At 36.8% G+C, this 72,089-nt stretch overlaps 1 protein-coding gene across 3 annotated transcripts; it reads right to left on the bottom strand.

Annotated features, from left to right (window-relative positions):
* Positions 1-18,068: 18,068 nt before the first annotated feature.
* LOC104600941 (3'-5'-exoribonuclease family protein) lies at positions 18,069-50,055 on the bottom strand. 3 transcript variants are annotated; one of them, XM_088902224.1, is made up of 10 exons: positions 49,803-50,055; positions 49,644-49,706; positions 31,143-31,203; positions 21,701-21,844; positions 21,524-21,580; positions 21,252-21,344; positions 19,265-19,343; positions 19,017-19,141; positions 18,665-18,808; positions 18,069-18,499 (listed from the first exon to the last, which is right to left on the bottom strand). In XM_088902224.1, the coding sequence occupies exons 4-10, from the start codon at positions 21,824-21,826 to the stop codon at positions 18,260-18,262; spliced, it is 864 nt and encodes a 287-aa protein (XP_088758350.1). In that variant the 5' UTR covers positions 21,827-21,844; positions 31,143-31,203; positions 49,644-49,706; positions 49,803-50,055; the 3' UTR covers positions 18,069-18,259. The 3 variants fall into 3 exon arrangements, with proteins under 3 accessions (XP_088758350.1, XP_010262414.1, XP_088758351.1); XM_010264112.3 differs by lacking the exon at positions 31,143-31,203 and having other exon boundaries at positions 49,803-49,943; XM_088902225.1 differs by lacking the exons at positions 49,644-49,706; positions 49,803-50,055 and adding an exon at positions 42,781-42,874.
* Between the last annotated feature and the right edge of the window lie 22,034 nt (positions 50,056-72,089).

The raw sequence follows: 72,089 nt of genomic DNA, 5'->3' as shown, positions 1-72,089 counted from the left end.
GTGACTCTGTTCTCCATGGAAAAGGCACATAATCAAGAGATTTTGGATTCCAAGAATTAGAAGAGGGAAGGTGTTAACCACCCCTCTCAAAACTGCTATAACAACCCAATATGGGAGTCTTTTGGGTCCAAATTCTAACGAAACATGAATTAACAAGATTGCTCAAAATTCCTAAAATCTGGCAAAACATTTCCAACTTCACCCAAAATTGATTTGAGGTGATGTTATCGAGTCATAGGTATGGTTTCCCTAAGACCCTTACTTCTCAACCTCTTTTTCTCAATCTAGAGTAAGTTGGGAATGCATGTTTCCCATGGTTTAGGACTTTAAGCAATCTAAAACTAAACTAAAAGTAGAGAGACAATGGATTGAGAGACCTACCTCTTATGTGTGACCTTGAAACAAACTTTAGAATAGCTAGAAACACTTTAAACGAAGCTTGAGCAAGTTATGTAGTTGGGTTAAGCATTTCTGGTGTTATGTCTCTCGTGTGTGACCTTGAAACAAACTTTCTAGTAGCTAGAAAGACTTCAAACGAAGCTTGAGCAAGTTACGGAGCAGGCTAAGCATTTCTAGTATTAAGTCTAGAAAACAGGGGAAACAAATTTAAGACTTACGCTTGGCTTTAAGAATTTTGGGATTTTAAGTAGAGTTGATGTATTATAGAAGTTGGGAAACTCCCCCCCCCCCCTTTCTCAAGCTCAAGCTGGGCCTCTATGTATAGAGAAAAAAGGAGAATAGAGGGTCTAAAACTCGTGCAGCTATAATGCCTAACACTCAACAATGACTTTTTACACAAATAAGTACAGATTATTCAAAGAAACAAATGCCCAATCAAACGGATGAATCTAGCATTGAAATTTGGCATGCTAAGGTTTTTTTGGGTCTCTGAACATAGTGGTGATGTATGATTGGTCAAACGGATGGTATCTTTCTAGTTTAATAGATTACATGATGAAATATATTATGTTGTGATAGATGACATGGCAATTTAATTAGTTTGTTGAAATGGTATCTTTCTAGTTTAATGGTCAAACTGATGAATCTGGCATTAAAATTTGGCATGCTAAGGTTTTTTTTGGTCTCTGAACATAGGGGTGATGTCTGATTAATCAAATAGGGTCAGGATGAGGAAGGGTCAAACAAGGTAATTTTGAGCTACAATTTGGTAAGTAAGCATTTATGAAATCCTGAATTTGATGGAAGCAATGGATCTTTAACTAGATGTGTGGATTAATAGATTTAGTTCAGATCATGGTTTCAACTTATGATTTTTCAATCAACGAGATGACCCAAAATGGAATCTTACTTTTTCAATGGTCAAATTGAGGAGTTTGGCCGTGAAACTTGAATTTTTTGGGGTTTTCTAGGTTTCTAAACATGGTGATAAGGTTTGATTGGTCATATGAAGTTGGGACGATGGATGGTATGCTCAATTAATGAATTTGTTGAAATAGGATCTATGCTTGATGATGGATTAAACGGGGAGATTTTGAGCTACAATTTGGCAGGTAGGCACAGATTAAGGTGATACATTAAATGGATATTTCTAATTTGAGAAAGATATGGTTAATCTTGGCAATAGTTTAGGGCCATCAAAATGGGATGTTGGTGTTTTTGCGATTAATCATCGTAGATTTATGGTGGGATTCTATAGTTGATTGCTTCGTAGTGATCTTGAAGTGATAGGTGTTAGTGTAATGAAAGGTGGATCTTTGGAGTTTAGTCATGAAAATTGATGTGTAACTAAGTTATAGTTTTTCAGGTCTGGGGATAGTGTCTGATCAAACGTTGATGTTAATCTCAATGTTCTTATTTGTCCCATAGATTGTGTCAAAGGAGGGTATTTTGGGGTTTTTGAAAGTATCAACTTGATCTGATTGTGTTTCTACTTTTTGGGGTCTAGGAGGAGGGTACATAGAGGTAGGGTGAAGGGACCAAACAAAAATTGGGTGTTGACAACTACCCCTCTTTGTTGGAGGCAGCAAGCTACTGAACAACAAAGGAAAAGAAGCACACAAAGATTACTGTGAGGGATAAGAGGTTGGAGGTTGGAATTTTGTTGTTGGAATTTTAGTCAAGGTTGTAGTTAATGTAGTGAAAAACCTTTGTTTAGAAGGTGTTGTGCCATCCCAAGCCCTGGAAGTCAACTACAACTATCACACAAACATGAGAAAAACACAATGGTGTCATCCCAAAAATAGCTAGTATTAGTTTATGATTTATTTCGACATTTGATTAATGCTTGCATTAGTGATTGATGTATTATTTGAAGGGTTTGATATAGTTTAGAAACTTGTTATTTGATGCAATTTGTTAAGTTTTATGGATTTTGATTTTAGGGTAGTTGGTGTTATGAAGTTCAAATTAGTAATTTGATGAAAGCTTATAGATTTTGAGTTTATTTGGATTTTGAATTTATTATTTGATGAAAGTTTAACAGGTTTTGATGTTCAAATTAGTTATTTGATTTCAATATTTGATGGAAGTTTACTAGGTTAATATGGATTTGATTTTTTTGTGTTTGATGTTGAAAACATATCACAAAACCATTTTGAAAAATTGATAGAGGACCTGTGATTGTTGTAGCGCATGTTGTCGCTCTGATAGGTGACAAGAGCCCTTCAGGTGGAAGCAGTTTACACGTTAAAAATTCAATAATTTGAGTGGCAAAAATTGTATGGTGCAAAGTGTACGATGTTAAAGTAAGTCTAATTCCCCCAATAACGGTTTGGATTTCATAAGGGTGGTTTGAAGATAAAGTGGTCTGCTCACAACTTATCCATCTTTCTATGCTTCTAGACATACTACCATGCACCAGGGGCAAAAGATTTTTGAACTCTACAATTGATTTTAGGATTGCTCAAATAAAAAGTTTTTTTTATGAGTGATTTTCTTGAAGGTAGCTCACACGGGATCTTTTTTTTTTTGTTTGGATTATGCCAAGTGAATACTTTTGATTGATTCGAGATTTTGCACAAAGGCAAGCCATACAAAGTGATATATTTTGATGAATTTCAATGTGTATTTGATTATGTCGGAAATGGGATCACACAATGTGAGATTTCGATGAATTTTGATAGGTATTCGGTTATGCCCAAAGGTGAATCACATGAAGCAAAGGTCACACGAAACATAAGTTTTTTATGAATTTTGATGGGTATTCAATTATGCCCGAAAACGGATCATATGAAAAGCGAGAAACTTTGATGAATTTCGATGGGTACATGAAGCAAAAGATTTTGATGAATTTCAATGGGTATTCGATTATATACAAAGACAGATCGCATGAAGCGAGAGATTTTGATGAATTTCAATGAGTATTCGATTATACCTGAAAGCGGACCACAAGAAGCGAAAGTCACACGAAGCAAAAATTTCTGATGAATTTTGATGGGTATTTGATTATGCCCGAAGGAAAATCACACGAAGCAAGAGATTTCAATGGGTATTCGATGCCTTAATGGGGTGTGGGACTTGACAATAGAAGCACTATTAGTTTTAAAGATATGTGTCTTAGAATTGTTAGATGCTAATTAGAAATTCATTTCGAGAAAAATTCAAGCAAGAGGTGGTTGCCCATTTCCTTGTACAGATTGAATCTTCACAACTTGCTAAATCAAACTTCTTGTGCTTTGATATGATTGCTCTAATTTTGGAATGTATCATTCTCTTTTCTTTTTTTTATTTTTTCTTTCCCTTTTTGCCCCTAGCTTAGTGTTTCAAGGTCCAACTTCTCTTTTTCTTTTAACCTCTGGGGGGCATGTACTTGATTTCATCATTGTCAAGCGAAAGAATGCCTATTTGCTAATATCTCAAAGATCGATGAGGTCTTATTAGATGGGATAAAATGTGGCTTAGTACATGGTTCAAAATTGAAAGATAAGAGGCTTAAATATTCTTTTCACATAGGTTTCAGATGCTTAAATTGACAAATGGGGCCTTTAACACATTTTTTTTGTTTTCTTCTCTCTTTTTTTTATTCCCTTTGGATAAGAAATGCTTTTCATGTCTTTCAATGCCATGAGCCATACATCTTTCTCGATCCAAAAAGACTTTACGTTGGGGTGAAGAATGAGGTGGGGTTAGGATGAAACTGGGGAACAGATGTTTAGCTTAATTACCCTAGTTTTTTTTCTTCAAAATTGCACTTTACTAACTCAGTTTTTCCTTTTGACTTGGTGTAAGGTCGCTTGAACATTTGACATTTGGTTTAGTAAAAGAAGACATTTAGAGGGTTGGTTAGTGGGTCAAAGACAAGGTAAAATGATCGATAGATGGCCTCCCTTCATCTCTTGATTGTATGTATAACTTATGAAATGAAATACTTTTAAGGTTTTCTCCAATTGATCCTTCAAGGGAGAACTATTACTCTTTTAAAGATTTTGGGGACCTTTAGTGAACTTTCCCTTAGTTCTTTTTGCCTTTTTTTCATGCTATTTCTTTCCATTTTTTTGCCCTATCTTTTTTTCTTTTTTTGCCCTTTGATTTTCCCTTTTAATTCAAGTATATTTGGAAACTTGTGGGTTTTGTCAAAGAAAGGTTTAGATGAAAGGCTCAAATGGGATCTAAATGAATGATGAGGGACCAAGGGAAATGATCGACCAAAAATGGCCTCTAGCCCTTTCTTTGATCGATGAGCAATTAATATTGGTTTTGATGCCTTTATGCTGACTTAGGAGTAGCTTCTACGAGTTGATTCAATTGCCCTTATGCCTTTAGTGCCTGTGTTATTTGGGGTCTATCCCCTTTTTTGGATATTTCTTTTTCTGAATTTTCACTTGACAACCAATTTCTCATAAGAACATATTGATAGGACTTATTACAATTTTTTTATCATCAAATCTAGACATTGGAAGGATAAATTGGACCCAATTGAATTTATTGTTTTGTCAGGAGCAAAAATTGGGACATAAATATAGATTGATAAAAGATATAAAGCAAGCTTTCATTAAGTAAAAATTGAGTACGTTGAGCTTTAAGGTCCAAAGAAAAAAAAAAGTTTAATACAAATGCTCTTTAGGTGGTAGCATATCCACATGCTTGAGCCCAAGGTTGTATTGGCCATCATCAGTTAGACATTCGATAGCATACTTCAATTGTCAACATTCATTAGTCTCATGTCTCGGTCCATGATGGTAGGCACAGTAAGCCTTTTGGTTGAATTTTTTTTATTTATTTACAAGAGGCTTCTAAGGTAATAAATGAAGGTATCCTTTCTTGACCAAAATGAGCACAAATTGGGAAGGTTGGCAATGTAATGGACTGAACTTCTTCAATTCTTTCTTGGATGGTTAAGGTGGTGGCGTGGGATTTGAGACAAAAACTGGTGGTGTTTCCCCTGTGCAAAAGATTAGCCAATCAACTAGGAGGGTTAATAGGTTCACTGCTTTTCGAAATTTCCTGCTAAGAGCATTAGAATTTAGATGGAATGTGAACATGTATGGACTGAATGCAAAGATGATTCAAGCAATGCCTGGGCTATCTGGGTTAGTACCTAGAGAGTGTCTAGATGGAAAACCTAGGGTTTTAGGTAATGATATTAAAAAGTGTTTATTTGAGTCCTAAGGTTTTATTTTTATTTAATTACCCAAGTTGCACCCAAGTGCTACTACCCAAGCTAACTATGTACCTCTTGTGAGGGATCAGAGCAGTCATAGTTCTTGAAAAGGTTACAAATTTGATTATAGATTTTAGTTATGTTTTAAGGGATATTGTCAGACATTGATGAGATCTTGGATGTTGTCTTTGAGAATTGTGCAATTGTTTGTTGAGTGCCTCGGTCCTTGGTGATAAGCACAATACTCACCCAACTTGAAGCTCTTTGGTAAGGGATTAGGAATAGGTTTAGGTGACAAAGGTGTTAGATATCCACTCTCGATTAGTTGAGGAAGCAATTAAGACTACGGAGGTAGGGAAGTAAATCATCTCTTTACTCTGCTTTTGAAAGGATCGGTTAAAGTTCAACGTTTCTGTATTAAAGACGAAGGTTAATGTACAACAATATCTACAGTAGGCTATTGGTCTCAACTAATGGATTTGTGGATTCCAGGTGGATTTTCTCATGCTTAATTCCCCATTCAACACATGCACCATCCTCTTGCAATTGATGAAAGTCTTGGAAAAGCTTGTCCTATCATTAATGAATAGAAAGGTTCTTTGGACTTGACGAAAACCTTAATCAAATCCTCCTCTCACAATGGTTCCTTCAGTTTGATAGACATAATCCTCCATTGTTTCAAATACTCGGAGACGTTTTGATCCAGTCCTTGAGTAAGGTGCTCCAGATCATTCCATGCCAGCGATGGGTGGAAATCAAAACTCTTGATAAATTATTCCACCAATTTGCTCCATGTCTTCCGAGTGTCTAGGTTGAGTTGAGTATACCAATCCAAAGCGGCTCCTTTTAGGCTCTTAAAAATTAGTTGGGTTAATAATCTTTCATCAGATCCAAGCCGAAACATATCTGTGCAATAAAGAATGATGTAAGCTCTAGGACAACTCGATCCATCGTACTTGTGGAATTTTGGGATTTTAACCTTTTTAGGATTGTCAAGGTTGGGGTGAGGGCACAAAGCACTGAACTCAATTATCTCTTTTGGTTGGAATGTTCGCATGTCCTTCATGTCTTCATTCATCTTGGCCAACTCTTCTTGGTAGAGCACAATCAAAAAATCTTACTCAGTGGGAGGTTGATGAAAGACTTGATCCATTATGATCCTAAAATGGTTCTTTCATTACTTTAAATGTGTTCAATTGGTGTTATGCCACTTTGTTTTATTCTATTGGAGCTAGGCTGACCTAGACATTTTAAAGTTGGTTGTCTCAAGGACCTACGTTGTTGGTTCTGTAAGGGTATCAATCTAGGTTGTAGGCATTAAGAATAGACTATTGTGGACTAAGGACTAGTTCTACTGATGCAATGACATGCAACATGCTCATGCAAATGATGAAGTCCAGGCAAAAAACCATGGAAAATCACGATAAAATCGGCCTACCCCGAGTATGTACCTAGAGCTATCAAGGATACTATAACTTGGCTAACTAGATCTTGGATCCTAAGAAAGAAAGGGTCGAGGTTAAATTAAAATTGGCAAGGGTATAGGGTGCTATGGATGAGATTGAGGAAATAGACTTGGTGTAAAGTGCAAGGGTTGATGTAGGTGTCAATTCTATGGTGGGTGCAGCTACTAATTGGAAGAGTCCTAAAAAGGCTAGATATGTAGGTGATTAGATAAAATAGCTTCCTTCAAAGGAACTGAGCAAGGATGTGTAGGAATCTATGGGCAACTAGACTATGGCATGCAAGGGAAATGTCTTAAATTAGTGGACCTTTGTCAAAAATTGGGAAAAACATTTAGAAGGTGAAAACCAAGGTCAAACTCGAAATTGGAAAACAAAGCCATTGTTCAAAGAAACTTTGAAAAACCTTTTGGGGATTTGAGCAAACTTAATTAACTTTGCCGATTTTGATAAGATTGAAAGAGTATTCACGAACTTTGATGTTTTCTAAAGTTTATGGAAGGTTAATTTTGCATTTGACCATACATTATTATTATCGTGTGAGTTAGTAATTTTATGAGCTTTCTTGTATTGTGTTTTTGTCAACTTGATAGATTTCTATGTTGGATGATTTTGGAAATAGATTTTTTGTGTTAGGCGTTGGTAGGGGTAGATTTGAGCCGAGTCGAGCTGAATACTTGGCTATTTGAGCTCGGCTCACAACAATAGTATCAGGGTTGACCTCGATTCGAGTTAGAGACTTGAGGTCGAGCTCGACTCGGTTCATATCTCGCAAGTTCAAGCTCGGCTCGGCTTGAGCTCGACTATAAGCCAATTTTTTTGGAAAATAAAAATTATTTTCTTATTTTTTAGACAAAAAATTAATAATTATAAAAATTATTTTTATTTTACATACAAGAGAATAAGAATGATAAAAATTCTTTACTATTATACATAAAAATAAAAATATTATTATATATAATAAAATTATTTATTTATGTATGTATGTATGTATGTATGTATGTATGTATGTATGTATGTATGTATGTATGTATGTATGTATGTATGTATGTATGTATGTATGTATGTATGTATGTATGTATATAATAAAAATTATATATTTAATATTAGGCTTGTGAGCCTCATGAGCCTGAGCTTCACTGGGCTCGAGCTTGACTCGATTAGCAAACAAGCCTATATTTTGGGCTTGAATTCGGCTCAAAGCTCGGTTTAAACCGATCCAAGCTTAGCTTTTCATGAACCGAGCTCAAATAGATCATAAAAGGCTCGACTCGTGGCCACCCCAAGGATTTTATGCTATTTGGTACATTTGTTTTTTCCCTTCATTTTTATTATTAATTTTGGGACCTAGAAGGAAATGTTGAGAGCAATTAGTTCCTACACCATGCTTATGAAACAATAACATTTTTGATGTTGCTCCCCAAGAGCAAACTCATTAGGTCAAACATCTACTTAGTTTAGAGAAGAGCAAGAAAAGTATTTGATTTTGAGAGTTTATGAAGGAACATGAAAATGTTTTTTTTTATACTGGCTAAGGGAATATCAATCCCTACACCATATGTATACCTACTTAACATCCCCGAGTTTTGAAGGTATGAAGGTTCAAGTGGCCTTTTGATGTTACTTGTCAAGAGTAACTCATAGAGCCAAACATCTACTTGGCCTAAGTTTTCTTGAGGGAATGAAGTATCCTTTGATACTAGTCAAGGGAAGGTTAGACCCTTTACCACATATGTCTACTCCCGAAGTTGGTCAAGGTGGAATTTTGATGCTACTTCTCTAGAGTTGAATTCATAGAGTATTGCATCTACTCGACCAAGATCAGGAGCAAAAACCTAGAGTCAGAAGATAGGCATTTTAGATGAGAATTTCAAATTCTAATAATCATAGTTTTGATTTTAATCATAGTTCCTAGATTTTTTATCCTTAATTTTTTATTGTAGTGTGAATCTTAGATGAAACTTGTAGATTTGATTTTGATTTGTTTTTTTATTTAATTGGTTTCAAATTTTTTTGTCTTATGCTATTATTGTTATTTGACTCAGATTCAATATTTTGGTATGTTGAAACTTACTTGGGATCCAGCTTAAATGTGGATAACATTTGGAAACTTGGACTTGGGTGTTGCCTTTATTAACTTTTAGGTTGTTTTAGTGTCTTTCAATAGAAGCTCAAGTATTTTTTTTATATGAGTTGAAAGAGTTTGGGATTTATTTATTTTTTATCCTACTTCTAGAGATGGCAACCACATAGTGCAAAACTCTTGGTGTCCTAGTCCATATTACACTATAGTTCCTCTATCATATTTTTCATTAAAGGCTTCTATGTATGGGCATTCTAAGTGCAATGTATGAAATTGTTAGGTGGATTCTAGACTCAGAGGTTCCAACAAAGTTGCTAGCCTTCAAACTTTCACCCATGGATAAATGGACTTCTTTGGTTGGTGGCAAGTTTGAAGATTTTGGTAGAGCCTTTGAGGACCAAAGTCCAAAGGCACACACCTATTATCCTTCCTCTAATAGGTAAAATGGAATTCTAATAATATTTACATGAGAGTGTGTGTGGATTGTAAGTGTTCAACCATGCAAGAAAAATGAATAGGAAAGCAACAAAGAACAGGGGGAGAATGCAGCCACATGTTCAAATTTGCAAGCAAATCCTACAAATCTCCAGGTGGCCACATTTGGGGATCTAATATAAGTTAATTTCTCTTGGTGTTTTTTTTTAACTACAACAAAGGACAGGAAAGAGTAGAACAAGAAACAAATATGATTTACTCTTACCCTAAAACATGGCTAATCACATTCAGTTATAGAGAAAGAGAAAACTAGAAATTTTGAGAGATTACCAAAGGGAAAGATGGGGGAAGAAAAGAAAAAATTAAAAAAAGGAAAAAAAATTAGGGACTGCCATTCGGAAATTGTAAATTTTTTCTATGGTACTGAAGGCTAGTCGCGGTAGACATCCAATGCATTGCAATGGAAGGTATAATATGATAGCAGGGCATGGAAAGGGTAGATGGGTGTGATTTAGGTGCGATGAGTAGGTTATAGAGTGTGATGAGCAGGAAGAAGGATGCGGTGAACAGGTTCTAAGGTGCGATGAATAGGTTCTGGAGACAATGAATAGGAAGGAAGGTATAATGAACAGATTTTGAGGTGCGATGAGCAGGAAGGAAGGTGCAATGAACAGGTTCTTAGGTACGATGAATAGGTTCCGGAGTGCGATGAATAGGAAGGAAGGTGCGATGGAAAGATTCTGAGGTGCGATGAGTAGGAAGGAATGTGCGATGAACAGGTTCTGAGGTATGATGAACAAGTTCTGAAGTACAATGAGTAGGAAGGAAGGTACAATGAACAAATTCTGAGGTCCGATGAGTAGGTTCTAAGGTGCAACGGAGCTTTGAAAGTTATGTGATTTTGATGTTGTGGTCTGTGATGGGACTAAAGGAATGTGCAATTTTGATGTTTTGGGTTGCGACAAAGCTAAAGGAAAGTGCAATTTTGAAGTTATGGTTTGCAATGAGATTGAGAGAATGTGCGATAGCTACCGAAATGTGTTTTGGGTGTTGTGTGAGGCCTTGGTTGCGATTTTGGTGAAGATGTAGTTCTGGGTGCAGTTTTAGGTGTGATAGAGATAACGTGTTTTACTGGAAAGGTCTGCCTTGGATCGGTATGCCTAGGATGTGATTTCTATGTGTGAGGGAGAGGTCTTCCGCACCAAACAACGCTGAAACACAAATTTGAACTGTGCTGGAAAGGTCAACCACGCTCAGTTAGGGGTGTCTATGAAAAACTGAAAAACCGAACCAAACCGTAAAATGCAGTTAACCGAACCGATCAGTTCAATTTTGTTTCGGGATTTTTGAAAAACTGATGGATTGGTTCGGTTTTCAATTAACCTACAAAAAAACTGATGGTTAACCGAACCGACCGGTATATGTTTTTATGTATATTTTATATATATTTTTAATATATGTCACATATTTTTTATGTATTATATATAAACATATATTCATTATATATAAAATATATACTTATATTATATTTATAATGATCTATTTATAAATATATCATATATATTTCAAATATTTATAATATATTATATCATTTATTATTTATAATATAATATTATACATATATTAAGAAGAGAAGAAGAAGAGAGAAGAGAAAAAGTGTGGTTAAATTGTTCTAGTCGCCCCACTAAATCTTATTTATATCTATGACTTTACAAGAAGTATAATTACTCTAATAACCTTACTTAAAAACAAAAGAAAACAAAAATGGCCCAACCGTCTCAACTACCATAACTATAATATAAAGAAATAAACAATATAAAATAAAGAATGGGGTTGGGACCACACACACACACTAATAGTCTATCAACAATCTCTACACTCCCCTCCCCCCCCTCCTCAAGTTGGGAGTAGGTATTCGTCATTCCCAACTTGCATAAATCTGTCTCCAACTTGACTTTTGTGATTACTTTAGTAAAGAAATCAGCTAGCTACATGCTTGAGGCAATATAGGGAAGACACACTTCTTGAGAAGCAACTCGCTCTCGAATAAAATGTCTGTCCACCTCGATATGTTTAGCCTTGTCATGCTATATTGGGTTGTAGGTAATGTTAATTGTAGTTTGATTATCACAATACAACATCAAAGGTTTCTCATAGCCAATTCCTAACTCATCAATCAAAGATTTCAGCCATAACACTTCTGCAACACCATTGGTCATGGACTTTTATCTAGCTACAACACTAAAGCGAGCAACAACATTTTGTTCCTTGTTTCTCCAGGAAACAAGGTTTCCCCCTACAAATGCACAATACTTAGAGGTAAATCTTCTATCATCAATGCACCTGACGCAATCAACATCTATATATACCTCTATCTTCATGTGACCACTATTCCTGAAGAGTATGCCTCTCCCTAGCCATCTCTTCAAGTAAACAAGTATCATTTTCACTGCAAAAAGGTGAATGGTCCTAGGAGAATGCATGTACTAACTAACAATACTGATAGCATATGAAATATCTGGTGGTGTTAGGCAAAGATAAAGAAGTTTTCCAACCAACCTTTGATACATAGCCCTATCCTCAAGAAGTTCTCCACCTTCTGCACTTATTTTATGGTTCAACTCAATGGGTGTGTCAGCAAGCTTTACTTCTAACTTTCTAGTTTCTTCCAATAAGTCAAGAACATACTTTCTTTAAGAGATAAAAATGTTATTCTTAGATCGAGCTACCTCAATTCGTAGGAAATAGCACAATTCCCCCAAGTCCTTCACTTCAAATTCTTTGTGAAGATGTTGCGTAAGGGAGTCAATCTCACTAATATCACTTTCCGTCACCACAATGTCATCCACATAGATAGAAAGTAAGCTCAAGGAGGAGTTTGTCTTCTTAAAGAAGAGAGTGTAATCTGACCAAGCCTGCATGTAACCAAACCTTTCCAAAGCCAATCATCTAAAGCTATCAAACCAAACTCTTGGAGATTGCTTTAGCCCATATAAAGTCTTCTTCATCCGAAAAACTTTCTTTCTTGCTTCTGTGTTGTAAAAACCAAGGGGTAACTCCATGTGCACATACATCCTCTTGCAAATCTCCATTGAGAAATGCATTCTTGGCATCCATCTGAAATAGTGGCCATGAGAAGTTTGCAGCAATAGATAGTAGAACTCTGATAGTGTTCATCTTGGCAATTGGTGCAAAGGTTTTCATATAGTCTATGCCACAAGTTTGTGTGAATTCCTTTGCAACCAATCTGACTTTATATCTCTCTACAGAACCATCAGAATTATATTTCACTGTAAACACCCATCTGCATCCAAAAGGTTTCTTCCTCTTAGGCTGGTCAACTAGTTCCCATTTATTGCTCTTAACAAGAGCATCCATCTCTATTGTCATCACTTCCTTCCACTCAGGTATCAGAAGAGTTTCTTGCACTGTTCTGGGTATAGGAATAGTAGCAATAAATTCCAAGAAAAGGAACTAGGAAATACAATGAGCAGTAGATGAAGTACAACGACACTTCCCTATACGAATTGCAATTAGGAGATCATGGTCATCTGAAAGAGGAGGTTGAGGCTCAACAGTGTTAGGCAAAGTGTTTGCAATAGTGGGCTCAATAGTGGGAGTAGTGCCTAGATCTGAAGTTGTAGAAGGTGTTGGGATTGGTTTGGACTGCTGAGGACGGAAATGAACCTGCCTCCACCACTATCTATGATACACTCTCAACTAGGGGTGTCAACAGTATTCAAAAATCCGATTTTGAATTCAAGATTCAGCACAATTGAATCAAATTCGAATAATTCGAATATCAAATCAGTCGAATTTGGGTATCCTATTCATACTGAATAGCAAATCGGATTTGAATTTGGATATGACTTGATCCGATTCGATAAATATCCAAATTTGACTGATTATTTAATTCTTATATATAATTTTTAAATGGTTTATGTAATTTATATATTAATTAATTTATATATTTATATACTTTATATAAATAAAATATTTATTTTATATATTTATTAATTACCTAAAATAATTAATTAGTTAAATTCAAATCGAATCGAATATTCAAATATTTAATCGGATTCGAATTCAAATATTAATTTTCAATATCTGTCGAATATTGTCTTATCCGATTTGAATTCGATCCGTTTACACCCTACTCTCAACTCCATGCACTTCTGACAACCCTCTTCACGGAACTCCCCCTTAGTAACTGGAATAGGAAATGGAACTTCTGGGGCTGAAATCCCTTCCTCACTACTCTCCCCTTAAGAAGAAACCTTATGGTAATAGGGCATATCCTCAAAAAAGGTGACATCCATGTACACAAAGTGCCTCCCTGAAATAGGCTCATAACAACAATACCCCTTTTGATTTTGTGCATACCCAAGCAAAATACATTTAGCAACTTTATGATCAAATTTGGAGCAATGAGATCTAAGGATTTGAACAAAACAAGTACACCCAAAATTTTTAAGGGGAATAATGAACATGTCCTTGTCTAGATTTAGAAGGTTGAATGGTGTTTTCGTGTCTAGAACCAATGGTGTTTTGGTGGCAAGCCAATGGTTTCACCTTTTGGGTCAAATGTGCCAACTCTTTTTTTAGCCCCAAATATTCTTGTGGTAGAGGGGTGCCACCATGAAATTTATTAATTAGAAGAAAAAATCCTATGAAGGGGGACAAAAAGCTTCATCCCTTGATAAAATCTATACAACGTGATCTTCAAATCATAAATAGGGATATCAATTTTCCCCATTTCCACCTGGTACCCAACCTCCTCAACCAAATAGGGTTAGGGATGAAAATTGTCTTAGCAGGGACGGGGGCAAAGATGGGGATAGGATCTAATAGGGATCCCCAATTGAGGATAGGGTCAAGGATTGGGAGTGAAGCTCCCTACCCCGCCTCGACCCCAATTATATATATATATATATATTAAATATTATTTATATTAAACGTATCGTATTATATATATGATATTATTTTATTATTTATATTTTAAAATTTTCCTTTATTTTCCAAAAAAAATTAATCAAAATAATTTGGGGATTTGGGTACCCACGGGGTACCTATCTCAGTCAGCCATCGAGGATGGAAGATAATTACTTTTATCCCCAGAAGAGATCAAAGTCAAGAATGGGGATTTGTTTCGACATCAAAATCGAGGATGGGGAATATGGTCCCTGCCCCACTGACATTCCTAATCATAAATATACAAAAGCCATGTCTAAACTCTAAAGATCACTGAAAGAAACTAAAAATAACCATAGTTCATCTAACATGCAAAAACGGAAGACCCATCCCATCACCAAAAAGAACCATAGTTCATCTAACACGCAAAAAAGGAAGACCCATCCTATCACATTGTAGAACTAAAATAGTGGAGTAAGGTAAATTGATTGCCCCTTCATAGTCTCTATCAATGTTTTTGAACCGTCAACTCGTTTGACCCGACCAGAGGTTCGCAATATAAAGTTGCAGAGAGGAGAACTCAGATCTGAAATCCAGTCTAAGTCATGAACTTGGATCTGGGATCCGAGAAGAAGAAGAAGAAGAAGAAGAAGAAGAAGAAGACTATAGGTGTTTTAAAGAACTCAGATCTGAGATCTGAGATCCGAGAACTCAGATCTCAGATGCATCTGATGTCGCCACCTCACCGTCACCATCGCCACTATCATCGCCGATGAGCATCGAATCATCCTCCTCCTCTTCCTTCTTCTTCCCTCCTTTTCTCCTTCCTTCTTCATCTTTCTTTTTTTCTTTCTCAGCCGACAACATTTCTCCTAGCTTTCTCAACCGACATCTCTTCTTTCTTACATGAGATTTGCATATTAGGGAAAATCTCATATAAACATTTGCCCTAATATGCAAACCGTCCGAACTATTCGATCCGGATGATTGAACCGCTGACCCGGAAACTAGTAGCTAGAATGGTTCCATTTCCAGGTCGGTTTTTAAAACCTTGGTCTCTATCAACAAGAGAATCACAAGACACACATTTGATTGGGAGTCATTAAGAGAGCTACCTTCTCTACAAGCATGGTTAATTAACCAATGGATCCCTGTCAACTCTTTTTTAGTACTACCAAGTACATTCTAAAGATGCCATGATCAAGCAACCTTTTTAAGCATGATATCACTAGAGTTCACATCTCCGCCCCACAGCACATCCCCTCCATGTATTGGGAACATCTCCCGATGATAGTATAAGTCCTAGTGATGTCATCATTGGGAGATGTTTCCAATACACGGCAGGGATGTGCAGGCGTTGTGGGGCGGAGATGTGATCTCATATCACTAGCACCTTGGAATAAGACACGATAACTAATTTGTGATATCTCATTTGCTTTACCAGGCCAATTTGATCCTATCTCGTAATGCCACGGTTTCAGAATACATATTAGACTGCATACCATAGAAATGAGAGAACCCTACTATAAATTGCAACTGTCTATTCTGAATCACCCCACCCCACGACTAATTCCCAGGTTTCCCCAAAGCACCATTAACATAATAAAATAGTAAAAATTAAAAAGATGAAAACACAAAATATTATCAAAAACATAAAAGTTTTATAGAAAATATGTGGGAACATCTCTAATATATCAGTCTTTGATGCTATAATTAAATAATAAAAAAATAAAAAAAAATTGAGAATATATTATTACTATCATAATCATAGTAATCATCTAAAATTATCACATGCAAAACACATATACATTGCTAGTTATATTTAAATATGCATTGCCATATTGATGAAAAGAATGTATTGTATCCCTTAGCCCCAAAGAGATAAATAACAACTCATAACCAAATAGAAGGTTGATACATGGCATATCATACCCACTTTTCAAAGGGCTGGTATGTAGCGTGGGTGGGATACTGCCATATAATTTCACCATATCAGTTCACACTGTATTGCATCAGTCCATATCGATACCTATCAATAAGTATTAGCATATACAAACCAATACTCCTGTATTCAATTAGAAAATTAAAACAAAAAGAAAAAACAATTAATAATAAAAGTTAATATTTTAAATATTAATAAGATTTACATTGTTTTCCAAAATTTATCTTAATAATAAATAAAAGTTAAGATAAATTTTGATGTCGAGTGTATTACTAGAAATCACTTTACTGAGGTGCTGGACTTAAATGCTTATATTCTGAGGCTAAGTACTATTAATCTTGCTGAAGTGTGGGCTGCTTGGGAGGCCCCCAACCTTACTCTCAAATTTAGATATCACCCTATCATCATTGAAGGGGACTTGAAGCTAGTCATTGACTGCCTGAGGAAGCTTGTGCTACCTGTCTTGGAGATTAAAGAGCATGATTGAGGATTGTTTGGCTATACATAAGAAACATCTTCTGTACTTATAATCATTAATGGGGAGATGTTTTTAATGGGGAGATGTTTTCGATGCGCAGCTGTAATGTTCCGTGGGTAGATGTGATTAGGAGATCCAATCACTCTTTTAAAACCTGCCACATGGTTTGAGTGTGTCCGATAAAATTGGAGTTTACATCAGCACCCCACAACGTCCCACAGCACATTCCCGCCATTATCGGGAGATGTTCCTAATACACAGCGGAAATATGCTGTCGGACGTTGTGGGGCGCAGATGTGAACTCATAAAATTGAAAACTTCTTTTTGTGGCGAATAGGGGCTTATTTCAAAAAGTTCATCTCCTAATCACAAGATGCATGCTGGCCACAAGAGCCGACAGCCACACATTGCGAACAACCGTTACACATTATTGTCATCCATGGGGATATGTTTGCAATATCCAACTATAGTGCCTTGTGCACAAGATGTGGCCAGCGTACGGTGGTCAGCAGATTCGAACTCTTTCAAAAGCGACCAATGTAGGATGGGAATCATTTGGCATGGAAATGACAAAGCTACCTCTAACATTGCTTTTTGGGCTTTATATGTGAGCCCATGGCCTAGCATACCGAGTGTATATTGCACCTTCAGCAAAAAATGCATTGAACCGCTTGTGACTACTCCTTGGTGCTTGGAATTCTGGGCTTGCTTCTTATGCTCAGTCCTACCCAATGACAAGTACTCAACTTCTCATCTTGCTGCTGTGCTACTGCTAGGTTTTTCTCTCTTCGTACATTTACTTCAGTACTTCTCAAATCTCTGTTGCAGGAATTTCTTTCCTCCTTGATGCATTGCTAGCTACTCAGGATACTTCTGGTTCGATTCTCCCCATGCCAATTAAAAATTTTCCCTGTGATTGCTACTCTTGTTCTTTGTATTCTTTGTATCTTCTCTTGGTCAATTGCACCCAATTTTCGTAGATCATGATTGTTTTCCAATGAGTTGAATGAATTTGCCTTTTGGCTTTTACCAAAAACAAAAGAACAGCCTTTCTCATTATCTACCAAACCAAACATAGCCATGTGTCCCCATATGTATATACCTTAAAATCTCTCCAACTTGCTTTACCCATATTTTGAACCTTGTCTGACACCTTTTATCAAATATGGGATGTGCTCATGTGCCAAGATCACACCTTTGTGAATTTATGTTAACACCCTAAATTTCCACTTAAGTTTAGGTTAGCCCTCCTTTTCATCAGAAGGAAAATAATATCACAACATTAGTCGCCTAAGAAAGAAAAATATAATAACAAAGCCATACTTTCTATATGTGTTAGTCTCATTTAGCTATATAAATTACAATCAAATAAGATATTTTAATAACTTCATGACTCAACCTCATAAGCTTCTGCAGCAGCAATCTCAGAATCCAATTTGTTTATTAGTTGCTCACTTACGTGTTTTGCTACAGATACCATGTCAAGAATGACACTTGGGTCTAAGCCCGAACCCCCTCGTTTGGTAAGACCACATATGTGTCCATGTCTATTAACAGAAATAGAGACAGCCGAGCTCATTTGTGATTCTTCTTCTGAGGTTGCATCTACAATGTAGTGTCTACCAATCTGCAAGGACAGTGATCAAAATTTCTTATTAAACAATGCAATATCAAAAGAGATTATGAGGTATCAAACCGGTAATCCAAGGTGAAGTTACAATAACAGGGACTCCACAGTTCTAAAAAAAAACGAACAAACAAAAAACAAAGCAAGTTATGAATTTTAAGTCACCTTTGTTAAAGTTACAATAACTGGTACTCCAGTGGTGTCAAACTGTAAAAATTCCTCATCACTTATGTCAACCTCTGGTTGCTCGTCACCAGAAGGGCCCATGGCAACATGGACTTTTGGAACGCCTGTATTGCTCAAGGCAGCCTGGGCAGATAAACAGAAACAACAGAAAAAGTTAAAGGCTGGATGAAAACATCTGGGTTGACCTTTTGGAATGTATGATAATAAGATGATAAATCATTTGTAATACCACCAAACAAGGATAAATTAGAATTCAGAGATCAATGAAAATTCATTTAAGTTGTGATAAGCCAGCACTATGAAAGGTGATGTCATGCAATTTTTAATTTACCTTGATGGCAGCACCTAATGTATCCAGCAAATTCCCATCCGAACTAATGACAAGACAATCAATGTAGAGGTCCCAGCATATCTTCCCTTCGATAACCATCAAAGATGAGAGATCAATACCAGCCCCTAACAAACATTAAAATGACAACAGAATCAGCTGATTGAATCTGGCAATAAGAGATACACTTTCCACTTTGTTAAAAGATACTGTCAAAAGAAAGATACTGTTGAATTATCTTGCTTCTGCACCTGCTCCACTTTTACCCCCCAATAAACATTTCTGTAGTGCAACTGAAAGTTCTGTTGCTAACTCTTCACCTCCTCTACGCTGTGTACAACACATAAATATGATTGAATACCCAAAAAAAGCCAAAAGTACCATTAAGTGTAATAATGAATTATTTATGCCAACTCAGAAAACAATTAATAAGTTGATCAACATCAAAATGATAAGTTTGAAAGTTGGAACACCAAAAGAGAAGAAAAGACACAAAGGCCCAAAAACAATTCATAGTTCCATCTACGTGAGAAGAGTAACTGTGTCTTTTGAATAATGGACAGAAAACTTTTTATTTAAAAGTTTACATCAAATGGTTTAATGAAGCTGTCATGCAATCTTCTTGTATATTTTCTCCCAAATTATCAATAGAAACTACTTCCTTTTTGTTCTTTTAGTGAGGAAATAAAAAGGACAGAATTTTGCAATCTTCAATCAATATTCTTTACAAAAATAGAATCCCAAGCAAGTTTTGTTTGTCTAGAAACAAGCCAGAGAACAAAAGAAAGACAATTTTGTTCAACGGTTTGTTTTCCCACTCTAACACATGCAATCTTATAGAAAATTTAAAGTTGTAAAACAATAAAATTAACTTTCACACTAATATAAGAAGATTTATAAAAATATGGTTTGGATTTTGTGAATCAACACACATGCATTTCTGCACTGGTTCTGGATAAAATGTTACAAGAAAGAAATCAGAAAGATCACTCACTGTGGAGGTTTCTACTTCAGCAAAATTTGCTCTAACAAAAAGATTGTTGAAAAGTTCTTAAACAAATTACTTTTATACAACACAATTGTAATGTATGTGCAAATCCCATGTTCATACAAAAGCGAGGTACGTTTCAAAATGGGCACACAGGGAAAAGATAATTAACCAGCAGTTGGTAAAACAGATTTATGGAGTGTAGTAGTATGTAGGTGATGACCAGCACCAAGAAAAGTTTCTTGTGTCATGTAAATGAAGGATGGTGAATTGTCTATTCACTTACTAATTAATTGTGAGGTGCCTTGTTCCCTTTGGCAATTCTTCCTTGATATGATGTTTGGTTCTAGTTTCTATTGGGTTCCGCCTAATAGTGTAGCAAGCTTCTTTAATCAGTGGCCTTCTTGCAAAATGGGTTTAAGAGGTAAAATCTTTTGGAGAGCCTTAACACATGCTGTCATGTGGTATATTTGGGATGAACGTAATAAGAGAATTTTTTACAACAAATTTGCTAGGATGGAAGCCATTAGAGAAAGAATTTTTCTTCCATCTTTTCCTGGCTTCTCTCCTCTGATCAGTTCAAAGGTTTCAGCTATTCTGATCTTGAAAGGAATTTTTTTTATATTATTCACTCCCCCCATTTTGACAATCAGCCTGGACACTCCAGCACTCCAAGGCAAGATCTAGATTTCTTACTGAGGTTTGATGGCAGTTGTAGATCTTCTTCCAGCCAGCCTCCAGCGGCTGGCATTGGAGGAGTTATTTCTTACAGTGGCCCCATTGGTGCTGTAGATGCTTCAGAAGCTAAAATCAGAGCCTTGGTGATGGGTCTGAGAAGTGAGAACTGTTAGATCTCTGCAGCTGAATTCTGTTCTCATTGAGGGGGATTCCAGAAATGTCATTAATTGGACCTCCCATCCAGAAAAGGGCCCTTGGAGGTTGGGTCATTTCCTCAATGAGATTTCTGAAATAACCTCTTCTCGGCATTGCAGCATTAGATGGATTCCAAGGGAGCTGAACTCAACTGCTCAACTGCGGATCTTTTGGCTATATCTGGGGTGGATAGAAATTTTTTGTATAGTGCTAACATGTTGCCCCCTTGAATGAGGAGTTTTTTAGCTATGAAATCCTGATGGTTTTGTTTGTACATCCCCCCACCCCAGTTTTTTGCCCCTATTGAATATAATAGTTACCCTTTTTCAGAAAAAAAAAAAAGATCATCTCCCTTGTATAAAAGCATATCCTCAAACCTCAAACATGGGGGCTGCTACGGGACTGCAGTCAACATATATAGCAACTTTTCCTTTGTCAGGTTGGAGAGGAGTTGGTTTTCCAAGTTCAGCCTGAAATTAAATGAGAAACAAGAGTTAGCATGACATTTTAAAGGTAAATTTCATCCTAAGGACAGAAGAGAGACAGTTATTAGAGGAAGAATGCAACAATTAACATAATCAAGAGAATGTAGACAACATTACATATTCATAAGTTCTTAAGAAATAGAATATCCTGTATTGAGAAATACCTTTACACTGGCAATAACATCTGTTGCCCCCATCCTAACCCTTGCTGAACCATTTGCCTGTTGGAAAACCCATGAAAGAATGCTAAGTCCCATATTGTAAAGGAAATCATCTGATGAAGAACTAGTTCTATAGAGAGGTAACAATCTTACAAATAACAAAGGACATAAACACCATACCTGAGGAATGACTCCAGTTTCAACAGATATTGGTCTATAGGTTAGTCTTTTTCGGCCATCAGTGCGGATGTCTTGGGCAATGCCACCTTGTATGAAATGCTTCTCTCCAATAGATAATCCCACCATTCCAGCAAAGTATGCAACCTAAATGGTAAGAGGAACAAAGCATATGAATCAGAAACAAGGAATACTAAAAAAAACAAGAAAGCAACCCTAGATGATGGTCAAACTGGTATGACCCAAGGGAAGGATAAGTAATTCAAAGTTCACATAAATGGCCTACCAAAAATGTAAACTAAATAGAACAATCTGAACCACCTACCCTTATTTCTTCATATTCTTGATATTAAGGTTTTGGTAGCCCGTGCTTTTTCGAGCCTGAAACTCTACCCTTACTTCACCCTTTCACTCTATAGTGGTACCCAAAAAATAAAAAATAAAACATTATGAGACATTACATGGATGATATTGGGCTATGAATTTGATCCTAAAGTCCCAAAATGCCCCCCCCCCCCAAAATGTCCCCACATATAACCATGAATCTGTACTCTTAATGTCTGAACCAAGTATAACCATGAATCCAAACTCGTAAGGTTTCCACAAAATTTGTGGCAGACCACTCTACAGACTGTTGTAAATAATTACCTACTTGAAAAGATAGAAAAAAGAAAGAATAAAAAGTTTATGAACCAAAGCTGAAAAGTATTTAATGGTTGGAAATATAAATTTTTTTATTTGAAATTGTAGCCTTGATTTGAGCAAAGATTACAACATAAACAAGTATATCAGAGAACCAACTAGGGTTTATCCAAGGAGATCAACCATCGGAGCTATCTTTCCTTTGCAACAATTAATAGGATAGTTTAGAGAGAGAAAAAGAGAAATCTTCTTATGGTGTTCATTGATCTAGAGAAAGCATATGACAGAGTTCCCAGAGAAATAATACAAGGGTGGTCTTGGAAAAGAGAGGGATTCCAAATAGTATATAAGGCACAAGGTGCCAAAAAAGCACAAGGGGCATTTTGTTTTTTGCGCCTGAGGCACAAAGGACACGCCTTTCTGACGCTAGGTGCAAAAAATAAGCTAAAGGTTCAAAAAAGCAAAAATATTAAAAAACAAAACTATCAAAAAAAAGTAAACATACTATTAATTAAAAATATTTTAAAATTCAAGATACATAAGCATAACATGTAAAACATATTTAAAATGAAAATGTAAAAATAAAATCAAGCAATAACATATAAAATATTTTTTTATCAAATAACATATAAAACATATTCAAACATGTAAAACTCCCAATCTCTTTATTCATTTCCCAATTGCATTATTTCAAATATCTAATGTGATGTTTAATATTATGCATTCCTAATTCTACGAACCGTCTTTGTACCACCCCTTGAGGCAAGCCCAAACAAGTCCATATCAAGGTCTTATATTCTTAATTCATATAAAAAGAATATTGTATAACTTTAATTGTCTTTTAAAAATATCTTGTATTAGGATGAATGAATGGGCAACATTAGCAAAGATTGGGATTTTGGGAGCTTTAATGAGAGAGTGAAGCAAGTGAATTGGATAATAAAGTTATAAAATCAATTTTTATAAGGATTAAGAATTTAAGACCCTAATATGGACTTGTTTAGGCTTGGTTAGGAGTTCGAGGGGGGGGAGACGACAGCCCAGCCACAAGGCATAAAAAAACAGAAAATATCAAAAAGGCACAAATTTTCAAAAGGTGCACGCTTGGGCTGAAGCGCAAGGCACGCCGGGTGTGTGCCTTTTGAAAGTGCTATGCCTAGGGGCTAGGCAAGGTACATACCTTAAAATCAATGTTTTAAAACGCGGAGGCATGACACAAGGCATTCCACTACCTAGAGGCGTAAGCCTCCCGAACACAAGGAGACGTAAGCCTCCTTAAGAGGAGGAGGGTAAAGAGGAGGATGAAGATGAAGGGGGGATCTCATTTTTTCTTTATTTTTAATAAAAATCTTTTATATTAAGAAGAATAAAGATGCATAACATTAGTTGAAAGGGGGGGGGGGGGGGAACCACTTTCTTTCCGCTTATCTTTTCTTCCCTTCCCTTTCCTTTTCTCTTTTTTTCTTCTCTTTCTTTTTCTTTCCCTTCCCTTTCTTTTCCTTTCCTTTTTTTTTCTTTTTTCTTTTTTTTTGTCTTTTTATATAAGATGTGCACGAGGCATATGCCTCTAGCACGCCTCATGAAAAAAGTGCAAGAGGCGTACGCCTCAGGGGTGTCAACGCCTCTGGCATACGCCTCCCACGCCTTTTAAAACACTGCTTAAAATGTGCCCCGCCTATGCACCTAGGCGCACCTTTTAAATCACTAGAGTATATAAGGTTATATGTACGAGGTTGCAACAACCAATGTTAGAACACTAGTGGGAGAGAAAGCAGATTTACAATTATGATGGATGTTAACAGAGGTTCAGCACTTGGCCCTTATTTATTTGCACTAGTAATGGATAAATTCACTAAACAAATTAAGGAGGAGATCCCATGGACCTTGTTTTTGCTGATGACATCATTTTAATTGATGAAACCAGTGAGGGATTAAATGTAAAATTTAGCGTATGGACAAATGCCTCAAAAATAAGAGGCTTTAAAGTAATAGGAGAATCAGGGTACACTTAGGATTGGAGACCAAGAGATAACTCAATGTGACCTTTCCCAGTACCTTGGTTTGCTAATTTATAACAAGGGAGAGATTGAAGAGAATGTCTCCCATCCCATAGAATTAGAGAAAGATGGACAAAGTGGAGGGGTGCATTCAGAATTTTATGTGATAGGAAAATACCACTTAAATTAAAAGAAAAATAGTTGTAAGGTCAGCTATTTTATATGGAACAGAGTGTTAGGCAGTCAAGAAACAACTTGTCTAAAAAATGTGCAGCAGATTTGCATATGATGAGATGAACAAGTGGAAAAACCAAAAAGGATAGGATCAAAAATGATGTCATTCAAAAGAACCTAGGAGTACCTCCAATATGTGATGCAATGAGAGAATGTAGACTATGATGGTTTGGTCGCATCAACGGCACCCCCAAGAAGAGGTGATTTGTTGTAAATTGAAGGGGTTAAAAGGGTTAGGGGTAGATCAAAAAGGACATGGGTAGAAGTAGTAAGAAATGATTTAAGCACCAGTAATTTAACAATGGATATGGCATTAAACAGAACAGAATGGTGAAACATGATTCATGTAGCCGACCTCATATAGTTGGAATAAGGCTTGGATGATGATGATGATGATGTCATGACAAACTGTTGCTTTGATTTATATCTTCAAAGACACATAGGCCATATTTGGTTCAACTCTCATTCTTACCCAAGGTCAAATTCTAAGATGGAAAAGAACGAGTAAAAATGGGAAGAATGAGAAAATATTGCTACAAACCAAACACTTTTCCTAAAAAATGATATCTTTTTGTAGCAAGAATGAGAGTAAATTTTAACTTGTTTGGTTACAAATTTCATTCTCATTCATTTTCTTTATTAATCAAAATAATAACATAGGTATACATATAACACTCAATAGCAAATATATATCATGTAATCATGCAATACCCACACCAATAAATGGAGGTAGTGAACTCCATGACAGCATATATAATAAGGGAGTTAAGAAGTCTAGCAAGGGAATGGTCATTAGAATGAGTTCAGTACCAAGGACAGCCCATAGCCTAGCAGCTGCTATAGCTAAGAATAGGGAATAGGGTACATGGGCAAAAACATTTTGGGGGATGTTTTAAAAAGTAAAACGAAATGATAAAAGAGAGGCCTAGTAGCTTACCTGACCTCGATTGTATATCCTGTAAATGAGTATACTAAGGAGTAAGCACCATTTAAGCCTTGTATATGGAACTTATGGTCCCTTCTTATACTTTTTTTTTATTGGTACCTTCTTACTTATACCTGGATTTTAAATTACAACCCACAAGACCAAACCTGGATTGTAAATAAAATCTTCTCACGTAAATAAACATCACTACCTCTAGAAAAGAGATTGTTTATTTAACAGTCCTGTTGACAAAACACATTCTGAAAATAACAAATTACCGTCCATACAACATTACAACTCAACTCAACGAAGCCTTGCTCCAATTATATGAGGTACAGGTAGGCTACACTAATCCTGTTCAACCATCAGTCCAGAATTTTATATATTTTACACACCATTTGTGCAGCTATATGTGTGTAGGGGTGCTCACGGTTCGGTTAACCGAACCATGGGGTATTTTTTCAAACCGAACTGATGCAATCGGTTACCTGTTGACCATAGTTCGGTTTTTCAGCTTTTTATGCACTTACAATAAATATATATATATATATTAAAAAAAAAACTAAAACTGTCTGGATGGTGGTTGCTGTCAGTGCCGGATTTTTCATGAAGATGGTGGATTTTTCATGAAGACGGTGGTTGTTGTTTGTGCCAGCACTAGTTGGTGCCGGTGGCGGAGATGCAGAGAGGAGAGGTGAGAGAGAGAACAGAGACGGAAGTATGTTCGACAGGCTTGGTGTTGTCGTGTTGGTGGTTGGCGTTGGACCGATGCTTGTTTGCCGACGAGGTGGCAACCGGCGTTGTCGCTGGTGCTACCGTGTTGTTGGTTAACACGGGCTGTGCGGCCGTCTGGAGTGAGGATTGGGGAACAAGAGAAATGAGAGAGTGAGAGAGGCAAAAGAGAAATGAGAGAGTGAGAGAGACCAAATAGAAAAAGTAGAAAACTGTTAGAGTGGTAGACTGGCAGTCTAGGGAAAAGATAAAAGAGAAGTCTAGAGAAAAGAGAAAATGCCTGACTGGCAGGTCTAGGGAAAAGATAAAAGAGAACCAATGGGCGATGGAGAGTATTGAAGATTGTCAGACTAGCAGTCTGGCACTATCGAAAAAGGTTGAAAATTCAAAGAGAAAGGCTGAAATAGACTGCCGAACTCTTTTTATTCGAATTTCAAGAAAAAATAATAAATATAATATAATATATAATATTATATAAATATATATTGTATATATATATATATCGGTTGGTTCAGTTAACCACCGACTTTTTTAAATGATTAACCGAAACCGAACCGAAACTATCGGTTTTTTTAAGAATACCGAACCGACCAGTTCAGTTAATCGATTTTTCGGTTCGGTTTTTCGGTTTTTTTTGCTCACCCCTATGTGTGTGTGTGGGTGTGTGAAAATGGAATGCATCAGAGACCAGACCTGAAAATAAGAAGCAAACAGGAAAGGAAGAAGGGAAACAAATTAAAACATAAAAGGTGAACCAGAAAAAAAAATCACACTAGTGCAGTTTGAACGTTGCAAGCCCCATGGTCCAGTCAATTACTTTTACAAATAATTTTTTTTATCGATACTTCTGCAAATAATTGTAGGGCCCATTTGGCTAACCATAAAGCTTTCAGCCTATTTGGGTACCAGAAAGCTTTATCTCTAATCTTCCATGCTCTCTGTTGTATTTTGTTCTATTATGTTTTGAAATTCAACATGAAATATACAATATAAAATTTTAAAAAGAAGATTACAATTAACATCAAATATTTTAATTAATGATTAGTTGAAGTCAATGTGCTATGTATTGTCTTTTCAAAGTTGAATTACTAATAGAATGCATATATTCATGGTCAATTCCCTCTAGATTCTTCCATGTGTAGATACATTAACAAATTCACTGTACACTAGTAGGAATCAAGCTTCTTGTATGTAGCTGCTTGAGAATAAGCAGCATCCCTGTGGATTATGCTCATTGTGGCCCTTTGGTGGCATCTAGTAGACATATTCTTGGATCTCTTTCTAGTCATTCAAATGCTGCTTATAGTATCTAGTACCTACACAGTCATGAGTCATGTATGGGTATTGGGTGGGACATGATGTTGAAGACAGTCGGGGCTATGTAGAGGCTTTGTGGATCAAATCCTATGATGATTGATTGTTTCTTGAATTATGTTGCATTGTTTATTTTTTCCTTCTTCACCTTGGAAAATGTTCCAAATAGGGCTGATGTTAAAAAGATATATGCAGTCAAGATTCAAGAGTGCAGTCACTGGATATTGATCATTTGTTACTCTAGGAAAGGTGTTGCAGAGAACCTGACTGTATTAAAAGATGCAGTCATTGGATTTGCTTTTCTCAACAAAAAAAAAAAAAAGAACTGCACTGTGCAGGAAATGGTTGGGATGCAGGGGTATCTAGACGGGCTACTCTTGCAACACACCTTGGAAGGCAATTCATGGCATCCTCCCCAGTTCTGCTTTGTAAAGTACGATGCTTGTTCTGGGACTCATGTTCTTTTCTGGGAAGACACTTGGGTGGGAAATTTGCCCCTAAAGGACTTGTTCCCCTCTCTTTTCTCTATTTCCCTTTATAAAAAAGAGCCTGTGTCTACCTTTTTTTTATCCCCATATACCCCTTTGTCGACAAATTGGGACCTTGGCTTCCGTAGAGGGTTGAGGGATGAGGAATCCTTATCAGTTTCTGAGCTCTTATTGTAACTTGATTTTGTTTGCTTAGACCAGCTCAACTCTGATAGGAGAGATTGGACTTTGACTCCAAAAGGTTCGTTTACTTGTGCCTCTTTCTTTAAATCCCTTTGCTCTAGTTCTTCTCCTTGAGCATTCCCAGTTAAAGAAGTTTGGACTAGGCCTATTCCCCCAAAATTAGTTGTCTTTTGTTGGGAAATTTGCTATGGAAAAATCAACACGATGGATAACTTGCAGAAGAAAAGACCTTTCTTCTGTTTATCCCCTAACTGGTGTACCTTGTGCAAAGCGTAGAATGAGGACTGTTACCACTTATTGATTTCCTGTTCTTTTGCTGCAGCTATTTGGAATTGGGTATTTGATATGATTAGGTGCAGGTGGAACTTGCCAGCTGAAGTAAATTTGTTGGTTTCCCCATCTACCTTCGTGTGGCCCACGAAAATAGGGAGAATTATGTTGAAGTGTATAAGAGCAGCTCTCCTATGGACCATTTGGGAAGAAAGAGATGCCAGAATTTTTCAGAAGGAAAGAACCATTCTTGAGGTCAAGGAGTGTATTTTGACAAGCGCCATTCTGTGGCTGAAATCCTTAAAGCTCTTTGAAATTTACTCCTTCGATGATATAAAGAATTGGTTTGCAATTTGCCTTCACTTCTTCTAAGAAGCCCAGAATTCAAATAACTTGGACTCCACCTATGGAGGGCTTTGTGAAGCTGAATTTTGATGGAAGTAGTCAGGGCAATCCAGGACCATCTGGTATTGGTGGTGTACTGAGAAACGAGAACAGCAACATTCTTTCTCTTTTTTCAGGACCGGTGGGAATAGGAGACTCTGTGAGAGCTGAACTCCTAGCTGCAGTACAGGGGATACAGATTGCTTGTCAACTTGGAGTGCAGAACTTAATAATGGTTGGCTGACCCGGGTACTGTCACTTGGGGCTTTAAGGATGTTTTAAAAAAGGCCAAATGGTTCGCGAGGAATATGACTGTTAGGTTTCAGTGGGTGGGTAGATTGGAAAATGCCTTGGCTGATTATCTTGCTAAACAAGGGGCTACTCGGGTTACTCAGTATTGGGCTTCTCTATAATTTTCTTTATCCTTTGTTCTGTTTTTACACTAAAGGGTTGATGGAATCCTCCATCTCCCCTCCTTAAAGGGGAGGTAGCATCTCATGCCTCTCCCTGAATTGTACTCTCTTTGGCTATGATTTAATAAATCTTACCATTCAATGATTAAAAAAAAGGACAAATGCACACTTTCATATGGTGCAATTTGAAACTAATAGTATCAATAAACCTGTTGTTTCTCTTTTTGGGTCTATGGGTTTTTGGGAATGAACCAAATGAATGCTTTCTTGGCTTGACACTGGCTATAAATTCAAGTGTTTCTGAATTGGGTATGTCTTGTCCTGAGATTTCTATAGTAAAGGAAAGAAGTATTAAGCATTTGGCTTCAAAAATACATGAAGACTGTTATCAGTAATTTTATAGTTAAATGGGTGATGTAAACAAGACTGTTATCAATAATTTTTAGCATTTCACTCTTAACCGAAATGATAAATACAAATATGATCAGGCGATACAGTGTTGTACATGATATGGCGAAGGCAATCAGCACTTTTTATGCTCTCAAACACCATATACAAGGTTTTGATACTAGTTCAATTCATCTAACAGGCAAAACAGATTAATCTTATAGTACGTGTTAGTACTAGTCAAATACAAATTTAGTAAGTCAATCAATTAATAGCAGCAACTTTCAATCAGTTGGTTCTAGTCATATTGATCCCATTTGTTGCAAAAGATGAACCGTAAGTGAAAATACTTTATGGAGATAACATCTGCTATATAAGTTCAAAATTAGTTGGATCTAGTCAAACATCTCTGACAAAAGGCAATGAAGTCCTATCAGAGTAGCAGTTAGATAACTTTTGAATTCAAGTATGTAATATAAGACTGATGTACAATATTCCACTAGTACTGAACAGTGGGAAGAATGATTTTTCATTGAGGATCTTGTGTGGCATGGCCAGTATATGAAGGCTTCTTGGAGGAAGGTTTGGTTGGGGAACCAATATAGAATTTATGAGAGAAAGATGAGTTATAAACAGTCAGCTCAGCATTATCACTCACTTTATGGTTAATGGGGGTCATAAAATTACTCACTATGGTCACAGCTAGAGGTCATCTATACATCAAGGTAAATATATCTCCTTGGGTATCAAAAAAAATAGATAATTAGCAGATGCGTTTCAACAAGAAACAAGAGGGATGTTAGTAGTATCTATGGCCAAGAACATGATAGATAGACAAGAATCTATGGCCAAAAGATTGATTGAGAAACCTTGATGAATGGATAGTGCAACCACTCACAAGAAATCAGAAAAAGAAGGTTAGGCATTTTATCCAAATGCATGTGGATCCTACCATGAGGTGTGAAACCCAATGTAGCTTATATTTCTTTTTCTAAGTAACCTCTCATCAAGATTGATTGAGAAACCTTGATGAATGGATAGTGCAACCACTCACAAGAAATCAGAAAAAGAAGGTTAGGCATTTTATCCAAATGCATGTGGATCCTACCATGAGGTGTGAAACCCAATGTAGCTTATATTTCTTTTTCTAAGTAACCTCTCATAATGGAGGGATGACAGAGCCAGTCCAAACTGTACATCAGTAAGGGACCCTCTTGATTGATGATATGTTTAATTCCTATATTTACAGAGAACATACAGGTCACCTTGTATTGTATTTTTCTCAATATATAACATAGCTGAAATTTTAAAAATTTTAGGTTAAAATTAAAATTCCAGTAAAAAGGGTAGCTTGATTAATGGGTAGAAACCTACCATATGAAGACAGCTTAATTACAACATCTAAAGCCTTTGGAATAACAAAAGTTCAAAACCCGTGAATGACTTGTTGAAGAAGGGGACAAATTTAATTCTCACCTATTACAGCTTCTTGGTAGGATGCAAGATATTATATCAACCACACCAGCGAGACCTATGCCTACAGATGATACCAAATAATGGAAGATTTAACATTTTCAGATGCTTTCGGCAAAATATGTTGTATTTATAAATGCTACCAAATGATAGAAGATTCAGTATTTAAGATGTTTTCAGCAAAATATATTGTATGTCATAAAATTTCACATATCTCCTGCACAATTTGCTTTTGCGTTGCAGCATGCAGTATGCTCTTACTTTAATGGCAAATAAATTACATAGCTAACCACCATATCCACAGATGTTCTTTGAAATGAAGAAATTTATGCCTGATAACTACAGCCTGCAGTTATGCATTGGAAGGGGACCTTGCTAAAATGGAAATATATTTCTCTTAAGCAAATATGTGATTTAGAGATATACTCACTCAATTATCTAATTTCCAATATTTAGCATTTTTTGGTAGTTATCAAAGTTTTAACCTCGATTACATGGTTGTCTAACTTTCTGGACTAATAACCAACAAGGTTTGCCAGTTTAAAGGTAATTTATTAAATGGTGAACAGGAACATAGTACAACACAGGATCAGGCCCACACCACAACCACGTGGCACCTAGATCAGCATACAGTCACAAGCTCTACAAATTGACAAGAGAGAGAGAGAGAGAGGAAGAAAAGAGTTTCTGGTTAACAATAAAAAATGGGCAGAAGTAGGACTTAGGCATCTCACCTATAATCCTTACTGAAAATCATGATTCCCCCAAGTGAGGAAGTTAAAAAAGGCTCCAATCCAACAGGTTAGCCCTTGAAGAACATTTACAAGGCTTCCAACTCTGTGTGTGTGTGTGTGTGGGGTGGGGTGGGGTGGGGTGGGGGGGAGGGAGAGCGAGAGAGAGAGGAACAGCTAAAAGTAGAACTTATGCTAAATTATAAGACACTTCTTCTATCATACATCAAGTAACTGGATTCAAATTTTTAATGATATTTTAGTTCACTACCAACAGAAGGCTACTGAAGCAACTATTTTTTTTCTCAATGCTTCATCAAATTATCCCCTTATATTGTTCGGTTCCAGTTCTTGTTTTCAAAATTCTAAATTTTGAGATGATGCACCTTTTTCCTTTTTAAAATAACCAGTCAAACACCTTTAGCAAGTATCAGTAACAGATTTCCTTGTGACCATGCGGTAATCGAAAGTGAATGGCTTTGTTGATGTCAACTCCTAAATGTATGTCTCCTACAGTTCCCAAATTTCAAATTTTATTTTATTTTATATTTCTTGAACATCTCTGTTTGCTGTTTGAGAAAAACTCAGTGACTAGTTGCTTAGATTTTTTTGAGGGGGGCTGAATGGACTAAAGAATGGAAGTGTAGCATAGAATTTTACTTCTGCATTTTCTGGATAGATTATCAAGTATGGATGGATAATGATGTGCATTTTCTTATGACGATTTGGGTTATACTTGAAAGATCTTTTGCCCAAGGTAGGAGAGGACAGGGGTTGAAATTTAGGAATAGTATTGGGGAAAACCTACTTTCGATGGTGAAGGCTCAAGCTTTCAGGAGAAAGGGAGTGCAGATTATCAGTGCGACATTGAGAGAAGCTATGATCCCTTTTTTGAAAGAACCCTCTCAGGTTCAGGATGTGCTGTTGAAGATGAAGGCTTTTTTAGAGAAACTCCAAAAGAAGGAAAAAGTACTGTTATGATTCGGCCTGCCTTGGAATTCTATCTGTCTGAGATCGGTTAGGTAGAAAGAGGTAAAAAGGTGGAAGAAAGAGAGAAGGGGAAATTCTGGTTCGAACTGGAAGTGTCAACATAACCTTCTCCTAGTCGGCCAGACAAAACTTATATTATTAAAACTGATTGAAAAGACATATGTGCCCTTATTTAAGTTAGCAGCACTGGTTCCAACACAACATTACAGATCAGCAACATTAATCTAGGTAAAAAGACAGAAATACCCCTATGCTAACACTCCCCCTCAAGCTGGTGAGTATATATCATATACTCCCAGCTTGTTACATATGTAGTCCACTCTTCCCCGACTCAAGCCTTTTGTAAATAAGTCGGCCCACTGATTTCCTGTATTAACATGTGTAATGTCTAGTTCTCCATTCAGCACCTTCTCCCTTACAAAGTGGCAGTCAACTTCAATGTGCTTGGTGCTTTTATGAAACACCGGATTAGAGGAAATATGAACTGCATCCTGATTATCACAATAGAGCTTCATTGGAGTGTTGATGTTGTACCCTACTTCCTGTAGAAGGTTCCTTAGCCACACTAACTCACAAGCGGTGTGCGCCATAGCCCTATATTCTGCTTCTGCACTGCTTCTTGCCACAACTGTCTGCTTCTTACTTTTCCATGTCACCAGGTTACCTCCCAAGAAAGTGCAATAGCCTGTAGTAGACCGCCTATCAGACATAGAACCGGCCCAGTCAGCATAAGAATACCCTTCTATTTCAAGTTTTCCGCCACTCTTATATATCAGACCGCGACCCGGAGCCCCTTTTAGATACTTCACAATTCTCATAACTTCATTCCAATGAGGAATCAGAGGTTTTTGCATGAACTGGCTTACCACACTAACCGCAAATGAGATGTCTAGTCTAGTAATGGTTAGGTAGTTCAGTTTGCCCACAAGTCGTCGGTATCTGCCAGGGTCTTCATACACTTCACCCATATCACTGTTTAGCTTGGTATTTGTGTCCATGGGTGTTTTAGCTGGTTTGGCACCCAACAAGCCTGTTTCTTCCAGCAAATCAAGCACATATTTCCTCTGGCACAGGTTAATACCATACTTGGATCTTGCTACCTCTATCCCCAAGAAGTATTTCAGCTTACCAAGATCCTTTGTCTGAAAGTGATCCTGCAGATAAGTCTTCAGCCTATCAATACCCATGTTATTATTTCCAGTAATAACAATATCATCTACATACACCACCAATAGTATTTTTCCTCCCGGAGAGTCATGACTAATACAGAATGATCAACTTTGCACTGTTTCATACCAGACTTCTTTACCACCCCACTGAACCTACCAAACCACGCTCGAGGAGACTGTTTAAGCCCATATATAGCCTTCCTTAGTCTGCACACCTTACCATCCTCCCCCTGAGCAACAAACCCTGGAGGTTGCTCCATGTAGACCTCCTCGAGTAAGTCACCATGCAAAAAGGCATTCTTGATATCAAGCTGATATAGTGGCCACTCATACATGGTTGCAAGAGAGATCACAACACGAACTGACCCTATCTTAGCAACCGGTGAGAATGTCTCTGTGTAGTCAATACCATAGGTTTGGGAGTACCCTTTTGCAACCAATCGCGCTTTCAGGCGTTCAACACTACCATCAGGTAGATACTTAACCGTATAAACCCATTTACAACCAACAACTTGCTTCCCAGGAGGAAGAGCAGTGAGGTCCCAAGTATAATTATGATGAAGGGCAGAGAGTTCTTCTTCCATGGCTCGGCACCACCCTGGAAAGGCAAGGGCTTCCTAGACATCCTTAGGGACAACAACTGATGATAACAAGGTGACAAACTGGCGATGAGAAGCGGAAAGGTGAGTAAGTGAAACATAATTAGAAATAGAATGAAGGGTGCAAGTGCGTTTACCTTTCCGCAAAGCAATGGAAAGGTCAAGCTCAGATGCTGAGTGCGGGTCTGGTGCCGGATCCGTCGACGGAGATGTAGCCGGAGGAGTAGCAGCTGGTACGCGTGGGTGATGTGTATACACATGACGGATAGGTGGGCGTTCAACAGGTGGTGGCACTGGAGGCAAGGATTTGGTCACGGCTGGAACCAAGGGAAGAGGATCAACAACGGGAAGTGGAAGAGGAGGAGGTGATGAGGAGGAAGAAGCATCACCGAACCCCAAAAAGAATGGAGTAGACTCAAAGAAGGTGACATCAGCACACACAAAGGACCGTTGAAAACTAGGAATGGTAACACCGATACCCTTTCTGGGTTCGAGAATAGCCAAGGAAGATGCACTTAAGAGAACGGGCATCGAACTTGTCATTCCCGGGACCCAGATTATGGACGAAGCAGACACACCCAAATACCCTCGACATAAGAGGAAACGGAGACAAAGCGGGAAACAAGACCTGAAACGGAGAATGACCATCAAGGATGAATGTGGGCATCCGATTAATCAGAAAACAAGAGGTAAGCACTGCATCACTCCAAAAGGGTTTGGGAACATGCATGTGATGCATGAGGGATCTTGTTGTTTCTAGGAGATGGCGATTCTTTCTCTCAGCCACTCCGTTTTGTTGTGGGGTGTAGGTACATGAGGTCTGATGTATAATGCCGTGTTTGTCCAGGTATTCCTAAAATGATGAGGATAAATATTCGCGCCATTATCAGAACAAAAAACTTTGATGCGGGTACCAAATTGGTTACGAATCTCAGCATAAAATTTCTGAAAAATGATAAACAATTCACTTCTTTCTTTCTTTAGATAGAGCCACGTCATCCTGAAAAATCATCTACAAAAATGACAAAATATCTGTATCCATTATATGACATTACTTTATAAAGACCCCAAACATTTGAATGAATTAAAGAAAAAGGACTCGACACACGGTTATCAACCCTAGAACTAAAGGGAACACGATGGTGTTTCCCAAACTGACACGACTCACAATCCAAAACAGAAAGCTAACTCAAGGACGGAACCAAAGACCTCAAGACTTTTAGCGACGGATGACGAAATCGGCAGTGCCACTGGAGAGGAGAAAGAGATGACTGGAGAGTTGTTGAAGTTCTACCACCACAACCGTCAAGATAATACAGTCCACCAGCTTCATGCCCTCCACCAATCTTCACCCGTCTTAAGATCCTGAAAGACACACATAGAAGGATAAAAGGTAATGGAACAGTTAAGTGATTTGGTTAGCTTACTGACAGACATAAAATTAAAAGGCAATTTAGGAACATACAAAACTGAGGAGAGGGATACAGGATCTAGGTCAACATTACCAACACCACAGATTGAGGATGTGGAACCATTAGCAAGGGTGACAGATTGTGATGTTGAGCAATGAGATAAGGATGAAAACACACCTAGAGTTCCAGTCATGTGATCGAAGGCTCCAGAGTCAATGATCCAGGGATTGGGTGTGGATGCCAGACAAGCCATACCTGAGTGAGCAAAAGTCGTTGTGTTCTACTGTGATTGGATAAACCTCTCATATTCATCACGGGGAACACTCACCATCTCCTTCACGGGACCATCTGTGGGTGTAGGAGGTATTTGATTAGATGAATGATTCTCCTATCTAAAGCTGGAGCTTTTGTCACTGGTCACGGCATGATTAGCCCAGGTTGAGGGTGGACCATGTAGATCATAACAATAGTTAATGGTATGTCCATCCATACCACAATGAGTGCACTTCCTCGGGCCTGAGCCACGTCCTCTACCACGGGCTCCCCCTGAATTTCTGCCCCCAGTACGACCACCACCACGATTATAAGTAGGCCCACCATTACCACTTCGGCCATACACAGAACCACTACCACCACCACAGCCAGACTGAACTCCCCTAGCTCCACCTCAAGTACCACGGCCTCTCGATATAGCAAAGGCAGATCTATCTAAGATATTAGAGTTCTCAGTAGATCCGATAGAAATCCTCCGGAGTCGAGCAAATACCTCTTCCAAGGAGGGAAGAGCTGATCCTCCTAATACCTGAGCCCGTACTGGTTCATATTCAGACTTCAGTCCCACCAAAAATCTAGTCACATCAAGTTGTTCTCTCTGTTGCTGCTGAATATTGACATCAGAAGTGAGGGGGTGATAGACATTCAACTCATTACGTATGTTTCTCATGTTGGCAAGGTACTCCTCAAGACTCTGACTGCCCTGTTGCAGGTTAAAGTACTCTTGATACAGCTGATACACTCTAGTTGTATTGTCCTGACCCGAATACAATTTCTTCGCATGGTCCCACTAATCCTAGGTTCCATACTATTCCACAACCATGTGATGATCTGAGCATCCTCTTGCTCCCAGTCTTCATACTCCTGAGAGTCAGTGGAGGGTTTCTCCTCTCTTATGTATTTTACCTTCTTCTTTGCCTTCAGAAAGACTTCAACGGATTTAGCCCAAGGCACATAATTCACTCCATTTAGTTTAATGGAGGTCATCTGAACATTCAAGTAGTCTGTAGGCACCATCATACTAGGTTTACAATCACTGTTATCTCCCATTATGTTATCACCGATTCTGTACACTTGCTGAATTCTATTACCACTGAATTCTGCACACTGCATACAACTAGATCACACCTGTCACACTGGTTTCAGCACTTGTTGTTGCTAAAAAATGTGCTCATTACACCACAAACCCTACTCCTACGACTACCTAAAATCTCACCACTATATAACTCTTCCTTCGAAATACACAAAAATCAGCATAAACCCTAGCACATTATTGTCTGAAACCCTAGCATATGGTCTAAAACACACTTCCTATTTGATCCATAACAGATATCATGCACTGAGATCTCTTACCTTATCACTGAAGTAACAACCACACTAGCAGGAAATACATCCACACACGACAGCCACTGCACCACATAGATCGGCCCTCTATTCTTCATCGATTAGGGGAGGGCGATCTTAGAAACCACAGCAACCGACCACACACGACCTGACTAGAGGCATAGAAACCTCCAAGGGAAGAGGGCGATCACTCCTTTTCAGCCCTTTCCCTTATCTCCAGTCGAATGCAGAAAAAAAGGAGAAACCCTAGATAGGGTGCGCAGAGAATAGAAATCTAGGCAAACAGAAATCTAGGCAGATTCAATCAGCTCTGATACTATGTTATGATTCGGCCTGCCTTAGAATTCTATCTGTCTGAGATCGATTAGGTAGAAAGAGGTAGAAAGGTGGAAGAAAGAGAAAAAGAGAGGAGGAAATTCTGGTTCGAACTGGAAGTGTCAACATAACCTTCTCCCAGTCGGCCAGACAAAACTTATATTATTAAAACTGATTGAAAAGACATATGTGCCCTTATTTAAGTTAGGAGCACTGGTTCCAACACAACATTACAGATCAGCAACATTAATCTAGGTAAAAAGACAAAAATACCCCTACGCTAACAAGTACAATAAATATGAAGGACTCTCTTCAAGACAAGTCCTTCCCATATGCGGTCAGAGGTTTGGGAGAGGTGAAGAAAGGATGTTGGGCTTAGGCCCAGAGGAGCAAGATAGCTTGGCGATTGTTGCTACAGCCTTGGAAGGCAATGGAGAAAAAGAAGCTTTTCCACTACTGGTTCAAACACAAGCGCAGCCTGCTCCAAAACCCCTCGCAGTGCTCCTACCAGCTGATGGCTTGTCTCAAACTCAACTACAACTAGTAAATCTGAGGTATGTAGAAGAAAATGAAATTTCCAATTGGGTACTTTCTAAGTTTCTTAGTTTTTGGGATTTCTTGGGGGTGTCCTTCAAAGGGATAGAAGAGGAACCAAAAGCCTTGCTCGTTGCCATTGAAAACAGATTTTTGGTGGAAAAAGGAAAAAAGAATAGGAGTCGAAAGAACTGTTGAGACTGGCTTGGGCTTAAATGACACCACAGGGAGTGCGAGACCAGTGATTTAAAAGGTGCGCCTAGGTGCACAGGCGAGGCGCATTTCAGGGTATGCGCCTCGCCTGGGTCCTAGGCGCACGCCTGGTGCGCCTGATGTGCCTTGCGCCTCAGCCCAGGTGTGCGCCTTTTGAAAATTGGGCGCTTTTTTGTTTTTTTTGAACATAACGGCTGGACCGGGGAATCCACCCCCGGACCCCCATGCCACACCCCTCGAGGAAAGCCCAAACAAGTCCACGTTAGGTCTTAAATTCTTAGTTTTCACACAAAAAAATAATGATTTTATAGTTTTAATTGCTTTTTAAGAAGACATTTTATTAGGATGAATGAATGAACAACATTACCAAATTGAGGGTTGGCACAAAACCGGCTTGTAGAATTAGGAATGTAATATGTTTTACATTACATTAGCTATGTGAAGTACTGCAATTTAGTGAAAAAAGAAATTAGAGGTTTTACATGCTTGAAAATGTTTTATATGTTTGATTTTATTTTTAAATTCTCATTTGAATATGCTTTACATCTTATGTTTATGTATTTTAATTTTAGATAATAGGTTTTTTAAAACATTATTTTAAAAATTTAGTTTATATTTTTTATTAATATTAAGTTTAATGTTTTTTATGAATTTTTTTGGCATTTCTTTGAATTTTCTGACATTTTCTTTATTTTTTAGCATTTTTTTATTTTTGCGCCTTGCATCAAAAAAGGTGCACGCCTTTGATAGGTCCCAGTCAGCAGCTAAGGGTATAATGCTCTTCTTAGAGTGAGAACCAACCACAGAAAATTATTATTGAATCAACTTCTGCCTTCCCATATCTGAATTAGAGTTTAAATACAATTAGAATTCAACTGTTTCCCTAAACATAAGGACTCAACTATTGATTGCTTTCCTAAACTTAAGCCACAACTAATATATGGCCAAGTAGATACCCCACGACCGAGATATTCTCCAACCAGTTATTGACCCATTCTAAAGCAAATAAAGGAAACATAAAACAGAAACAGGAGTATGTCTACACGTCCAGCATCACTCCATGTACCTCGGATTCTTCCTGGGCACCCTAACAGACCTTCTTAACTTATCATTGCCCCCCCCCATTAAGTGGAACCTTGTCCTCAAGGTTCAAAGTGGGAAACCGATCCAATAGCTCCTGTGTGTTTTCCCAAGTAGCTTCTTCGATGGGTAATTTCTTCCATTGGACTAGGCTTTCCTCAATGAAGAGCTTGCCTTTTTTCACCCACCTTGTGTCTATAATAGCTTCCGGTTCAGCAATGATTTCCCCATAATGTGTTATAGGTGGCAAAGTTGTGCTTGTAGCGACGTGATCACCAACATATTTCTTTAATAAAGACACGTGAAAAACAGGATTAATCCGGGAACCTTCTAGTAACTCGAGCTTATAGGCAACTTTTTCCACCTTCTCTTCAATTGTATATGGACCATAGAATTTGTTGGCCAACTTTTGGCAAGTTCTTTGGAACACAGTTTGTTGGCGATATGGATGCAATTTAAAGAAGACAAAATCACTAACCTGGAATTCAATATCACGTCTCTTTGAATCAGCTACCTGTTTCATTCTGTTCACTGCTACGTGTAAATTGGTCTTGAGTTGTTGGAGGATAGCATCCCTTGTGAGAAGTGATTGATCAACTCTGTTTACTGCTAAAGATCCGACTTCATAGTGGGGAATGTTGGGTGGCAATCTTCCATAAAGTGCTTGGAAAGGTGTCATTCCAATGGATATATGGTAGGTGGTATTATACCAATACTCTACCCAAGGAAGGAAGGAAGTCCACTTGCGTGGCTGTTGAGATGTGAAACATCTAAGATATTGTTCGAGACATCGGTTTAATACCTCAGATTGTCCATTGATTTGTGGGGTGGTCGGAGAAGCTCATGTTGAGTTGGGTTCCTGACAGTTTGAAGAATTCCTTACAAAAATTAGCATTCCATGCAGCTTGATCACTCCTTCAACGAATTTTGCAGCTATTATCTTGGCAGTGAAGGGATGCGCTAAAGGCAAGAAATGCGCATACTTTGACAAGCGATCGATGACAACTAGAATTAGGGTTGTTCATAAGAAGGCCCAACCCGACAAAACCGACCAACCCGAACTGATCCAACCCGAGTCGGTCGGGTTTTCATCATTATGGGTCGGTTTCGGGTTGTGCAAATTCCTAAACCGATGATTCGGGTCGGTTTTGGTTTTCTTGTGTGAAAACCGAAACTGACCCAAACCAAACCGACTTAGTTCAAACATGAAGTTCCAAAGCTCATTAGGTCACCTAGTTTTTGAATGGTTGCAAGAAACTTTGGATTAGTGAATAGTGATTAATGAACAACTTTTGTGATTAACTTTTCATTTAAATTTTATCATAGGAGATGGCTGAAATGATGTTCAATTTATGACTGTTTTTAAAATTAGCAAGATTTTATCATAGGGATGAACTTAGAACCGAAACCGACCCAAACCAACCCAACCCGATTCAAACCTACTAGGTCGGTTTTGCTTAACGTTGGGTCGGTTTCGGTTTCTATGTCAGGTAACCCGACCAGGTCGGGTCAGTTGGAAAAACCACAGTAAACCGACCCAACCCGACCCGTGAACAGCCCTAACCAGAATTGTATTGAATCCATTAGAAGTCGGCAAGCCCTCTATGAAGTCCATTGTGATATCCTCCCAAACTTGGCATGGAATGGGTAGGGGTTGAAGGAGACCAGCTGGTGATTGTGTGGTTGCTCTATTTCTTTGGCAAATGTCACATGAAGCCACATACTCCTTGATAACTTTATGCATCGATGGCCAATAGAATTGTTGAGCCAGCCGCCTGAATGTTCACAAGGTACCTGAGTGTCCACCAAGGGGTGAGTCATGGAATTCATATAAGAGTTGAGAGATGAGGTTCGAATTTGGAGGGATTACAACTCTGCCTTTGTAGCACACTAATCCATTTCGCCACTTATAAGGTTCACCAGGATTTTCATTCGCAAGCTTGCCAATTTTGATCATGTAAGGATGTTCAATGGCCTCGCTTTTGATAGCTTCCCACAAAGAGGTATGAGGCACGAACAAGGTGTCAAGACAGGGACTTCCTTCTACTCTGGACAATGCATCTACGGCTGAATTTTCACGACCCGGCTTATAGACAATTTCATAATCATATCCCAATAGCTTAGCCACCCATTTCTGTTGCTCCGGAGTGGCTATTCATTGTTCCAAAAGATATTTGAGACTTTTCTGGTCTGTATGGATATAGAACTTGCGACCAAGAAGGTAAGGATGCCAAGTTCTAATAACTTCAAGAATGGCAAGCATCTCTTTTACATAAATGGACCATGATTGTTTGGAAACCCCAAGGGCTCGACTCATGAAAGCAATTGGCCTGTTTTGCTGCATTAGGACCGCCCCAATTCCTCCACTTGAGGCATCTGTTTCAATCACAAATGGCTGGTCAAAATTGGGCTTAGCAAGTGTAGGTGTTGTAGTCATGGCCAGCTTCAAATTGTTAAACGTTGCCTCTGCCTCTGGTGTCCATTCGAATTTTCCCTTTTTTAAGAGATTTGTCAATGGCCGAGCAATGATTCCGTAGTTGCAAACGAACTTCCTGTAATAACCTGTGAGGCCAAGAAAACCACGCAACTCAAAAACATTAGGAGTTGGCCACTTCAACATGGCTTGGATTTTTTTCCCGGTCCACCTTAACGCCATGTGAAGTGACAATGTGACCCAAATACTCAATTTCTTGTTGGCCAAACGCACACTTGCGAAGCTTGATAAAGAATTTGTGATGCCTTAATATTTCAAAAACCGTTTTAACATGTTCAAGATGCATGGTCCAATTGGGGCTATAGATTAATATGTCATCAAAAATGACTAAAATGAATTTTCGTAGGTACAAGCGAAAAATAGAATTCATGAGAGCTTGAAAGGTTGAGGGAGCATTACATAAGCCGAAAGGCATAACTAGATATTCATAATGGCCATTGTGAGTACGAAATGCGGTTTTATGAATGTCAAATGGATGCACCCATACCTGGTGATAACCGAACCATAGATCAAGTTTAGTGAAGAAGGTCGCCCCATGTAGTTCATCTAACATGTCATCAACAGTGGGGATGGGAAATCGATCTTTTATGGTCACCGCATTGAGAGCCCTATAGTCAGTACAAAAGCGCCAGGAACCATCTTTCTTTTTAACTAATAAAACAGGAGATGAAAATGGACTTGTACTAGGTCTGATTAGTTAATCTTAACATGTCATGAACTTGCTTTTCAATTTCGGCTTTTTGAAAATAGGCATACATGTAAGGTCGAACATTAATGGGTTTGGTACATTCCTTGAGGGTGATGCAATGTTCAATCTCTCTTGCTGGTGGTAGCTGTTTTGGCTCTTGAAAAATATCCTCAAACGTACCCAACAATTGCTGCATGTCCTCTTGAATGTCAGGTGCCTATGTATCAGATGAGGGCTGAAGACAGACTACGAACAGGGAACATCCTTGGCAGGACTGTTTCAAAATGGTTTTAAATGACGTGGCTTGAATTGGTGGGGCATCCATCCCATGTAATTGGTGGTAATTTCCCTTCCATTGAAACTCCATGGACATCTTTCTCCAATCGCAAACCACCATGCCTAAGAGCTCTAGCCATTGGACTCCTAGAACCACGTCCAAACCCATTAGTGGCAATGCATAAAGAGTCAAGGTGAAGGGTATACCTTGTAGGAGAATTTTCACATTCTCGAATCTGCCCTGACATGTTAAAGTCTTCCCATTAGCTACCTTCACCGCAAACGGCTTAGTGGGAACCACTGGCAACTGTAAAAGCCCCGCCACCTTATCATTGATAAAATTATGAGTGGATCCACTATCTATGAGAACTATCAGCTCTTGCGATCCAATCTTGGCTTTAACCCTCGTGGTCTGATTTGCAGCCCATCCAGTGAGAGCATGGAGAGAAATTTCTGGTGCATCACCTTCTTGGAAGTTAAAGTCGTCCTACTTGTCCTCATCCGTATCACTCGAACCTGCTTCAAGTAACAACAATTTTGGCCCCTGGCATTTTTGCCCCAGTGTAAACCTTTCATCACAATTAAAACACAAGCCACGAACTCGTCTTTTTTGCATTTCCTCCCAAGAAAGCCTCTTAGTAGGTGAAGGCTGTTTGGTTTTCACAGATGATGATACCTCTGTGATGGGCTAATTGATTGGCTTGGGAAGCTTCCGATATCGAGCTAGCTGCTCGTCCCTCGTATGTGCTAGGCTAATAGCATCCTTCAAGCAACGAGGTTTAAACATACGAATACCATCTACTATGTCGGTCCTTAATCCTCCCATGAACATTCCCACTAAAGCTTTCTGAGTCCAGCCTTGAACACGGTTGTCCAACCTTTCAAATTCTTTCTAATAATCACGTAAGGATCCCGTTTGCTTGATCTTCGACAATGCTTCGTCGAAGTCCTCAAAGTCAGTAGGACCAAATCGAGCCCATAATTCCTCTATAAATTTCTCCCACGTCACCGCTTTGCCCTCTTCCTTGTAGGTCCGTTTCAGTCATTGCCACCATTCATTAGCCTCGCCCTCCAAATGAAAAGAGGCTAAGGGAACCTTTTGCGAATCCGGCATAACCTGAAAATCAAAATATTGTTCGGCTCTTGCACACCAAACCGTCGGATCCTCACCTGAAAATCGAGGAAATTCTACTTTGACTGGTTTTGTTGTAAACAGAGGCCGACCTTCATCTGAATTATCGTGAACCTCCTCTCCAACGATGCGGCGACGAACCTTTGAAGATGATATCTCAGGATTGTTGCTAACTCCAGTCCCTTTACTAGAGAATATAACTTCAGACAACTTATCGATGGTATCCTCCAATCGGTGTAATCTGTCTACCAAACTCTCCTCCATTCGACTGAAGCTATTTTGGAGCCCCCCAAGACCCGCTTCCAAATTCTCGATCCTCTCCTTGTTAGTCGCCATGAAAACCCGGCTCTAATACCAATGATAGGTCCCAGTCAGCAGCTAAGGGTATAATGATCTTCTTAGGGTGAGAACCAACCACAGAAAATTATTATTGAATCAACTTCTGCCTTCCCATATCTGAATTAGAGTTTAAATACAATTACAAATCAATTGCTTCCCTAAACATAAGGACTCAACTATCGACTACTTTCCTAAACTTAAGCCACAACTAATACATGGCCAAGTAGATACCCCACGACCGAGATATTCTCCAACCAGTTATTGACCCATTCTAAAGCAAATAAAGGAAACATAAAACAGAAACAGGAGTACGTCTACACGTCCAGCATCACTCCATGTACCTCGGATTCTTCCTGGGCACCCTAACAGACCTTCTTAACTTATCAGCCTTGCCTTGCCTTGCCTTGCGCCTCAAGCGCAAATTGACCCCTGCGCCTTTCTTGCGCCTTGCGCTTTTAAAACATTGTGCGAGACATAACAAGAATAATACAAAAAGTTAAGAAATGGAGAAATTCAAAGTATTTTTGTGGAATATTAGAGGCCTTTGCTTGGGTAGAAGGATGGTAATCAGTGGTTTTGTAAAAGACAGAAAGCCTGATTCCCTACTAATTCAGGAAACTAAATTACAGAAACTGACCTTCAGAGAGGTGAGGAGTGTTTGGGGTTTTGACTCTGTTGACTGGCTTGAACTCCCCACGGTGAATACTGCTGGTGGAGTAGCCCTATTGTGAAATAATAATTCCTTTAAACTTTTAGACAAGAGGATTGATCTGTTTTCCATCTCAGCCAAGTTTTTTGGTGGGAAGCAAAGAACCTTCAGTTACTGGTAACAGGGGTGTATTGGTAGGTGGACTCTAGTCTGAAAAAAGTTTTCTAGGAAGAACTAAACTAAGTTAGAAGAGATTGAGGAGGTCTTGGGTGATTGGGGGGGGAGATTTCAATGCTATTGTCAACCCAAAAGACAAGAAAGGTTGTACAAGGGTTAATAGAGGCATGAGACATTTTAAGGATTTCATTCAAAGATGGAGTTAATTAATTTTCCACTCTCTAGAGCAAGGTACACCTGGACCAATAACCAAGACAGTCCTTCACTTGTAAGACTAGATAGGTTCTTGATCTCTCCTGAATGGGAAGATTCCTTTCCCAACTCGAAGCAGGAAGCTCTCCCAAGGGCTGTTTCTGACCATATCCCACTTTGCTAGACACAGGTGGTTTGAGGAAATTTTCCCGCCCCTTTAGACTTGAATACTGCTGGCTGGACTCAGAGGAGTTGGTTTCAAATATTCAGCAATGGTGGGCTAAAGCCTCTTTTGAAGGCACAGCCAGTTATGGTTTTTTCAAAAAACTTGAGTGGCTGAAAGCTAAATTAAAACTGTGGCAAAAGGAAAGGTTAAAGAAGGATGAGGAGAAAAGGGAATATTGTCTGCTGATTTGAATGCAGAGGAGGAAATATGGAATATCGTCTGCTGATTTGTCTGGAGTAACTGCCATTCATAATTCGAGCAAAGAATTATCAAATCAAGTGCTAGATACTGGAAGAAAGAGTTCTCAAACCGAAATTAAAGATGGATGGCAACATTCATTCTTTCTTTTAAACTTGAAATTAATGAAGTGCAGGACTTGGTTTTTAATCCATCTTTGGGGTGTACATTATGACTTTTCAATTCCAGTCCTAAACTTCATTTCTAAAAAGTAGTTTCCAATAGCTAGTTTTTTCTTTTTTTTTTTTGGAAAAGGTAAGGTAAACTTATTCAAACAGAAAAGGAGAGAAGTACAACAAAACCCAGGCCAAAAAGACAGCCTGAGTGCAAATCAGATTACAGACTCCACCAAGACTGAGAACAAAACAAGTGAGACAAATTCTGATGCTTAAAATCCTCAGTAACCGACACCCAAGAGATCAGCTTGTCGACAACTCTCTGCACTAATTCTTCAGGACCTTTTAGCTCTATTACAGAAATTTATACTATTCCTCTCAGCCCAAATAGACCACAAAACAGCTGCAGGAATGGCTTCCACACTAATTTTCCTTTCTTGTTGAGGCCTTTAAATCTCCAACAGCACAGCAGGTCCTTGACTGATCTTGGCATAACCCAATTAATACCGAGAGCTTTCAGGAAATGTCCCCACACCAGGGAGAAAGTCGGGCAGTGAAGGTACAGGTGATCTGTAGTTTCTGGGAGAGAACCACACAAACCACAAGAGGGGTCCAGAATCTAAATGCCACGTCTCTCCAGGTTAGCTCCAGTCAAACGTTTATCAAGAGCCATTGTCCAAACAAGAAAGTTAGACTTGGAGGGGCTTGTTGGATTCCAAGCCTGATTGGCAGGAAAATCCGAAGGACCTGAACTGTTCAACTTGAGGGCCGAGGACTTAACAGAGAAACAACCATCTGAATTCCATTTCTAGCTCCATTCATCCTCCAAATTTATATCTATCCTCTGATTTTGAAGCAGCCCCAGCAGCTCCACAGTCTCTTCTAGCTCCCAATCAAACAAGCTTCACCTAAAAAGGGGGGTCCAAATAATGGTTCCTCCAGAAAAGTTATAACTCTCAGCCACTGAAGAGTCTTGATTAACAACACATTGGAAAAGAAGAGGGAAAGCTTCCACCAAAGGGCCCTCCAAGAACCAAGGGTCCTTCCAGAACTTTATTCTATCTCCTTTGCCAACCTTAAGACTGACCCCTTCCAAGAGGGCAGGAAGATTCTTCATAATGCCTACCCAAAGAGAGCTGCCCCAGTTTGGAGGAGGATCCCTTGATCTCCAATTACCCCACTCCACCTCATACTTAGAAGCTAAGAGGTTTCTCCACCAAGCATTACTTTCAGAAGCAAATCTCCATATCCACTTACTGAGAAGAGATGAATTAAACTTTCTTAATCCTAACCCCCCTTCTTCCTTAAGGAGACACACTTGATCCCACTTGACACGGTGTATTTTCTTTTCTTCTTCCCAACCCCTCCATAAGAAATTTCTCTATAATTGCTCCAGTCTTTTTGCTATTTTGTTTGGGATAGGGAAGAGAGAAAGAAAGTAAGTGGGTAGGTTAGAGAAGGTACACTTTATCAAAGTCACTCTACCACCAAAAGAAAGATATTTTGCCTTCCAAGAAGCCAATTCTTATTCCATTCTTTCAATGACTAGGACTCAAGCCGAAGAGGAAGACCATTTTGCCCCAAGGGGAAACCCCAAATACTTCACCGAGAGGAAATCAACCTGGCAAGCCAACACCTCAGCACATTCATCTAAATTTGAAACTTGGCCCACTAGAATAATCTGACTTTTACTCAAATTAACTTTAAGAGCAGAAACCACTTCAAACCAGCTAAGAATTCCAAGGACAATCTATAAATAATTCGGAGAGGCATCAACAAAGCATAAGGTATCATCTACAAATTGAAGGATATTGACCTTTTCCCTTTCAAGGGAGATTGCAAAGCCTTCCCAACACCCAGAGACTGCAGCCTTCTTGCTAACAAGTGTGAAGATTTCCATGACACAGATGAATAGCAAGGGAGCAAGGGGATCACCCTGTCTCAAGCCTCCAGAACTGTCAAAAAAACCCACAAATTGTCCATTAACCAAGATTGAGAATTTAGGAGACGTGATGCGGACTTTGATCCAGTTTCTCCATTGCTGCCCAAAGTTCATTTTTTCCAGCACAAAATCTAGGCATCTCCAGTTAACATGGTAACATGCTTTCTCAATATCAAGTTTACAAATCAAAAATGAAGTTCCCTCTCTTCATCTAGAGTCAATAAGTTCATAAGCAATGAGAACTGAGTCTAGCATCTGCCTCCCTGGAACATGGTCATATGCTTTCTCAATATCAAGTTTACATATCAAACCCGGAGTTCCCTCTCTTCTTCTAGAGCCAATAAGTTCATTAGCAATGAGAATTGAGTCTAGCATCTGCCTTCCCGGAACAAATGCACTCTGATTATTATAAATCACACTGCCTAAAACCCCTTCCATTCTTTCAACCAACACTTTAGCCAGGATTTTATAAAAACTGTGTAAAAGGCTGATTGGCCTAAAATCCTTGGTGTTCATAGTTCCCAATAGCTAGTTTCAAAATATCTAGTTTCATATGTTGCCTTTTTCCTTATTTACTTTAGTCTTATACCGTCAAAGTGTGGGTACTGATTTTCATCTTCAATTCTGACATTAGGTTTAAATTTTGAGCATAAATTGCATATTTGCTTCAGTTTCCAAAGTTTGAACTTAAGGTGCAATTACAAAATAGACTTTTCATATTGATATCAGATTTCAAAATTGGATTTTGATATTGCACTGCATGTTCCCCCTATTTCTAGTTTCATATTTTATTTATAATATCATATTTTAGAGCCTGCACTTAGAGAATGATCACAAAAGAGGATTTTCTACGTTTACATCAAATTTTCAGTTTTAGCTTTGGCATTGAAACCACACAACCCGTTTTTTTTTCAGGTTTCAATGTTAAATAAACCATTAATATGCTATTGTGATGATGCTAGGCACCAATAAAATCCTGCAACCTATTCATTCGAATAATCACAAATAATAACTGATAAAGGATGACTAATGGGGCAAGTAATTATTATAAACATATTCACCATTTACTTAAAAAAAAAAAAAAAAAAAAAACTCAGATCCACTAAAAAGGGCAGAGAGGGGGAAGAAAGAAAGAACGGAAGATTATATAGTAGATTTTCCATTTTTTGGCCAGTAAGAATTTAACTCTAAATCCAAATCTGAAAGCCATACACTCAAAACTATCCAAGATGAGCTCAGTGATGCTAACCTTAACCCAGGTAATATAAATCTTATTATGAATATCCCATCGAAGATTACAAAGAATTAGATAGCTATACAAGTTAATATTAAATAGCAAGCCTACAGTTGAGGATGATTCTATCTATAAATCATACCTTAATTGCAGGGACGAAAGTGAGCAACTGAGCACTCGAAAATGGTTCTTTGTGGTCTGTTTTCTGCAGCGGAGAAACAGGCGAGGAATGAAAAAATGTGTAAGAGAGAGGAGAGGAAGAAGAAGATGAAAGGGGAGAGACAAATTGGTGGTAACTTACCTCGTCGTCGCTAGAGAGCTCAGATCGATACTTCAGCTGCCGGAGGTGGGAGTGACGAAAGAGGAGGGAAAGGGAGTCGGAAAGTTGGAATAGGGTAGTGAAGGGTTTGAGGGGTTGTTTGTCATTTCATTTTCTTATTTCGATGAGCCGTGAGCGGGAACGGGATTTCGATTCCGGGGGGGAACTTTGGCTGCCCACGGATGAGTGGGGTGACAGGAATTCCTGTCTCTTGTCAACGTAACACATGTCCTCTTTTTGAAAACTTAAAAGTTGAAGCTTCACGCTTACATTTAATTAATAATTAAAGTATGGACATCGGGTGTGTCAGACAATTTGAATATAAATATAAATACGAATATGTTTGAAAAACGCATAACTATAAATAAAAAATATAAAATTGATTGAATATGCTAAGAAAATACATACAAATTCCATAAATATATTAATAATATTAAGTTTAATGTCAAAACAAATATAAATAATATATAAATACATAAGACTTATATATTTAAATGATATATATATTTATATATAAATAAATATATTATAATTAATATATCAGGACATGTAGGTATTACAAAATTTTATTAATAATGCATCAATCAAGAGTCCAAGGCAAATATTATATACTTTTTTATAGATTAATACATGCAAAAAGTCAATATTATTTTATTATCAATTAAAGTGTAAGGCATAAAGCATGTGTAATTATTATATTTGAATTATTATATCATTTTGTCTATTTTACTATTTTTATTTTTTAACATTAACAAAGAATTCAATTAAAAAATTAATTCTTAAATGTTTGATAAATAATAATTATATTTTTATTAAAATATTAATTAATAATTTATAAAAATATATAATCTTAATTTAAAATATATCAAATCTATTAAAATTTTGAAAATGCATATCATATGAAAATTCATAAACTTTAATTAATAAAATAATTATTCCATTAATAATATTTTATTTTTATACAATTTTGAAGTTAAAATTTATTTTTTATATTAAATGTAGATTAATGGATTTGATAGATTCAATTTATATTATATTTTCAAATACTTTGTAAACAATACCTTTATTTTTGTAAATAATAAATACATTGTTATTTAATGCAAATTGAAGTATTAATTAATAGTTTATAACAATTTAAGATACATATACCATATGCAAATTTATAAAATTTAAGTATTAAAATAATTATTCTATTATGAATATTTTATTTGTATAAATTTTTGAAATTAAAATTCATTTTTAATATATATGTAGATTTTATAAATTATTTATTCCACTGATTTATAAAATACTAATTTTGAAAATTGTTCTATCTAATTTATAAATAAAGTTTTTGAAAATAAATGTATGTTGTTTTTGTTTGCATGTAAACATTAAGTTTAATAAAAGTTATTTTATTACACTTATTAACATTAAATAAAAAATGACTTTGTGGTTAATGTACAAGCACGCCTTGGCATTGGCCAACTTGGGTTTGAGTCACACTCCTCCTGTTTGTATCCTTTATCGATGCAATCTGATGTTGAGCTCGTGTTGATATTTTAATACTTGCATTTAAGTATTTAACCTTGAATGTGGTCTTCACAACGTTAACAGGGAGTCCGTTAACCATTAACGTCCATCCACTTAGAGTCTATTCATTTATTCTTAACTATTATCTCTTAATATAAACTTTTAACTATTTATACTATTTTAAAAAGCACAAATGGCTTTAAGAATATTTCTAGAATTTTCTAAGGACAAAATTTACCCCTCTATATTTAAATTTATTGATAAAAATTAGGGGAAATAGGGTAATTAGTTATTGATATTAAATGAGTTGAAAAGAGGTAATTTAAAGATATTCAATTCTCTCTCATTAAATCCAATATTTAAGTTATTAACTTTCATTCGTGTTCATTGAATCATATATTTAAGCTATGTTTGTTTCTTCTCATCATTAAGTTCTATTAAATAAATCCATACTTAATAAATTAATAATTCTAATAACATAAAAGCTTATACTTTTAAAATCTACCTAGCAAAAATAGTGTTTTCATCTATGTGGTGGTAAGAAATTAAATCATTTTAGATCAAATGGGTTAACCCATGTTACCACGACTAAATAATAAAAATAAAAAATCTACACTACTTTAAAAAGCACAAATGGCCTCAATAATATTTCTGAAATTTCTTAAGGACAAAATTTACCCCTCTATATTTAAATTTATTTATAAAAAAATAGGGCAAATAGGGTAATTGGTTCTTGATATTAAATGAGTTGAAAAGAGGTAATTTAAAGATATTCAATTCATTCAATTCTCTCATTAAATCCAACATTTAAGTTATTAACTTGCATTCATGTTCATTGAATCATATATTTAAGTCATTTTTGTTTCTTCTCATCATTAAGTTCTATTAATTAAATCCATACTTAATAAATTAATAATTACAATAACATAAAAGCTTATACTTTTAAAATCTACCTAGCAAAAATAGTGTTTTCATCTAGGTGGTGGTAAGAAATTACATCATTTTGGGTCAAATGGGTTAATCCATGTTGCCACAACTAAATAATAAAAATAAAAAATAGATAAAATAAAAATAGAAATTAAAAAAATTTGGGAACATTTTTAACATACATATTAAACAATAATACGCATGATAAAAAAGAAATGTTTTTATTAATGATGGAAATGGAATATAAAATTTAAAACCAATTGGAAATAAAAGTAGTTTCCTATTCTCTCTCATTAAATCCTATATTTAAGATATATTTTTCTCATCATTAAATTATTGTAAATAAATACATAATATTAATTTTAATAGTATAAAAATAAATATTTTGAAAAGTAATTTGAAAACAAAACCATTTTCTTCCCTTCTAGTGGTGGGCAAGCAATTCGACCATTTGGGGTCAAATGGATTAATAAATAATTTCATAATTAAATGATAAAAAATTAAAATAAATAACTATGAAATGTAAGAAGTATTTTTATTAATGATAAAAATAGAATGCCAAATTCAAAAATTATCTATAAATTAAATGATGTCATAGTCAAATAATAAAATTTTTAATAATAGAAAATACAAAGAATCACAAAAATAAAATAAAAAAAGATAGAGAAAATTTTGGGCACATATTTAATGTTACATATTTATAAAAAATAAAATATTAGGTACATCTCTAATATTGTGCATTCATTATATTAAACAAAAATAAGCTTTATACATAAGAAATAATTTTATCAATGATGAAAATGTAATACAAAACTTAATGTCAACGTAGAAATCAAACAATTTTTATTTTTAGATGATGGTTAGTGGTTTGAGTCAAATGATACCATACACAAACAAAATTTTAAGTGTAAAAAGTAAAAAATATTTTATATAATATAAATGAAATATATAATTTAAAGGGAAAGTTATAGTCAAAGTCGGTTGTACATTTAAAATTAGGTTGCAGGTTGGTCCAAAAACCAACGAAACTCTGACAACTAGCTCTACATTTCAAATTATAAAAACCCTGCCATGTCATCGGAGGCTTATGTGGTTATTGCTAACATGAGACTTTTAATCCATGTTGGACACAACAAAAAACCTATACTATAAATAGGATTTTAGTTTCTTTCCCACTCCCTTTGTCTCTTAATCTCCCTCCCTTCCCTTTCATTCTCACAGTTATCTCTCGATCTCCTGCTCCCTCTGTCTCTCTCACTCTCTCAGCTTTAGTCTGGAGCCAAATCAAAACCTCTCTCTCTCTCTCTCTCTCTCTATTGTTCTCCCTCAATCTTTCTCATTCTTCTCCCTCACCCTCCCTCTTGGTTAATATCTCCTTCTCCCTCAATTTCTATCATTCACCAATTGGTGTAATTTTCAAAGCCAAGAATTTCTTGTCAATTTTTATCAAATTGGTATAATAATTTTTTAACCATACCAAGTTGTTCTCATGTTCTTTTATATGATCTGATTAATACCATATAAGTGTGTAAGAAAATAAAACAAATGAGAGAGGGAGTGGGAGAGAAACTGAAGGAGAATGATAGAAATTGATGATGAGTGATTTGACCCGACTTAATAAGTAAAGGACACGTGGATGCGGGCTGACAACCAGACAACAAATCAACATGTGGTGCCACGTCAGCAGATTGGGGGACCTCGGGTGCTCAGTTACTTCGGAGCCAGAGCACCTCGGTACCCACGTACGCCGAGGTGCCACAACTGAACCTAGAAGCTAACCAGTTGTCTCCGAACTTCTCGGGATCACGCCATGTAACTATAGGCCTTATCCTTACCCCGCCAAATTGGAGGGAAACGGTAAGCCTTATTAACTGATACGTTACCTTCCTTCCAAAGCAGAACGGATCCTTACATCGCAGGCCGAGGATTCCAGGAGCATTTCACGAGACCCATGACAGCCCAGCTATATAAGGGCATCAACCCCCAAGACTTAGGTACGCGTGATTACTTGCTCATTAGCCTACTTGCATTCAAGTTTTTAGCTCACAACCAGAGTACAATATTGACTTAAGCATCAGAGTGATCTCGCCGGGTTAGCCACCCCGGGTTCTCTGATACTTTATCTTGCAGTTTGGTTCAGCTTGCTATGCGACTAGTGTCTAGGTGATCTCCAGCTAGGAGATTCCAGATCGTGCACCATTAGAAATTAAGGGAGAAGGAGATATCAACCAAGAAAGAGGATGAGAGAGATTGGGGGAGAACGATAGGTAGAGAGAGAATTAGAGAAATTGATATAGAGAATGTAAATAGAGAAACCAAAAACCATTTTTATTTATTTTTAAACCACATAGTCGTTGAGCAGATAAAGATGACTGTGAGTGAAATGGTGTGAGCGGCGGCAACTACTTCTCTTTCTTCTTCTTCTGCTACCTCCCCTTTTGAACCCAAATCTGCTACCTTCCCCGTTCGAACCCAGAAGCAGAGCAACGGCGACAACTTCTCTTTCTTCTTCTTCTACTACCTTCCCCTTCCTCCCTCTCTCCTCTCTTCTTCGTCACAGTGCTTTTCCCATTATTTTCCCATATCTAAAACCAAACAATGGAAGTGTACATTTTTACACTTTCCCATCCCATCCCATCTTTTCCCTCCCCACAATCCAAACAGAGCCTAAGGTTACATTATCAAAAATCAAAATTTAAAGGAAAAATTCCATATTGGTACCCTGTACTTTAGGGCTTGTCACAAGTTAGTACACAAGGCTGCATTTGAAAGCGGTATAAATCAAGATCGATGTAAATATTTATGCCGGTTCAGTTTTGTCAGCATTTGGAAGGAGTGTACATCAAGATCAATGTAAAACTCCACTCATATTCAATTTTGTCGGCGTTTGTATGGAGTGGAGTTTTACGTCGATGTAAAACTTCATCTAAAGAGTTTTACATTGATAATCGATGTAAAACACTATGCTTTTCTCATCACACTTTTTGAAACTCAAATGGTCACTTTTTACGTTTCGATGTAAAACGTCATCAATGTACTTTTACACCAATGATGTTTTACATCGGTTCCAAACTTACGCCAAACTTCAAAACATGCCACTATAATACCTCAACTCCCAAAATCTACTAATTTAGTATCTAGCATCAATTATCTGATATCAAATATGATTTATAACATTTCAAAATTACCCTTTTGAAGAATACAATAACCAATAATAGTCCCAAATCAATAGCTTTGAGCAAGGTTAATTGCCCCTTCACTATAATCAACTCCAATCATATCAAAGAACCCTTGCTTTGCAAGCAAGCTCATGAAGAAAAAAAGGTGGCAGACAACTAACAGAAAACAGAGCAACAGACCGGACCACAAAGCTTTGAAAACAAGAAAATAGGGCAAGAGACAATGCAAGCAACAAATGAAAGTGTAAATGGAAGGGATAGAAACCACTTAACAATGGACGGTACAGGATACATATCTACCCTCTATGAGGTGTGAGCGTGGACCCTCTAACTAAACATGAAGGTTGTGTTTGGTTTGAAGGAAAAAGTAGGGAAAGGAAGGGAAATGTAGGGAAACCTTTACAAACTTTGTATAGGTTTCCCTATGTTTCCCTTCTTTTCCCTACCTTTTCCTTCAAACCAAACATAGCCGAAAGTTCACGCTTCCTAGAAGTTGTTTTGGGATCAAGCAATTCCGATGCCTCCAGAGCTTTTCAATTCTACTCAGACCTGGGCCTCTCCCCTCCACTCTCTCTCCATTCGAACCAAAACACTAGGGGTTTGTGTGCATAGTTGTTTTTTACCTGTTTGAAAACCATCTAATCTAAATCACCTTCAAAAGATTTTCAATCCAAGTTTTTTATTTATGCTGAATTATTGTAAATTTTGACATAGATGTAGTTGTTGTGTAATTTTTTAGCGGTAGGAAATCATCAAATTTCGGTCCTCTAATTGGCCATAATGATGAAATCATGTTAAAAGAGTCGGTAGACAGTTCTTATATGCATGTCAAGAAGGCATTTCTGACATTTCAGGTTTTGGTTCAGTTTTCTTTTGACTATTTCAATTTAGGTTGTGTTTGGAAATGATGCAAATAGAGTGTGAATGCAAATATATAGTGTAAAACGGTTCATGCAAATACAAACTTGGGCTAGTTTTGCATTGACAAATTTACCTTCTTACCAAACAGGCTTTTAGATGCAATGGATGCAAACATGAATCCCAATATAGTATATAATATGCCTTTTTTTAATCAAAAGTCCACTTGAATGCAAATTTACTTATTTTTTATTGATGCACTTCTACATCTCATTATTGATGCAAACACACATTAGAAAATGTGTTTTCTATCATTTGTCAATGCAGAAATGCATTGTTACCAAACACAGGCAAAATTGAACCAAAGTGTAAATCTACCCTGAACTGGGATTTATACTCCATTTACATCATTTCCATTTTCCAAACACAACCTTAGAGTTGATCCTCCTATTGAAATTATCTGGTTCTATTCTGCGGTTAGCTTTCATGGTGGTAATCTAAACTGACTAGACCCTCTAAGTTGATAATTGTTTTGCAAGTAGGATTTCACATAAACTTCAAGAGGGTATTGTAAAGAAAATTAGATGACGTCGAAAGGGCGTTTATGTCATCTTACATGCCACTTAACGTCCATTAATGATTTTGGACTAAAATGATAGTTTTCAAAGTCCATGTACTATAGTGGCATGTTTTGAAGTTCTTGTACTAATTTGCAACAACCCCTAAAGTACACGGTACTAATATGGAATTTTCCCAATTTTAAATTATTATGTACATAAAAAAATTGTATATGTTAGCACAATCAAGTCTATCAGGTAAGACTCAATTATCCTGATTATTAATCGAGGCAATTCTAGGTCTATGGTTTGTTTGGAACTAGTACAAGTTGTCCTAAATCACAACTGACCCATTGATAGCCTTAGAGTTGGAGATCTCCTTCCCTCAAGTCCAAACAAAAAACCACTCCCACATGATCAATATCCACAAGTCTCATACGGTGTTTTGTTGGGAAGAGATATATCTAGACTCTCAATAGGGTGGTTAATACAAGTAAATTTACTAAAGTGCCCATTTGTAATTCCATGGGTTGATATCAACAAATATCGAAATTATGAAATAACAATTGTTAAGGCACAAATCATTCTCAAGGTATTCTCAAGATGAACTTTGTTGAGCGCTTATTAATGAATTGAGTTTGAGAAATGTTAAATGGATTTCATGATGACAAAGTAGTCTTTCTTTTGTTAATTTCCTTATTCCTATGTGTTTTGGCTTTTGTAGGTTTTACCTTCTCTAGGTTTTCAAGTTTGAAAGAGAAAAAGAACAAGAGAGCACTAAGGGGGTGTATTTGAATGAATGCCCCCACCCTTAAGGCTCAGTTTGGAAAGAGTACAAATGCAAATATGTACAGCGTAAATACATACAAAATATAAGATTTTGCATTCTACATATTTGCATTTGTACTCCTTCCAAACTCAGCTTAAGGCTGCATTTGGAAACAATGCAAATAAATGTGAACGTAAATATGTAGAGTGTAAAACGGTTCATATAAATTGCAAAGTTGGGTTAGTTTTGCACTTACATCTTATTATCAATGTAAATATGCATTGGTCTATCATTTGTCAATGCATAAATGTAATGTTTCCAAACACAGGCAAAAGTGAATCAGAGTGCAAATTTACCCTGAACCGGGATTTACACTCCATTGGTCTATTGCGATGGGAAAAACATATACAGTTACATAAATGCCCTTATTAGGAGGGCCTGCTAAGGGAACAAGAAATTAAATAAGAGATGCATTCTATGCATACAAGCTACTTAGGACTATCTACACTCCCTCTCGAACTAATGTGGATACTGCATTAGTTTGCTTACAAGGAACTCATGGCGTAAACAAGTTATGGCTTTGGTGAAGATGCCAACAAGTTGCAACATTGATGAAACATTCAGAAGAGTAATTGTCCCTACAATGAACTAGTCAAGAATGAAATAACAATCAACCTTAATGTCTTTGATGCGCTTATAGAATATGGGATTGAAAGCAATTCGGTTGGCATTCACGTTACCTGCATATAATGGTGTGGGAGCAAATATAAGCACTTGTAGTTCTAAAGAAGACCCCTCAATCAAATAATCTCATTGCAAGTAACAAAGATTTTGTGATACTTTACTTCTATTGATGATTTAGGCCATGTTTGGGAGTGTTTATGTTAAAAATAAGTGCTTATTTGCATTTGACACCCAATTTATTTGCATTTGACACCCAACTTATGTTAAAGAAGACCCCTCAATCGAATAAGCACTTATTTGCATTTGACACCCAACTTTTTCAACTGCTTATTTTAAAAAACAAACATTTATTTTATATTAGGTGTTTGGTGGTCTTTTTTCTCCAATAAGCACTTAAATAAGCATTTGTGACTCTTTTGTCCTTAATTTTCTTCCAAATTTTCAAAATATCCAATCCAAAGTGAATGAATAAAAGTACTTTGATAGAAGTGCTTTACAAAAGTGTTTTCATAAAAGTACTTCTATAAAAGCACTTTTATAAAAGTACTTTCGTAAAAGTACTTTTATAAAAAATGCTTTCATGTAGTAAAAATACTTTCGTAAAAATATTTTACTTTCATAAAAGTAATTTTATAAAAGTGCCTTTGTAAAATTATTTTTGTAAAAGGGTTGTAACTGGTATTCTAAAATTCACTGGGGAATTATGGGAGAAAAAATTGAATAAGTGCTTATTATATGAGCACTTAAAAAAAAAAAAGTTGAAAATTTGAGCTTAAAAAATAAACACTTATTTCTCAAACACTAAAAAATGCTTAATAGTATGATCCCCACCAAAATAAGCACTCCCAAAGATGGGCTTTTAGGCACAATAGTCTACTTCTTGCATGTCTAGGAGATTAGAGAATCATCAAGAAACGGGCACTATCTTGTTGTAGTAGAATGATGGGTATCAAGACACGCTGCCTAATTATAATTAGCATTTAAATATACCTGAAATTGAAGTGAAGCATAACAGGAAAAGAATAAACCATGGCCTATGATACCATAAAGATATCATGGTGTAGACTACATTTAATATTTTACATGTATGTAATTCCATAGGAGTGTCATCTCGTTTGGTATTTGTGAGATAACTTAACTAAATCAAGTTTGTTATGTATTTCCTCGGAAATATCATTCCCATGTACTCATTTAAAGCCATTTTGTATCTTTATATAGTTTCTTTGATTAATAAAGCAAAATTTTTGTTGGTGGCATTCTTGATATTCTTTATTATCTAGTCAGAAGGCTACATCGTAGAATATTCAAGTGGTGAATGAGACTCGTAAAGGGAGATTTGGATGATTTGGTTTATTGTAAACCTAGCATATCCCAATTCCCAACTAAGGGTGGACTTAAGCATTTCACTTTATGGTTGCCACATGGTCATTTAATAATGACCCAAATCTAAGAGATCTAGGTTCGCAAACACAAATCGGAGAGGTTTCCCCCATTCTGAGTTCACATACACAAACCGAAGGGGTTTCCGCCATGGTAGAACCCAGATCAATGCAGACGGATCAGAGAGTTTTTCGTCATGGTACAACTTAGATATGGGTTCGCAAACACAAATCAAAGAGGTTTCTGCCATGGAAAAACCCAGGTTCACACAAACACAAATCTGGATTCGTAGACACAAATCAAAGAGATCACACCAGATCTAGTTTAAATCTATATTTGTGTTCATTGTGACAGATCTGGGTTTGCAAAAGAAATCCATCGCATGTAATATATTTTCTCAAAAAAAAAATCTTATATTTCTTCTATATTTTTTGAAATTTTCTATTAATTCAAAAAATGATGGAAACTACTTTTAATAAAATATCCTACGTTTTTACGTTTTATTTTCTTGTATTTAAAAAAAAACTATCGGTTTTTGTTATCTTCCTACATTTTTTACGTTTGGCTTTCTAGTACTTTTGTTATTTATTTTCATTTTTTGCTTTATTATAATTTTTGTTTTTTCCTACATTTTTTATATTTTTCTATTTTTTTTGCATTTCCAAAAATTTTGTATTTTCTTTGAATTTTATAGTTTTTTCTAAGTGTTCATAATTTCTATTTTTTGAAGTTTATACATTTTCCTATATTTACTTATTTATTTACATTTTTTTGTGTTTTTTCTATAATTTTTTTTTTATAATTTCGTTGTTTTTTTATATTTTATATTTTCTAAATGTATGCATTTTTGTATTTTTTGAATTCTTCTGCAATTTTTGTGTTTTTTTTTTTACAATTTTCTGTTTTTATGTGAAATGATAACTTTCATTTAAAATTTTTATTTTTTATAATTTTTTCTATATTTTGCATGAGATATATTTATTATTTTGAATATTTTCTGCATTTTTTGTTTTCATTTGAAAAATACTTTTTGCACTTTTTTTATCATTTTTATGTTTACTTAATTGATATTTCTATGTTTAATGCATTTGTAATAGAAAAAAAAAAGATGTCAGAGTTTGGGTCAGGGTGGGTGAAGGTTAGAGTTTGGGTCAGGGTGGGTTGTGACCCACTAACATCAATAAATATGGGTGGCAAATGTTTTTTTTTTTTTTTTTTTGGGCGGGGGGGAGGGGGTAGGAAAAAAGGAGTACTTCATTTCAAACAAAGAAAACCATAGTTTGGAAACAAACATAGAACAACAACAGACAAACAAAACAGAGCAATAAAACAAAAACAAAAAAACAGTAGCAAATTATGCAGGCTCAAATCCTGTTGAGTGAGACACTCCGGGCAATCAAACAAAAATAAATCTCGACCTTGCACACCTCTCTGTGCTAGGGTATGGGCTAACCCATTACCATTCTTGCTAGCAGAGGAAAAAGAAACATTCAAAAAACCCATTGCACTATCAATGCCTTTTAGGAGAGAAGAGACCTCTGCTGGTCTGGGGAGATCCTTTTTACTGACAGATGAGAGAAGTTCTTTACAATCAGATTCCACCACACTGTTGGAAAAACTTGAGAGTCTAACTAGATCCAAGCTTTGTCTCATAGCTATGGCCTCTGCTTGGAGAGTTGATGCTACAAGAATAGGACCAAAACATGCTGCCAAAACAACACCATTCGAATCTCTAATCACTGCTCCAAAACTCCCCTTATTGTTGTGCTTGAACCCTCCATGAACTTTTTTTTTATAAACAAACCCTCCATGAACATTAACTTTCACTTGTCCTGTCGGAGGAGGTTGCCAAAAAAGAACTGGTGCTTCTGTAGTTTCAGATACATTTGTACCTCCTGAGTAATTCTTTGAAGTCCATATCATGAGCTGCAATTGCCTGTGTACATCCATCAAAACCAAATTTGGAGAGTTCTGAGTGTTGTAAAAAAGAGAAGAGTTTCTTACTTTCCATAAGAACCACAATATATAGGCAATATTTTGAAGAAGAAAGAGAGCATCCTCCTTCACTTGAGCACGAGATTGAAGCCAGCTTTGGAGCCAATTTTTAAAAGTTATATCAAAAGGGTAGGTGTCCATCTGAGCATTGAAAACACTACCTAACCAAGTTCTCTTAGATAGTTCACACTGACAAAGGGCATGGAAGACAGTTTCTACTTTTGCACCACAGATTTCACATGTATCATTATTTACTACCTGTCTCTTTGCTAGGAAGGTTCTAACAGGAATTGCATCTCTGCTACATTTCCATAGGAAAGTTTTGACTTTGGGTTCCACAGGGATTTTCCATATGGATTTCCAAAGGGTACAGTTGGGGGGCTGACCAATCTTAGCATTATCTGATTCAGTAAGATGTTTTGCTACATAGTAGGTTGACCTAACTGTAAATCTTCCTTTCGAGTCTGGAGTCCAGGCTAGCACATCCTCCCACTCCCCTCTTGCCAGATTCAAATTTAGAATTTTGCTTGCATAGAAATCCCCTACCAACTCCTTTACTACATATTCTTTCCATGCTCTACTATTATTGTTAATCAGTTCACTTACCAAGGTAAGAGAGCCTGGCCCCATTAGCTTGAAGCCATCTACTTGTGGAAGCCAACTGTCACCCCAAATTGAGAGGTTATTGCCTTTGTTTACTAGCCACACAACTCATTTTTGGATAATCTTCCTTCTAGCTAGGATACTTTTCCAACCCCAGGAGCCAGAGGAGGGGAAACCATCCCTTAGGAAATTTTTATTTTTGATGTATTTCCCTTTTATTATTTGGGCCCACAAGCTATTTTCAGCTGAAGCGATTCTCCATACAAGCTTTGCTAGGAGAGCAAGGTTAAAACATCAAGGATCCCTAAAGCCTAACCCCCCCATCAAGTTTGTTTCTTGTAATTGTGTCCCAATCCACCCAATGAATTTTATTTCTATTACTTTCATTCTTGCCCCACCAGAAGGTTCTTTGGAGTTTATTTAACTCTCCATAATTTTTTTTTGGGATTAGAAAGCATGATGTAGTGTAAGTTGAGATAGCTGTTACCACGAATTTCAACAAAATCTCCTTCTCTGCTTGGCTTAGGTACTTCTCATTCCAAGCATTCATTTTGCTCTAAGCTATCTCTACCAATTGAGAAAAAAATATTTGCTTTGGTTCTGCTAAAAGAGGTAGATAGTCCAAGATATTTGGATGGGCTCCTTACCAGCTTGACTTTGAGGCTCTTAGTGATGATTCTCTTGAATTTGGGGTGGGTTTTGGAGTTAAAAAAGATTTCAAACTTAGTAAAATTCACATGTTGACCAGAGTCCTTTTCATATCTTTGAATGATTTCCACCACATGGGCTCCTTCCTGAAGGGAGGCTATTGTGAATATATAGCTGTCATCTGCAAAATATAGGTGAGAAATGATGGGGCAGTGAGCATTTAATCTTATACCTGAGATTAAAGAGTTTTGGATCAGCCCATTTAAGTTTGTCGAAAAAACTTCAGAACACATGAGGAAGAGATAAGGAGATAAATGATCCCCTTGCTTGATCCCTCTTTTTGGGAATATTTTTCCTATAGAAGTACCATTGACTAGTATCTGGTAAGATACTATGGATACACACTCCATCACCCATCAAACCTACCTTGGACCAAAACCCAATTTTAGGAGAACCCTCTGAATAAAACCCCACTCCGACCTGTCATAAGCCTTGCTCATGTCAAGTTTAAGAGCCATCGTGCCTTTGGAACTTTTAGATGTTTTCATGTGATGGATTAGTTCATGGGCTATGAGGATGTTGTCATTTATCACCCTTCCTGGGATGAAAGCACACTGATCTGGGCTGATGATTGAGTCAAGATAGGGCTTCAACCTAGTTACCAACGCTTTTGCAATGATCTTATAGGTTGTATTACAGAGGCTAATAGTCTAAGATGGGCTACACACTCTAGGTTCTTTACCTTAGGGACTAGGGTAATGTAGGTAGAGTTCAATTCTCTTAATAGATGCCCGGATTGGAAAAAAACCTTTTACCGCATTGATTACATCTTCCTTAACTATTCTCCAATATTTTTGGTAGAAGAAATTAGGAAGACCATTTGGCCCCGGAGCTTTCCTGGGCTCCATTTGAAATAAAGCGGCTTCTATCTCTTCCTCATTTACATCTCTTTCTAGACTAGACCTCATTTCTTCTGTAATAGAATTGGTACAGGCTTCCACAATTCTACCCAAGTGTCTGGGGTTTGTAGATTTATAAATGTCTCCGAAATGGTCCATTAGGACTGTCTAAATTCTGTCATCCCCCTCTACCCAATTTCCTTCACCATCTTTATTTTATTTTATTGGATTGATACTCAACCCACACCCAAGATAACCCACCCCACCCATTTGCCACCCCTATGTTTGATCATGCAAAAGAGAAGTTCCTGCTATTTTCTCATTGACCAATCATTGCAGATCTTAGTAGTGTAGGCACTCATGATTCAAAAGTAAGCCCATGCTTAGATATGAACTAAAAATTAACACAAAAACGATATTTATTTGTTATTGGTTGTGTAAAATAATAGAAAAATATTAACACAAAAACAATATATAAAATTAATAATAGAAAATTTACAAAAACTAAAACAAAAAAATAGGAGAAATAAAATCAAATATTATTGATGAAAAGACAAAATTAAGTTAATCAAAAACAAGAAAATAAAAGTTATATTCTTAATCTCCATTTACAAAAATGAAGAAACGGATGAATCGTCAACACACCCTGATTTCGTATTTCCAGGATTACCCTCTTTAAATGGTTAAAATTGTTAAGACATCTTAGTTTTATATTTCCAGGTTTGCCCTTTTTTGAATCAACTGGCCTTTGTATTGGAAAGTGTGTACAATTATATTTCCAGGTTCAAGTCCAATTATATTTTGACATGTTACCGAGTGCTGAGTTGGAGTAACCTGCAACCTGCTGAAATGAAAATTCTCTACAAATTTTCTTTGTTAAAGAAATAAACACAAAGGTAAAGCTTTCAACCTGGAGTTCGAAAACCTTTTGGCTTCTGTCTCAACCCTTTCCTCAAATCTGAACTCTCTTTGTAGAAATCGTCACCAAGAATTTGTTAGGATGGACAAATGACCCAGTGGTCGTGGTTTTATGAGGAAAATACAGTAAAAACCTCCCTTGAAAATGACGTTTAAACATTGAAGTGCTAACAAATGATTTACAATTATTACAAAAATATTGATAATTCAGTAATAATTACTGATAATTAGTTTGTTTATTCAATAATTTGACAATTTCATAATGATGGTAATTTCAGTAGTTGTTATTATCAATTTATTAGTCATTATTAAAAATAATTATCTATAATTTTGACTTCTAATAACCTCAATAGTATTGAAATTATCAAATTATTAAATAACAAAATTACTGTAATTACTCAAATTTCCACTATTATCAAATTTCTGAAATAAAAAATCATCAAATAAAAAAAATCTATAAAAATTATTGAATAACAAAAGTGATTTTAAAAATCATTGTTATTATTATTATTATTATTGAATTATCAATAATTTCCAATAAAGTTGAAATTATCAATAATTTCTATGGGATAACTATAATTGTTATTATTATGTAACTATCATTTTTGAAAATATTGTAATTACTATTATTATTTAATAATTCTCATTATTATTATGTAATTACAAAATTATTGAATAAAAAATAGTTATCAATAATTGTTTTGAATAACAAAATTTAAATCATTTTTCGTAATTTCTAATAAGAAAATTTTTGAAAATTATTTTAAATAATGGTAATTATTGGAATTGGCATAATTATAAATTATCAAATTATTGGATAACAAAATAATGTTTTTCTTATGGCATTTTTTAGGGTGTTAGTAAGGATTTTCAATTCCTTAACAATTTCTCTGAAGTTTTGTACTATTTTAGGAGGATAGGAGGATGGTGTTTTGTTCAGAACATGAGTTGGATATCATGACTGAGGATTATGATATGTTGGTTCAATGATAGATTTCAAGTTGTCGATGAGGCCTGGCAAAACAAAAAGATGCACTAGCAATTCTTCAATTTCATACCAATTTAGTTTAAAGGTCCTAAGAATAAGTGCTTAGTTGATGATTTGGGTCACAATGGAACTACTGAAATCAGTCAAATTGATCGTTCAAGAATGAAAAAATGAGAAAAAAAGGAAAAGAGGGGATACCTTTCCTGGTTAATTGGTTGAGTTGCAGTTCTACCATTGGTTGAAAAAGACAATGGAGAAGAAAGTGTCGAAGAGCCTAACCCTATGTTTTTGGACGATTGAAAGGCATAAGTGGCATTTTGAAATCTAACTAGGGACAATTTTGTAATCAAAATTTTGAATAAGTGTTTATTGTATAAGCACTTTAAAAATTTGAAATTTTAGGCTACTTCAATAAGCATTTGTTTCAAGCTTATTTCCCAAATTTTAATAAGTGCTTAATGGTATGGTCCTGGCCCAAAATAAGTTCTTATTCAAATAAGCACTTATTATTAAGCACTCCCAAACTTGGCCTTAGTAGTTAATGAGCTTTAAAATTGACTGCATTGGGTATTTTTTGCTATGAACATTCATTGGATTTTTTTATATCTTCAATCATGTTTTTTTCATCTAATCATGTAAACCATGTCGAATTATGATTAGTTTATCAAATTGAGTAAATTTTCACATCTTCAATCATAATTGTTTGGTTTAGTTTAGCTTGGTCCCCATCCTGATGATTAGCTTATAATCTTAATTGTTTGATTATAAGCTAGAGTTGGTTTATAAATTGATGAAGATATGAGTTGTTGTTATTGTTGTTAAAAGGTAAATTTATTAGAAAAGAAAACAAAGTATACAAAACATGTATGAAAAGCATAAAGCAGAGACAAAGCAGATCCCACAAGCCATTCCAACAAAACAAACTTTGAACAGGCATGAGATCGCAAGAACAAGACCTAACAAAGGCAGCACCCAAACACAAAGACCTTGGATATCCTACTACAGAGGCCCAAAGCACCCCCTAAACCATGAAAAAAAAAACTAGTGGACCTAATTACTTCTGCCTCTACCTCTTCTACCTCTCCCTCTAGTGCTACAAGTCCCACATGAAGGAGGACAACAACTGACAGGTCATAATAGTTCATCAGCATCTTGGACAAAGTAGATCCCATAATCCATTATTATTTGTGTATTATTTTTCATACTTGAAATTTGAAAATTAGTTTATAATAATTCAAATATATTCTTTTAGCAATAATATGATAAACATACACGTGCAACACACGTGCACCCCACTAGTTATCAAAAAAGAAAAGAAAAATAATAACACAAAATTTATTAAAAACTAACAATAGAAAATAATTAGATATCGGTTTCCCATGCATTGCACGGGCCCCACTATATATACATGTCAAATTTTAGAGTGGGCTTATTGACCAACTTGAGCCCAAGCCCAACCTGAATACATCATATTTCAATCATGGTTTTCAAAATTGGAACGGAACAGATGGTCGGACCGGAAAAACCAAAAATCGGTCAGGTTACCGGTTTTGTTTTTCCCCAAAAGTGGATTTTCTCCAAAAACTGTTCATTTTGGTCACCAAACCGCTGACCTGGGCGGTTAACCGTTCGAACTGTTCAAACTGTTTTGACCATTTTTTTTATTATTTTTTTAGTTTTTTGTTAGAGCAGGCCAACCGCTTAACCCAGGAACTGGACCCCTAACTGGTTTGTTCTCCGGGTCGGTTTTGAAAACCTTGATTTCAATCATTCAATGTGGGGAAGGCATGTGTTGGGAAGATGAGGGCAAAAGAAAAATGGTGACATCGTCTCCTCCCAAATTTCTTCAACTTAACGGAGTCCATGTGATTAACGGGCACTTGGACTCAAAGAATAAAATACAACACTTTTAATTTCACCTCTCCCTCAAGTTGTTCCCCTCCCCATTTCTCTCCCCTGCCACTTTTCTTGAGTGTCTTTCTTTCCAACCACTGCAAATGTGAATTCTCAAATTAGAATGGTTTTTGTTGTTTGAACAACACAACCAAGATGATTTACTTAGGGTCCATTTGGTTCATAGTCAGAATTGGAATCAAAATCAAAACCCTCTGGAATCGGAATGGTCCATTCCCATAGTCTATTTGGTTCAGACAGGAATGGGAATGGGAATTAAAATCAGCAAGAATGAGATTTCATTCCCAAGGGAGGGACAGGGAATGGCCATTCCCTCAAATGGGGGAATGCCATTCCAGCAGGAATGGGAATGGGATCCCGATTCCGCCCAACCAAACAGTTGGAATAGGAATAGCCCACTCTGATTCCGATTCCAGACCCCAATTCCTGCAAACCAAATGGACCCTTAGTCATGAATTAAGGAAAGGGGCAAATGCCTCCTCGTCGAATTAGAACCATTTTTGCGGTCTTAACAATTTTTTTTTTCAAAAAAGAATTGAAGGGAAAAAGGAGGTATTGAAATTTACAAGATATATCATAGGCCTTGATCAAGATATACTATCACAAAACAATATGTGAGACCCAAACATATGAAAAATAGTGAATTTGTGAGGGACAAATAAAATCTGGCAGCCAAAACAAAAAAAGAGCTAATAAAATCCTTTTGTTCATTATATCTAGAAGCAAGAAGCTTGTGATTTCTCCCTTTTGTTTTTTTCTACAAGAAACTCTGAAGGTGACTGTTTTTTATTCTGATCGACAAGTTCGTTCACTTGATGAGGCAAGGTAGGTGGTCGGAGAGAAGAGAGCTAGAAGGGAAGGGGAGAGAAAACTCAAGATTCAAGAGCCAAGAGGGGAAATCAAGCTAGGGAGATGTGGAATTATGGGTGTTCTAAGACACCCGTTAACAGCCATGCATTAGGAATATCATACGTTTTCTCATGAGGAGACAAAGACCCCTCTGTTAATGTTCCACTAGTTAACCTCAAAACAGATTCTCATTCTAAATCCCCAAACTACCCTTATTTATTTGAACAATGAGAAGAATTCATCATCATACTGTTAAAATCCAATAACATTCTTAAACATTTCGTGTTTTTTTGGAGTGGGAAGGAACTTTGTAGTGCTCTGATAGAGAGTTGCTGATTAACTCTCTACAAGAGAGAAGTGATCATTCTTAGTAGTTGTGTTTGCTGGTTTTTCTGTGGATCGAACAGAGAGGAGTAGTCAATGGAGATCACCAAAGCAGGAAAGGAGGAGGAGCAACCAAGAGTATTAATCAAGAACTCTGAGAAGAGATTGGGTCTCTATGCAAAGGTAATATCAGATAAACCACTTAATGTATCAGGAGTCATAGAACAAATCAAGGACATGTGGTGGTGGGTTAAAGGAGAGCTGCAGATCGAAAGAGCTACTGAAAATCTACTTTGGATCTTTTTTACTAGAGAAATGGATAGGAAGCATGTGCTGAGAGATGAACCATGGGTAGTGAAAGAGTACCCTCTCATATTGAAGGAGTATGTTGATTATATCTTACCCTCATAAGTGAAATGAATACTATGGACGTGTGGGTGAGAATATTGAATTTTCCAATGGGGTACAGAACAAAAGAAACCGGAGCTCTACTGGTGCAAACAACAAGGGAAGTTTTGGAAATGAACTCTGAAGAAGATAGAAGAAAGAAAAAGAAGGAAGAATGGAATAGGGGCTTGAGAGTGAGAGTGAGAATAGACATTAGAAAACCATTAGTAGTTGGGGCAAAGGGAACCTTAGAGGATCGAAAGAAAGCTGGTTCTCCTTTTAGTATGAGAACCTGCCGATTTTCTATTACAAATGTGGAGTGCTTGGGCATCTGGAAAAAGCATGTGTGGAGGCTACAGATAATAGCAAACAAATAGAAAATCTAATTGCAAGAATGAAGGAACAAAGCTTGGACTCCTCCAAAGCTTTGATTGGATACGAGCCATGGTTGAGAGTTGGAGTTGGAGAAGAAGATGATAGATTCCTGAATCTTGAGAAGAAGAAGAAAGAATAGGGAAGAAAGAAATTAGAGTTTCAGACCCTGAGAGAAGAGTCTAGAAATGGGAGGAGAACTGAGATAAAACCAAGAAAAGAATCAGTCGAGACCAGTTTGGAAGGTATGGACGAATGAAGAAAAGAAGCCCTGGAGGATAGAGCAGAGAGAGTAGAATGTAAAGAACTTATCAGAACTCTGGTGAGAAGGAAGCTCTTCCCTGAAGAGCACGACAAAGAAGTTGGACTGACAATCATGGAGGAAACACCCCGGAGCTTCAATGTTGTCCTATCTTCAGCTAGTTTTTTTCTGGTGAAGAAGTCTAAATAGAGAGGAGGTGGCATGGATGAGAAGCAAAACCATCCCCAGTCGCACAAGCCTTACTTTTCCGGGTTACTTAGTCAGGAAAGACCAACTAGAGTTGAGTACTGAACCACACAAAATAGGAAAATCGTGCTTGACACTGCAAGTCATACCAGATATGGAAGGTGAGAGAGAGGATTTCGAATATAAGGGAGAAAAAAATTTTTCCATTTCCAGAAAGATAGCAGAGGATGAGCTAGAGACTTCCTCAGAATTTATTGTGCATACTGAAGAGGTTATAGGTGCAGACAGCCGCTCTGATCAAGGAGAAGAAAAGTGGAGTGATGAAGAGCTGGGTATGGACGGGCAACCTGACCTAAAGTACCTATTCCCAAACCCGGACTCAAACCTAGAGTCATCCCTAGACCCAAAACCGGAATCGAATATGGACTCAAACCTAGACACAAACCCGAACTCAAAGTTAGACTCAAACCTGGACCCAAACCCGCATCACCAGATAAGAGTTAATGAAAAGGAGGTTATGCTTCTCGCTGAAATCAATAGAGAAAAGAGGGGGAGAACTCTGAGTCAGGAAGAAGATGCACAAGAACAAGCCAAACGAAGGAAGAGAGGTCAAGAGGAAGAGGGACAAGGGCTAGATGGCATAGAAGGTGAGATTCTTAGTTTCTTTAAGTGTGATATCGAGCAACAAACACCAGCCACCACAAGTTGGATCTGGCCGACGAACTGCGAACAGGTATGTTGAACCCAAGATTTCAAATCTACTTCACTTCTTTACTACTCTAATGATCTATCAATAGATAGTAATAAGAAAACCAATGTTTTTCCTAGCATAGTAGACTTCATGTTAAATCCCAAGCTAGGTGATTGGATCCACCAAACAAAGAAAAAGGGGAGAAAAAAATCAAAAAAGAAAAAATCTGAAATACATAAATGGTGCCCAAACCTTAAATGCACATTAAGAAATAAATGTATATGTACATAAGTAAAATACAATCAAAGAATGAGCACATTGTGGAGAATAATTTTTAAAAATCACTTGAAAAGTCAAGAAAAGGGAAAAAGTTACAAACTCAGTAGAATTGGGGGCAAGGGAAATAGAGTTGGAGTTACTAAGGCTCTATTTTTTTCACTTTGTACAAGAAAGAAAATGCAGATCTAAGAGCAGAGAAAAAGAAAATTCAAAAATTCAAAAGACACTAAATTTACTTTGATTGTGTTGGCTTAGGTTTCTTGGAAAATGTAGGGCTTGCGGGAGTTGACCCAAAACAACTCCCTCTGTGGAAATGAAGGTTCTCTGCTAGAACTAGATGAAGGGGTCAAATTATGACCAAGAAAAGTTAATCAAATTGAAAAGCAACTAGATGAATGGATAAGAAGGGAAGAAATCATGTGGGCTCAAAAAGCTAGGGTTAACTGGCTTAAGTTTGGGGATAGAAATACAAGATTTTTTCATAATCAAACAATTAGGAGGAGAGCAAAAAATAGAATCTTGAAACTGAAAAATGAAACTAGAGAGTGGATAGAGGGGCAAGAAAATGTCCAAAATATCATGGAAAACCATTTCCAAAAAATGTATACATCATCTTGTCCTACAGATATGGAGATGGCTCTGCAATGCATCCAAACAATAATAAATGAAACATACAATGAAAACCTAGAAATGGATGTCTCAGATGAGGAGATCAAGGAAGCCTTGTTCCAAATGGCTCCCAGGAAAGCCCCATGACCAGATGGATTCCCCAACCTCTTTTTTTCAATCTTTTTGGGAGACTGTGAAGGAGAATGTAGTAAGAGATGTTCAAGGTTTCTTTAACTCGGGAGAAATGAGCAAAAACCTCAATTCAACATTCATAGCCCTAATTCCAAAAATAAAAAATCCAGAAGATGCTTCACAGTTCAAGCCAATCAGTCTGTGTAATACTGTTTACAAGATAATTGCAAAAGTTTTAGCAAATAGAATGAAGCCAATTTTAAATGATATCATCTTAGAAAACCAGAGTGCCTTAAATAGAAAAAAGATGGTTTCAAAAGTGATTAAAGTTAAAAAAGTAGAAAAGC

Source organism: Nelumbo nucifera, chromosome 3, assembly GCF_055504915.1.
Source record: "Nelumbo nucifera cultivar China Antique chromosome 3, China Antique-T2T, whole genome shotgun sequence".
Lineage (NCBI taxonomy): Eukaryota > Viridiplantae > Streptophyta > Magnoliopsida > Proteales > Nelumbonaceae > Nelumbo > Nelumbo nucifera.
The sequence above is the reverse complement of the archived record's forward strand: the minus strand, read 5'-3'. Positions and strand labels throughout refer to the sequence as shown.

Coding starts and splice junctions, on each gene's coding strand:
- LOC104600941 (XM_088902224.1), bottom strand. CDS start 21,826: ATGGTGGGATTATCTATTGGAGAGAAGCATTTCATACAAGGTGGCATT. Junction 19,142..19,264: donor GGGGGGTAAAAGTGGAGCAG/GTGCAGAAGCAA, acceptor AATGTTTGTTAG/GGGCTGGTATTGATCTCTCA. Junction 18,809..19,016: donor CATTAGGTGCTGCCATCAAG/GTAAATTAAAAA, acceptor TTATCTGCCCAG/GCTGCCTTGAGCAATACAGG.